Source organism: Primulina tabacum, chromosome 9 (genome assembly GCF_025594145.1).
Source record: "Primulina tabacum isolate GXHZ01 chromosome 9, ASM2559414v2, whole genome shotgun sequence".
Lineage (NCBI taxonomy): Eukaryota > Viridiplantae > Streptophyta > Magnoliopsida > Lamiales > Gesneriaceae > Primulina > Primulina tabacum.
Genome location: NC_134558.1, coordinates 931,192 through 1,003,280, shown reverse-complemented (window position 1 = coordinate 1,003,280; position 72,089 = coordinate 931,192). Strand labels below are relative to the sequence as shown.

General features: G+C 36.7%; 3 protein-coding genes and 1 non-coding gene across 4 annotated transcripts in view; 3 read left to right on the top strand and 1 right to left on the bottom strand.

The window, feature by feature from the left end:
* Positions 1-2,379, top strand: part of LOC142504573 (uncharacterized) — a 2,572-nt gene extending 193 nt beyond the window's left edge. Inside the window, exons 1-3 of the mRNA XM_075617436.1 lie at positions 1-211; positions 278-681; positions 768-2,379. The exon at positions 1-211 is cut by the window's left edge and continues 193 nt beyond it. Coding sequence (XP_075473551.1) covers positions 170-211; positions 278-681; positions 768-2,010 — 1,689 coding nt within the window. The 5' untranslated portion in view covers positions 1-169 and the 3' untranslated portion in view covers positions 2,011-2,379. The remainder of the gene's footprint in view (positions 212-277; positions 682-767) is intronic.
* A 27,904-nt stretch (positions 2,380-30,283) lies between these two features.
* Positions 30,284-30,390, top strand: LOC142504651 (small nucleolar RNA R71). The gene has a single exon (XR_012804277.1). It is a non-coding gene; the product is annotated as a small nucleolar RNA R71 (small nucleolar RNA).
* A 6,068-nt stretch (positions 30,391-36,458) lies between these two features.
* LOC142556450 (uncharacterized) lies at positions 36,459-37,126 on the bottom strand. The gene has a single exon (XM_075667915.1). The coding sequence runs from the start codon at positions 37,090-37,092 to the stop codon at positions 36,649-36,651; it is 444 nt and encodes a 147-aa protein (XP_075524030.1). The 5' UTR covers positions 37,093-37,126; the 3' UTR covers positions 36,459-36,648.
* A 1,815-nt stretch (positions 37,127-38,941) lies between these two features.
* On the top strand, positions 38,942-39,842 carry LOC142556661 (uncharacterized). The gene has a single exon (XM_075668140.1). It carries the CDS (start codon positions 39,031-39,033, stop codon positions 39,571-39,573), a length of 543 nt encoding a protein of 180 aa, XP_075524255.1. The 5' UTR covers positions 38,942-39,030; the 3' UTR covers positions 39,574-39,842.
* The last annotated feature ends 32,247 nt before the right edge of the window (positions 39,843-72,089 follow it).

Genomic DNA, 72,089 nt, shown 5'->3' with positions numbered 1-72,089 from the left:
AAAGAAGCGTTCCAGATTGGTTTTCTGACTTGTCGAAATGAATCTGATGCCAGCGTATCAAAGCTGGCATCCTTTTTTGTTTAAAGCTGGTTTCTTGAATTATACAATTTTTACATGATACCCTCTCTGTCTCGCTTCTCTCCTATGTTAGAATCCGACACAGTTAGCAATGGCTGCATCTAAACAGCACTGGTGGCTGACTAGTAAAAGGGTACTTCTCCTTTTGTTTCACTTCTTCTTTATATCGGGTCATCCATCATATTTATGTATAATGCAGGTCGTCGATACATATGTGAAGGAGGCGAAAATGTTGATCGCCACTCAAGACCATCGAGAGATTGTATCAGCATTGGGTCTTCTGGATGCCGCGCTTGCCGTCTCACCGCGGGCGGAGGCGGTGCTAGAGCTGAAGGCCCGCTGTCTGTTGCACCTCCGGAGGTTTAAGGAGGTGGGGGATATGCTTCAGGATTATATTCCGAGCTTGAAAATGCTTGTATCCGATGATGCGTCAACGTCATCTTCGTCCGATAATTCTTCCTCTCAGGCGAGGGAGCAGGTCAAGCTTCTTCCCTCCTCCGGTCGTGAAGAGGCGGCGCCTTTCAAATGCTTTTCTGTGTCGGATTTGAAAAGGAAGGTGATGGCTGGATTGTGTAAAAACGCGGAGAAAGAAGCGGAATGGAGGTAATTTTGGATCGTCGACCACTTTTTTTTCTTGTATGTTCATTGTAAGCTCAAATTGTTCAACGAACTGCCATTTCATCAAACAGGTACTCGGTTTTAGGCCAAGCATGTTGCCACTTGGGGTTGATGGAAGATGCGATAGTGCTACTCCAGTCGGGAAAGCGCATAGCTACCGCCGCTTTCCGCCGTGAAAGCATTTCTCTGTCGGAAGACAGTTTTTCTTCCTACAAATTTCCGCTCTCCAGCAACAATTTTACAGAATGCCAGCAAGAAACACCTCCAAAGACCGAGTCCGAGACAATTTCACAGCTTCTCTGCCATACCAAACTCCTCGTCCGTCGCAAAGCAGCTGCCATCGCTTCACTTAATGCTGGTCTTTACTCCGAAGCGATCCGACATTTTTCCAAAATCGTAGACGGCCGTCGCAGAGCCCCACAAGGATTTTTATCCGAGTGCTATGTGCACCGAGCCTCAGCTTATCAATCGGCTGGCCGATTAGCGGAGGCTATAGCTGATTGCAACCGGGCTATAGCGTTGGACACTTGTTGCATCGATGCTCTGACGATAAGAGCCGCCGTATACGAAACTATAACGTGTTTGCCAGATAGTCTTCACGATCTGGAGCATTTAAAACTTCTTTATAACTCAATCTTGCGGGATAGGAAACTGATGAGCCCTGTTTGGAAGCGCCAAAACGTTCAGTACAGGGAAATTCCAGGGAAACTGTGTTCATTGGCATACAAAATGCAGCAATTGAAGCAAAGGGTTGCGGATGGTGAAACTCGGAATGTAGATTACTATTCGCTCATCGGATTGAAAAGCGGATGCTCAAGATCAGAATTAGAAAGAGGACATTTGTTGTTGACCCTGAAACACAGGCCTGACAAGTCCCTGAGTTTCGTGGACAGGTGCGCCTTTGCTGATGAGAAGAACATGGATTCAGTTCGAGAGCGTGCAAAAACGTCGGCCTTAATGCTGTATAGATTGATACAAAAGGCGTACACCAGTGTGATGGCATCAATATTGGAAGAAGCTGCGGCAGAAAAACAAAGAAAGAAGGTTGTTGCTGTGTTGCAGGCCGTGGCAATTCAAGTTCAACAGGCACAAGAACAACCCTCCGCCGCCAAAATTGAGCCAATTACAGATGCTTTGTCCAATGGACACAACGGCAGCAGCATAACAATTGAGAAAAAGTCCACCAACATAACACCTCCCCAATCTGTTTTTCAAGGAGTTTTCTGCAGGGACATAGGTGTTGTTGGGAACTTGATTTCTCAGGCAGGCTTTAACCGTCCCATTTCCGTGAAATATGAAGCTTTGAGCTGCTAATTGATGGTTGTTTTGGGATGGACTCATCGAAAGTTTTGTTACAAATCTCCCCCACTTGGGGTTCATCCACGGGATAGTCACTATGGGTTTTCACGTGAAAAATTTTGTTACCACCATTAATTACTTGTGCTACTTCCTTGTTTGTTTAAGGTGTCTGTGCAGATTTGGTTTTAATTGCAGAACTCTAGTTTGCTTTGGAATTCTTCAATGAAGATGATATATAATAATAATTACAATCTCAAAATTGGTTGGTTGCCATTTTCTTGCAGTTTCTTTCGTAATAATTCATTGCAACTGGGACGGAAGTAAATGCATTCACGGACAGCATGGGGAGATGGGGTCAAGGCTCATGCCAAAATTTATCCAAACAACTAACTTTTCTCATTCAAAGAATTATATTATAAAAATTTAAAAAAAATTGATTTTTTAAAAAATATTTGAATAATTTTGTTATTTATCTGAGCTTAATTTCTTATCATATTAGACGATTTATAAGAATTTATATAACTTACTTTCAAAATTGTTTCCCAAATTAAAATTCAAGCAGTTGATTTTATGTTATATAATAAATTGTAATGAACATAATATATAGAACAAAATGAACTGAAACAAATTTTTTAAAAAAATTATATATTTAAACACTGCGTATAAAGCATAATAACCTAAAAATCAACCAAATTATGGATTTTATCAATGTATAAATCATAGTCTACAAAAACGAAGCATACACAAATAATTATAAATTTAAAATGACTGTAACTATCTCATAAAAAAATATTAAAACAAATGAAATAGTAATATTGATAGTAAAATATAACTCATAATATCTAATTTAACTTCTTAAAGAATTTTTTTACTTTTTATTTTTACAATTCTATATCATAGATAATAAATTCTATATATCAATCTTTCGTAGACTAACATTGATGATTATTAATTTCTTGTTAAATAAGTTTTAAAATAATAAATAAATCAACACATATAAAGAAATGCACATTCAAACAAGATTATATGGTAAATATCAAATAAACTCATATAATAATTATTAAATATAGATTTTAAACTATTGTTATGATTTTCAACATTAAAATTTAAAATATAACAAAAAATAAACTTTCATATATCTTTTTGTGATACTATAATTTATTACTTAATTAGAAATTGTACTAAAAATGTAATTACAAAATTACAATAAAATCATTGGAAAAAAATTAGAGAGAAAAATAAAATGATAAAACATTTAAAGGTAGTATAAAGATGAGTTATTTGATAAAATTAATATAAGAGTTACATTCTATTCTTGAAGTGTATATAGAAGGTTAATTTTGTCATTGCACAATTGGAAAACAATGCTCTTTATCCACACTTTATATAATTACAAATTACAATAAATCATTGGAAAAAAATTGTATTGAGAAAATTAAAAGGATAAAGCATATAAATGTAGTATAAAGATGAGTTATTTGATAAAATTAATATAGAAATTACATTATATTCTTGAAGTGTGTATAGAATTAAATTAATTTTGTCATTGCACAATTGAAAAACAATGTCCTTTATCCAAAATTTTATATGTATAAAATCATTGGGAAAAAATATAGAGAGAAAATTAAAAGGATAAAACATTTGAATGTAGTATAAAGATGGGTTATTTGATAAAATTAATATATGAGTTACATTCTATTCTTGAAGTGTGTATAGAAGGTTAATTTTGTCATTGCACAATTGAAAAATAATGCCCTTTATACACACTTTTATAGGTATATAGATATATAGATTCGATGCATCTCGTGGATTTGTGTGTCTTAACAAAAATACCACAGGCTACGCTTGTAATAAAAAACACTTAAGATACAGTTTCTGTTGGGAGCAATAATTGTCCCTACTTGGTAGAGCGATCGAACCGTGGTGCTTGAGCTGCTGTGCGGTTTAAAAGATTTGAGTTGCATCATTACTACTAGCTATAGCTCTTGGTAAAGCGGCAAGCGCTCGGTCCTACAATTGGTATCAGACCCAAGGTCATTGGTTCGACTCTTATTGATTACAAGGAATGCAATTATTGGGAGGTAGATTGTTGGGTGCAATAATTGTCCCTGCTTGGTAGAGCGATCGAACCGTGGTGCTTGAGCTGCTGTGCGGTTTAAAAGATTTGAGTTGCACCATTACTACTAGCTATAGCTTTTGGTAAAGCGGCAAGCGCTCGGTCCTACAATTTTTTTCTCTTTAGACTCTTAGGCTAATTAGCATAAATCCGAATAAGAATAAATATTGTTCTGAATCATATAAAATTGTAAATTCACGATTAGATGTATCATTGAGTGTCACATAAGTATTAGATTCTGTGTTCCGGTTGAGATAATCGAATTCAATGAGTTAAATTTGGCGACTGTACTTTGATGGAGCCACTGTACATCAAGAAAATCAAGTCTAGATTTTCTCTCCACTAAATAAAATCGACCACCACCTTTTTAGGAAGGTCACGGCCGAGCTCCTCCTCTCTACCATCGTGCACCGTCGCCGATCCATAGTTGCGCCACTGTCGGATTTTTTAAATTCCGGTCATCTAAATCTTGACGCAAATTTCGTGTAGATTTCTAGTGCAATATACACGATGAACAAAGTTTCTGATTATGGACCTGATTTGGACTTTGAAGAAAGTTGGAGGGGATTTACAAGAAGGACAAACTTCACTAATCTTGTACTGGTTTGGCGTCCAGCATTCTTAAATGCAAAGTAAATTAAATTAAACACCCTATGAACGATTTATTAATCATACGATGTTCAATAACGTTTTGAACGTCAAAACAAAAATATTGTTTATATTGTTTCAGAGCCAACATTTTTCATTTGTATGATTTTATATTGTTTATTGTTTGAATTATAGTGAGTAATTTATTTCTAATCGGTTAAGAAAATCTTTCAGATATTGCAGCACCTAGAAAATATTATTTTTAGAAAAAAATTTATTTTCACTGTCCTAAATAGTTCTTGGCAGTGGGTAGCGGGCAACACCGCCAAGCACATGCATCATAGTTTTTTTTAAAAAATAATTTTTTTGGGTTTTCGGCACGCAGGGCAGTGCGCTGCCCTGCCTGAACGGGCAGGTGCCTGTCGACGACTGTCCAAGTTGATCGGAAAGCTGGCGAGCACACATGTAAGGTTATCATATCGGGAATCCCAGCCTTTCTCATGGGATGTTTCTGAATTGGGCATATGGGGTGATTTTCTGAATTTTTCAAACATTTGGGCTAATAGAAATTTTATGAAAATATAGTCGAATTTACCATTGGATAAATTTTTTATAAAATTATAAATTGTTCTTATAAAATAAATAATTAAGAATCTAATTCTTAATTATTTATAAACTTGTTTTATAATAAATTTAATTATTGATAAATTAATTAGATTTATTTTAACTATGACAGTTAATGATAAATTTACAAGAAATATAATTTTATGATAATATGAGATATTATGTTTTTAGTATAATATTTGATATTATATGGTAAAAAGTTGATCCAGAAGCATGACTAATTTGCTAGGGGTATGTTATGATATTTTACATGTTGTAATTTTTAATTATTTAATAATGATTTAAAGTGAGTTTGGTTTATAGCTCGTTCTCACCCCTTAAATTTGTATTCCAATGTGCCATGAAAATTTAATGTAAATATTATATTTAGTAGGAGATTAAGATTTGAAGATAGTGAGCCCAGATCTTCAAAAATTTTGAAGATATAAGACATGTAAATATTTTAAGCTAATGTATTATTGCATGTGCATCCCTGCATTTACTTAAGTTTTGGACTTGGATCCATATTTGTCTCATATGGATCAATTAACTCTCGGTTATCGATATTTTATTATTATATTGCATGTGATATATTATAAATAATCAGCATGTGCATTATTATTAATACAATAACAAGATTTCATGAATCCGACATATATACAAACAAATATGACAGGATATTTTAAAATTAATGATGAGATACATTTTCAAAATTAAAATAACTCATTTTAGATAATATTCAAAATTTATATCAAGCTCATATAAGAAAAATTAAATAGAGCTTAAATTTTCCCTGCCTTCCATCAATGGTGGTTTAACGATGAACCCTATTTGTGTTCAGTGTCTGCATCATATTATTAGGAGGCCTGAACGTCTGAAAGTTGTGATTATACTGACATACTTGATGTGAATTACATGGAACTCTCGTGACTTCGGCTCCTATTATTGAGAGATCTAATGACGACCGTCCACTAAGGTTCAATATTGATAGGTCGAGCTCGACACATGAAGAGCGATTGTATTATATTATTGGGTTTTCATCAAAAGTGAAGCAAAATACGTGAGGATTGCAAGAGGTTGCAATTGAGCTCTACCTTTTGTAAATTATAATTTGTTGACATTATTTAGGATCATAATTTAGCAATTGGGTCTTGGATACTCACGAAAAATTGGATTTCTTGTTTTCATCAAAGAGCGGTGAAAATATCAAAATAGTTGGAGACAATTAATAAAAAAAAGTTCATTTTTATGTCTCATAAAATATCTAAAATATTTGACAATGATTATATGTTTCATATTCAATATATTTACGATTTCGTCACGTAATCCATTTATGTTATTGTCGATCAAAACAAGCTAACAGAACTCCAATTTTCAAGATTGACTATGAAAAAAAGTTCTGAATACGGAGAAAAATGACATACACACTAATGTTAGTCTTGCTAAACTGGAGAATCATGCATGATGATGGGACCATAATATGCAAGATAAATTGTAATATGCTCGTTTCTATGTCAAATGAAATATAGAGACAATTTGAGAAAATAATGAATGCTGTAGACATTCGAATGCACACATGAGAGTTGTATGATGCTAAAACTCGTACAGTGATGGACACTATTTTCAAAGAGCTTATGACTACATGCATGCAAGATAATTGATGTGATTCATCAATCACGAAAAAACGGAGTCACGTCCTCGATTCGATGAAACAAAGAACGTTGTGTTGTCCAGATCTTTTTGAAACAAGTAATTGTTGTAATATTCACCTCTAAATTATGAAGAACTTGGCAACAAATATTAATGAAGATAACAATCGATCACAAACGAACCTTCAAATGACTCGTCTTTGACAACCTGAGTGAATAACAATCGACAAACGCCAAAAAGTGTTAAACTTTGATAAGTTTGATTTGAGATACACACAAATGTGTATACAAATCTAAGCTTTGAATTTGAGAGAAAAACTCAATCAATTGTATTAATACTGAATCTTATTTCTGAATAATGTTTTACAAGGTCTATAAATCAAAAAATTACAACCAAATCGCGATCTAGGGTTTCCATACATCCAATCTTCATTGTGGCGCTAAAGGTACGGAAGAAGTAGAGCCTCGACGCCTGTCTAGGCACTATAGGTTCAAATTATGTAGCGCCTAGGTGCGAGGCAGCTTTGCCTGGAGCTACAACGCTTGATCTTTGGCACTGTGGCGCTAATCTATCCACTTTGTTCCACACTTAATAGCATTCATTTGGCCTTCAAGCTCACTCATATGCATCACGACTCCTTCGAGACTTGGAACATTGCTTGCAATCTCTTCTCGATTGCTCATGAGTCAATGCAATGCTTCATCGAGTCTCTTCCCAACCATTTTCACGCCAGACCCGATCAAATTCATATCATTAAGACCTCGAACCACGAGCATGTTGTATATGTGATTGGGCTTATTAAAGAGATAGAGGGCTCGGAATCGATGATTCCAAATGAGTTCCATGATGACGTCTCCTTGTTATCACTATTTCCTCGTTTGACGATCTCTTCGTTTGGAACGAAAAATATGCTTCAAAATAAGGGAAAATATCATTATGCACCTTTAAAGAAAAACAAGCGCAATAAGAAGTGTGATCCGAAGAATACTTGAAAGTTCCCCAAAGCCTTTTGAAAAGTTATTTCATCACTTGCACATACCATGTCACTTTTATTACTAAAGATATATCACATTGTTATCGAATTCATTTGCATCTCTCGATGTACTAATAGTTGTCTATTCGATCATGATATATGAGTTGAGGGAGTTTATAAGTGGATTCCATTATTAAAAGTTGTGGAAGTTAGCTTAACTGTTAATTAAGTGAGTAGAGTAAAACTGTTTTTTAGTGAAAAAGTTCACAAAACTGGCATTTTTCAAAAATGGGCCAGTGGTAAATTAGAAATTTAAATTTTTCATAATGTGAACGAGATTTGTATCATCAATATATTTGCGGTGTCTTATCATCGATCGTGGTTAAAATGAGTTCACAATCATTTATTTAGTAAAATAGAATATACTAATTAAATATTAAATTAGAAATAGTGATTACTAAGTATAAGATTCTCATATAATATTCTAGAGGTGTCTAGAATTAATTAGTTAATTGACTAAGTAATTAAATAATGGTTATTTAATTATATATATAATAGATGAGTGTCACCTCATTAGTAGACACAGAGGTTGTCATGGTTGGTGGAAAACAGAGAAATTATATTTATATATGTATATTATGCATTATCAAAAGTTGATAATAATTTAATAAGTATATTATTTTTCAAAAGTGAAAAATACTATATGATAATTTTAAATAATGAAAATATAGAATTCAAGTTTAGATTTCCTTTCTCCACTAAATAAAATCGACCACCATCTTTCTAGGAAGCTCACGACTGAGCTTTTCGCCTCCATTACTGTGCGCCACCGCCACCGGATTTCTGATATTCCGACGATCTAAATCTCGAAGAAAATTTCATGTGGATTTCTAACGATGGACAAAATTTATGATAATGAAACTGATTAGGACATTGAAGAAATTTCGTAGAGAACTACAAGAAATATTAAATCTTGTTGGAATCAGAATTTCAGAGTTTGAAAAATTGAGCATTAGAAGATTACAGAACTGATCAACACAATTGAACGTAACGTAACTGAAATGACTTGAACTGAAGTCGCCCGACTGATAATTAATGCGCTAAACAATCAAAGGCAACTGAACTGATTAAAGCTAATTGAAGCTATATATCGAACTGAACTATCAGTTAAGACCGATCAATTACACAGTCACTTCATCGAATCGGCTATAGAGTCAAATGATTAATCAGCTTGACACATCAGCAATTAAAGAGCGTAGCAAACAACCGAAAATTTGTACAAGAGAAGACTGCAATTTGTAGTGGGAGCACCGCATATCAGAATGCCACAAGTGTACGATTGACAGAAGAATGATGACATGTATACTTAGGAAAAATCAACGGATATATGACATTAAAACGCATTCAATATTACCATTGAGAGCAAAACCTATAAATATCGGAGAAGATCAGTTGAGACCATAATAATAGAGCAAAAGATAAGGAAGTGAGAAACAGTTATCGAGTTAGCAGGAACAATAACAAGTAAATTATTCTGAGTTACAAAAAGCTCACGCTTTATTAGAGATACTCATAGCTTTCAGGCAATATTTTGAACACTAGCACAAGAACTTATCGTTATTATATTCAATCGTTTTAGATTAGTTGTGCTTAGAAAGATATATCGGTTGCATACTGATAAAATTGTAAAGATACTAAGAGTTTCAGTTTGACGGTGTTTAAGACCAAACTGAAGTGGGTTATTACAGATACTGTAACTAATCAAAGTATTTTAGTGAAAATCCGATCCTTGAGATAGAGGGGGCGACGTAGGAGCATTTGAAGTCTCCGAACATCCATAAATCTTTGTGTTCCTTATTTCTAAGTTTTTAATCCGTTCCTTCAGTATGTTTTCGCACTTTAAAGTTAACTGATCGACATTGAAAACAAGATTATCGAATTCAGTTTATCACTAAACTGATTCACTCTTTCGAATAGATTCAAAAGTCGTAGAGTCTTTATTCAACCCCCCTTCTAAACACTTTCACTCACCCAACCGATCCTACCAAGTGGTATGAGATCTTGAATCAATCTTGTCTCTGAATACTTTCTATCTTTACAATCTGATTACCATGTCTTCTTTCAATAAGATCCCATGTTTTAAAGGGAAGAATTTGATGATTGGAAAATCATAATGCATGCTCATCTACCTGCACATGATGATGACATGTTGTACGTCATAATTGACGAACCAATGAAAATATTGAAGGTGAATATAGCAGTTGCCATAACTCAAGGAACACCCCAACGCATTGAGAAACCACATGAATAGTGGACAACTGAAGATAAAAAGAAAGCCAACCTGGATAATGTGGCTAAAGATATTCTGTACAAAACATTGGATAAGGTTACATTCAGTAAGATCAAGATGTGCAGAACAACAAAACAAATCTGGGAGATACTGATCCAGTTATGCGAATGAAATGAGGAAACTAAAGAGAACAAACTCTCAGTCGCGGTACAGAAATTTGACAACATCAAAATGAAGACTGGAGAGTCGATGAATGAGTACAACGAACGAGTAAGCAAGCATTATCAATGAACTGAATGCTCTTGGGAAAGTGTATTCAAATATAGAAGTTGCATTGAAGGCGGTTCGAGGTCTTCCCAAAGAATGAGATGCAAAGACGATGGCTATGAGAGAATCCAAAGACCTGAATAAGGTAGAATTACATGAATTATTTGCTGATCTCAAAGCTTATGAGTTCAAACTGCAGACAAGAGAAGGAGAACCTTCAACACCAACAGTCACAACTGCTCTAAGTGTTATCAAACTGGAACCAACTGGTTCAGTTGAGAAGACTGAAGAACAGCTAAGTAATGACGCGATGTCATTATTTTTCAAAAAATTTGGAAAGTTTATGGGAAGAAATCAAAGTTCTTTCCAGCTGACAATATCAGAAGAACAATTCAAAGGAAGAATCAAATTCTTGTTACAACAGTGGCAAGACAGGACACTTCATTGTTGACTGTTGTTAGGACCAATGGAATCCGTATATCTCCACACTGGTATGATATTGTCCACTTTGGGTTTTAACCCTCATGGTTTTGGCTTTTGGAATCACCCAAAAGGCCTAATACCAATGGAGATATCATTCCATATTTATAAACCCATGATCTTTCTCTAGATCTTCCAATGTGGGACTTTGGTTGCATCCCAACAATCCTCCCCTCAAACGAAGTTCCACTATTATTCTCATAGGTCCGAGCCTCCCCTCAAGCCTTATTCGTCCTCTCCAATCAAGGTTACTCCACTTCACTGCGTTGGAGCGCACGCCTTACATGAATACTGGGAGCATAAACCACCCCGAGAGCCAGGTTCTTGGCTATTCAAGATCACCAGAATGGGTTCCAAGATTGAGGTTGATCGCTTCGATGGAACTGGCGATTTTTCTCTATGGCGTAGAAGGATGCATGCTGTTCTTGTCCAACAGAAAGTTGCTAAGACATTAGGTGGTGAAAAGTCACTACCAGAAACTCTCACCGAGGATCAAAAGATGGATATAATGGAAACAGCATTCAGCTCCCTCACACTTCACCTAAGTGACAAAGTTCTTCGGGAAGTAGCCTCAGATAAAACAGCCGCAGGGATCTGGGCAAAACTTGAATCCTTATACATGACAAAATCGCTGCAAGATAGGATCTATCTTAAAGGTAAATTTTTCGCCTTCAAGATGAATGATTCGAAATCCATCTGTGAGAATCTTGATGAATACAATAAACTCATTCTTGATTTGGAAAATATCGGAATCGAAATAAAGGAAGAGGATAAGTCTATCATTCTTCTAAATGCTCTCCCAAGTTCTATTCAGTATTAGTGGATACGATGAAATATGCAAAAGAGAACATGATATTTGACGAAATCCTGAAAGTTCTGAAGGCTAAAGAATCTCAAAAAAGAGTTGAAAAGGAATTCAAAGACATGGGAGACAGTTTGTACATTAAGGTGAAATTCAATAAAGGAATACATGTGTCCTCTGCCCCTTTGGAATATGCTCACTCTGATCTTTGGGGACCGTCAAGAGTTATATCGAAGGGAGGGGCCAGATACTCTATGTCTATTATCGATGATTATTCTCGAAGAGTATGGGTCTATATCTTGAAAAACAAGCACGAAGCACTAAATAGATTCCAGCAGTGGTTGAATCTGGTTGAAAATCAGTCTAACAAACGACTAAAGAAACTCAGAACAGAGAATGGTTTAGAGTTTTGCTCAAAAGAATTCAATGATTTTTGAAAAAGCAAAGGAATATCAAGGCATCACACTGTACCATACACTCCACAACAGAATGGGCTGGCTGAAAGGATGAATAGAACAATCCTTGATAGAGTGAGATGCATACTGGGACACTCATGAGTTCCAAAAAGCTTCTGGGCAGAAGCAGTGACTACGGTGTGTTTTTTGATCAATAAGTCACCTTCAGTTCCTCTAGGATTCTTAACTCCCATGGAAAAGTGGTCTCAAGAACCACCACTCCTAGATGATCTAAAGGTTTTTGGCTGTGCAGCATATGCACACGTAAAACAAGGAAAGCTAGAACCTAGAGCAATCAAATGTATTTTTCTGGGATACCCTGAAGGCATCAAAGACTATAAACTTTGGTGCATAGAACCTGGAAATCAAAAGACAATAATTAGCCGAGATGTCATCCTTCAAGGAAGACTACTTTCCTTATAAAACTGAAACTGAAGCTGATAAGTCCCCATCAAGACAAGATGATCCTTACAATAATACAAAGATTGAGGTGGAGCTATCAGATAAACTTCAACTGACTACTCAAAAGGACACATATGATGATACAGAATCAGAAGCGTCCTCAAATGACAGGGATAACTTGAGGCATTATCAGTTGGCAAGGGACAGAATCAGGAGGGTCATTAAACCACCAAAAAGATTAGGACATGCAGATCTTGTCTCATATGCATTCTCAGTTGCATCTCAAATCAATGATGATGATCCAGTAAGCCTTAAAGATGCCATGATTTCTGATGCTAAAGAAGATTGGTACCAAGCTATGAAAATCGAAATGAATTCCTTAAAAAAGAACAATACATGGGAATTGGTACCAAAACCAAACAATCAAAGGATAGTTGGATGTAAATGGATATTCAAGAAAAAGGAAGGCATTCCTGGAGTTGAAAAACCAAGGTACAAGGCGAGGTTGGTCGCTAAGGGCTTCTCACAAATAGAAGGGATAGATTTTCAAGAAGTATTCTCACCTGTTGTCAAACATACATCGATAAGGTCCATTTTAGATCTAGCAGCAAAGGAAGACCTGGAGCTTGAGCAATTAGATGTTACTACAGCTTTTCTTCATGGTGAACTTGAAGAAAAGATATACATGCATCAACCACATATGTTCGAAGTCAAAAGTGAGCCTCAACTGGTATGCCTACTAAAGAAATCTCTTTATGGTCTTAAGCAAGCACCGAGGCAATGGTATAAACGTTTTGATGACTTCAAGATAAGCCATGAGTTCATAAGAAACAACTATGATTGGTGTGTATATCGTAAGATGCTAAAATCTGGAAGTAACATCTACCTACTGCTCTATGTGGACGACATGTTAATTGCTTGCTCAGATACAGAGGAAATTCTTTCATTAAAAGCCGACCTAAGCACCGAATTTGAGATGAAAGACCTCGGACAAGCTAAAAGAATTCTGGGCATGGAAATCAAAAGAAATAGACAGTTGAGAGAACTGGTACTGATGCAACAAGGATATGTGTTGAAAGTGTTAAATAAATTTGAAATGCAGAATGCGAGACCAGTATCATGTCCAATGGCTCCACATTTCAAACTCTCAACAAATCAAGCACCAAACTCAGAAGAGGAAACAAAATACATGAAGAAAGTCCCATATGCCAGCGCAGTAGGAAGCCTAATGTATTTGATGGTCTGTACTAGACCAGACCTTGCCTATTCAGTAAGTTTGGTAAGTAGATTTATGGCAAATCCAGGTGAAGAACACTGGAAAGCTGTCAAATGGATTCTAAGGTATCTTAAAGGAACGACAGACACCGGATTAATCTTAAAAGATTCAAGAGAATTTGACAACTTGATAGCAGGGTATGCGGACTCAGATTATGCTGGGAGTGTTGACACTAGAAAGTCTCTAACCGGATACATCTTCACGACCAATAACACAGCAGTAAGTTGGAAGGCAAACCTACAGCCAATAGTAGCTCTCTCTACCACAGAAGCTGAATATGTAGCAGTCACTGAAGCGTTCAAAGAAGCTAAGTGGTTGAAAGGTTTTATGGAAGAATTAGGATACATGCAAAAGTCAGTGACTGTGTTTTGTGACAATCAAAGTGCCATACACCTATCGAAACATCAAGTCTTCCACGAGAGAACAAAGCACATAGATGTAAGGCTACACTTTGTTCGTGAAGTAATTGAGACTGGAGATGTTAAAGTCCTGAAGATAAGTACAAATGATAATCCTGCTGAAATGTGTAACAAAGTAATAGGGACATTCAAATTTGAGAAATGCAAGGATCTGGTTAATGTAACCAGATGCAGGCTGCCTTAAGATGAGAGGCAGAAGGAGGTGCCTTCATGGAAAGCTTGGTTGCGGATAAGGTGGAGATTTGTAATATATCAGCAACCAATTCTCTACAGCTAAGCAAAATTGGAGAATCAGTTAAAACAACTTCAATTAGTTGGATAAGGGTGAGTGGTTAGGACTTGCACTTGATTACCGAATATTGCCCTCAAGAGGATTGCCTCAGGGACATATATAAAAAGGGAGAGTCATGCAAGGAAGAACACGAAGGATCACCCTAAAAGAAGAAGGACAAGTAGAAAAAAATATCATTCACACAAGGCACGAGAGTTTTTCTCTGTAATTCATAGAAGAGAGGGACTGTGGAGTTGAGTGATTGTTATTGCAATTAAAATTGTTCTCTTGTACACTGATTCTATATAGTGGAAGCACCCCCGTGGATGTAGATCATATTCTTGATCGAACCACGTAAATCTCGCGTATTGTGTTTCGATTTCTTTATGTTTGTTCTGTGTTGATGGTATTTTCACTACCGCAAGTACACGGTGTCAAGTTTTAGTACTGGTTAGAGTACAGATATCGATCCCACGAAGAGTAAATATTTAAAACTGTATATTAATTACCACCATTGACATAGCTCAACTTTATTTAAACGAATCAAATAGTTGGTTTAAAATCAATTCAAATAAAATAACAATTCCTGTAATTCTAGCACGCAGCAGAAAATTCACTGAGTAAATAAATCTAGAGATATGATTTCGTCGAGTCTCCCCTATGCTAAATTAACATTGACTAACATTTAATTAAATTGCACCATGTTTATTAACCAAGAACTCACAATATTTTATATTCCCTCTGTCGAGTGTTAAATAGAAATGTACTACCTATTACTGATTTTAATATGTCTATTCAAAATCACGTAACACGTAATAAAAGTAAACAAGGTTCTTTTATGGATTCGTCAGAATTATACGTCTTTTGCACGTTATAAATATCTAACGGTGTGATTTCTTCTGTCCTAATTTCAATCCCCTCTGTCGAGTGTTAGATTTCAATTATGTAATCAATCGAATTATGGCCAGTAATTCAAAAGCATTAAAAACAAGAAATCACAAATAAACACGATGAAATAATTCAATGAAAATTCAAATCGTCGTTCACATAGGTTCAACCACGACTACATCAATCTCTAGAAAATAAAATTAGTTCATGCTCGAATTTAAATCACCACAAAACCTGTTTGTAATCATTAAAAACGTAAAAGTAAGAAACCGAATTAAGAACGTGTTGGCGAGAGATGAAAGTGCTTCTCCGTGTCCGGATTCACCGTCTTCTATCTCCGTTCTTCGCGTCCCGTGATCCGTGCGCTCTCACTTTCTCTCTTTTCTCTCGAGTGGTGTGACGGCTGTGCTAAAAAAATTTCGGAACCCCTAAAAAAAACACGCCGATGCCTATTTATTTCTGAACTTTGCGCCACGCGCATATGCGCGCCATGAGCGGTGCATATGCGCGCTGCTCTCGGTATTTCACTTCTTGGGGCATTGCTCGCGCATATGCGCGATCTTACTCGCGCAAATGCGCGAGTCTCAGTGTATGGGCCGCGCATGTGCGCGGCTTTGAGGGCGCATATGCGCCAATCTTTCTGTCCTAGTTGCGCATGCTTGGCTCACATCTCTTCTACTAAGCGCCATTTTGGTTCATTTTCACGCCCATGTCGTGGCCGCACCTAGCTACCTGCAAAAAACTAACAATCTATATGAAGTATAAGAATAATATAAGTGCATAAAATGCACTTATCATTCTGAGCATATGATTCTCGTTCAACAAGATATTGCATTCGATCGTAAAGTAGACTAAAGGATCTGGAATGAAGTTTTGGAAATACAACAACTGTCATAAACCAAAGAAGGACAGTCGACAGTAAACTGAGAAAGGAAAGGAGTTAGTTGAGTTCAGAAGACGAGACAATAATGATAAAAGATCATTCAAGAAGAAACATGAGGTCCTGTTAGCTTAAGAAAGCAAATCCAAATGTGCAGAGACTGAAAATGAAGAGTTAGAGTTTGAGAGCTTGAGCAGCTCCAGTTATGAAGATGAAGTAAAATATTTAATGGCCAATGATGCAGAACTGGAATCAACCAATGAACAAGTATTTGATTTCGGTTCTACAGATTTTACACGAGAAGAATTTATTTCTACACTGCATGACATGGTCAATGAGTATCACAAGCTCTCTTTTTTTTATTCGAAAAAGCCAAAGTTAAGCAAATTGATCACGAAGAAAATAAAACTGAAACTGATGAGTCAGTTGAATTTTTTAGTATAAGAAGGGAGATTACGAAGCAGAAAGCTGGAATGATTGAAAACCAATCTTTTATTCAGCAGTTGAAAAATGAAATTTCAAAACACTGGTTTAGGATTTAATAGCAATGATGAAACCTCTGCAAGTGATACAGTGTGTGGGGACCCGGACGCTAACTCATTTTCTTCAATCATCATTGAGATTAAATGGATCAATTAAATACTCTAGGTCGAAATTTTTTTTTAAAAGGGTCGAGCACCTCATACGCAAGTGTCCAAATTACTACAACAAGTTATGCTCCATCTTATTCAATTTACAAGATCAAGTTCAATATCTACAACGATCAAAGATACAAAACTTGTTCAAAATAAAGTCATAACAAACTAGTGTTTATCAACCACATTTCAAGTGTTGAACAACCAGTTTACATCTAAGCCCGGATCACCACTCTAATCTCGATCTTTCATATTCTTCTCGACCATGATCCCGTCCCACCTGTTGTCATGCACACATACAAACACAACAACAGCCGGATAACTCCGGTGAGAAACATATTTCCCAGTATAAACAACGTATACATGCATTTCATACAAGCATATACAAAAGCATAAAACATTTGTCAAACAACATGTATCATAGTCTAATAAAACATAAATCGATATAAAGCTTTAAATCAAACTCTTTAACTCTTAATATTTGACTCGACTCTTATCTAGGGATCCCGGTTTGAATAAGAACGTAACAAGTCTCCCACCTACTCTCCCATTCGAGGTGGTGATACGTCCTTATTCCTGGACTTCGATACACTATATCGAGTGTCTCCAATAGGAGTCAATCTTTCTCCTAAGCGCATCGATATAAACCAAACGTCCAGTGATTTGGCACCTCTACCAAAGACTCATCCAAGATGTATATCTCATAATACATGCTTTGCTATAACTCAATAGATTAAGCATATTAATCTCAAGAATTTCGAACACATCAAAGCAATAACAATTTAGTATGTGATTTTGGGAAATCAAGTCATATCTTATTCGAGTTATCTATCCCGGTTTAACATTGATTTATACCTTTTTTTCCTCGGTTTTTGGTTTGACGCAACCAATCTCAATCTTACTTTGTTCGTTCTTTTACCGGTTCCGAAGTTGAATTCTCGAGTTCGAAGCCTTCAATACCAAATCTGGAATGACATTTTCGAGAGGCATAATATCAACATACACCTCAAAGCAAGACATGGTATGATCAATCTCAATCTAATTACGTTTCGACGGCATCACGGTGCAATATCGAGATACCCGACAACTCAAACAATAATAGATGAATATCAACCACTCATAACCATCAACAAATACAAACTACAATTCCAAAATCTGCACAACCCCATTCAACATAGGCTGGAAAAATGATAACAATTACATAAACTGTCCGTTCTTCGATCCAGTTTCGATTATATGTTTATCTTAATCTCAAGAACATATAACATCAATCAAATTATGATTTCTCCAACACTTAAATTTCGAACCATGCAGGAAAGTAATGAAACTTACATCCATTCGAATCTTTTGACGAGAGAAGCACGGAACTATGCTCGGATCGAAAATCGGATGAACGAATCTTGCATAATCAAAATTCTAAGATATGAAGAAGCTTGATGATTTCTAAGCATGGAGGTCTCGATTCTTGCTGCTCAACTTCTGAAGTGGATGGAGGGTTGTTTACATGTTAATATGCATGGCAAGACATGTGTCACTTTTTTCATTCAGCACTTCTCGCGCATATAGGCGTCCAATGTTCGCGTATATGCGCGAGACTTCCTGTCTCGGCGCTTAGAATTACACCTGCTCGCTCATATGCGCATATGCGCCTCGTCTCCGCGCATGTGCGCGAGGTTTTTTGGCCTCCACACGTATCTCATGCTTTCCCATGTCTTCCTCGGAGTTTGTCCTTCCATGATCACATCAATTCATCAATTAAATAATCTCGGATTAAAATGACATACTCTCGGGCCTTACACAGTGCCAGAGTTGAATGAGCACAAAGGGGAGTATATTAACTTTGTGAAATCAAATGTGGTAAAAAAATTATCAGAACCAAGTAAACCTACTATCCAAACGATGGAAAACAAGAACAAGGCTAAAAAATATGGAATTGGATATATCCCCAAGAGTTCAAATGATTCACGAAGTTGATCACCTAAACGGTTCAGGTATAAAAATCAATACTCTAAGGATGACTATTACAATTTTTACAACTATAAGTCAGTTCAGAAGAGATATCGGATGAACAATCAGTTGAAAAAGGTTAAAAATCATATTGTTTCTTCTATACACAACACACCACACAAGTCAGGAAAAATCATTTGGAACACAGCAACTGGAAACTCAGTCAGACTGATCCAAGTCTGTGTTCCAAAAGGACTAATCAGTTTAGGACCCAAAAAGATGTGGGTACCAGAATTATTTATTGTGTGTGATTGCAGGTGACAGGTACATCAGCAAAAAAATCAATTGGTTACATGGACAATGGATGCTCGCGATACATGACAGGGGATGCTGAATTGCTATCCCAACTGATCAAATACATTGATCCAAATATCAATTTTGGAGACAACTCTAAAGGTGGAACTGTGGGTAAGGGTAAGCTTATCCACGGCAACATTATTATTAATAATGTCTTACTTGTTGATAATTTGATGTATAACTTGATTAGTATCATTCAGTTATGCGACAATAATTTTTCAGTACAGTTCAACAAACACACGTCCATAGTTAAGAACTCAACTGCTGACATCATTATAACTTGTAATTGTTGTGGTAACACCTACAAGATGAGTTGGACTAATCAACCTAATGCACCAGTTTGTTTTGTAGCTTCAAAATCTTCTAAAAACTGGTTGTGACATAAAAGGTTAACCACTTGAATTTCAAATCCATAGCTCATCTGAGTAATCACGATCTTATAACTGATCTGCCTAAAATTGATTTCGTAAAAGATAAAATTTGTTCAGCATGTCAGTTTGGTAAACAAGTAAGATCTTCATTCAAAAACAAGGGTAGTAAATCTTCCTCCAGATGCTTAGAACTGCTGCATATTGATCTTTTTGGTCTTATATCAGTCATGAGTTTAGGGGGAATGAAATACACCTTGGTAATCGTTAATAATTTTTCAAGATTTACTTAAGTTATTTTTCTCAAATCAAAAGACCAAAGCTGCACAACTGATTAAGCTTTTCAAAATATTATTAAATGAAAAATCAGTTGGAATTGACAAAATAAGGTATGATCGAGGGACTGAATTTGTCAATCAAAATCTTTCTCAATTTTTAGAAAATACTGGAATTAAGCATGAGTTCTCAGCAGCTAGAACACCTCAGCAAAATGGTGTAGCTGAAAGAAAAAATCGTACGCTTAAAGAAACGGCTAGAACAATGCTTTCTGATTCCGGTATATCTCAAAGATTTTGGGCAAAAGCAGTAAACACTGCATGTTATACTCAGAACATATAAATGATTAATAAAAATTAATTGAAAAAATCGTATGAGATATGACATGGAAAGAAAAGTGTGGTGTCTTACTTCAGAATATTTGGCTGCAGATGTTTTATTCATAATAATGGCAAAAATTATTTGAAAACTTTTGATGCCAAATCTGCAGAAGGAATATTTCTGGTCATTAATCAATTAGTGAAGCTTATAGAGTGTTTAATAAATGTACTTTGAATGTAGAAGAATCAATTCATGTCGTATTTGATGAATCTGCACTAACTGATAAGCCAACTGATCCAGTTGAGCTAACTGATCGCTTTACAGAAATCAGTTTGGAGGATGATAGTGAAGAAGAAGTTCATATTAATCGAAATATCCTTCAAACACCAGAACCAAAAATAATGGATCAAACGGTTGAACAAGAAATTGTTCCTAACAATCAGTTGGTGAGACAACACGATGATATCCAAATGCCAACTGAAACTGAAAGAGACATTCAATTACAAAATGAACCAATTGCTGAAATCGATCCGACTAATCCCAACTACAGATGGAACAAATCACATCCACAAGAATTGATGATAGGTAATCCATCTGATCCGGTAAGAACTAGAAAACAAATGTTTAATTTATTTGTTCACTCAACATTTGCTTCTCAAATTGAACTGAAGAAAACTGATGAAGCTCTAGCTTATCCTAACTTGATAAATGATATGTAAGAAGAGATAAATCATTTTACCCATAATAATGTATGGACTTTAGTTCCAAGACCAGTTTCTAAAATAATTATAGGTACAAAGTGGGTCTACAGAAACAAACTGAACGAATATGGTTCAGTTGTGTGTAACAAAGCGAGATTAGTAGCACAAGGATATAGGCAAGAAGAAGGAATTGATTACGGCGAGACATATGCACCAGTTGCACGACTAGAAGCAATCGGAATATTCCTCGCCTATGCCTCCTTCAAAGACCTCAAAGTATATCAGATGGATGTCAAGAGTGCATTCCTAAATGGTTTGTTACAGGAAGAACTGTACGTTTAACAACCACTAGGTTTTGTAAATTACTCTTTTCCTGATCATGTTTATCACTTGAACAAAATTTTGTATGGTCTTAAACAAGCTCCCAGAGCTTGGTGTGATACTTTATTAAAATTTTTAACTGATCATGATTTTACTATTGGAACAGTTGATAAGACTTTGTTCAAATTTTAAAGAAAAATCATATTTTACTTGTGCAAATTTATGTTTTTGATATTATTTTTGGGTCAACTAACCTCAAATTATGCGAGAAGTTTGCCAAGTTAATGCAGGATAAATTTGAGATGAGCATGATAGGTGAACTGATGTTCTTTCTTGATCTGCAAGTGAAGCAACTGGAAACTGGTACATTTATCAGTCAAACGAAATATACAAAGGAACTTCTTATGAAATTTGGCATGGAGACATATTCAGCTACAAATACTCCCATGAGTTCATCAATTAAATTAGATAAAGATAAATGGGGAATATCAGTTGAGACGACACATTAGAGAAGTTTAATATGTTCTTCACTTTACTTAACTGCTAGTCGTCCTGATATCGTGTTTGTTGTTTGTATGTGTACTAGATTTCAAACTGATCCTAAAAAATCTCATTATTCAGCTCAAACTGATCCTAAACAATCGCATATTCAGCGGCTAAATGAATATTCAAATATCTTAAAGGTACAAAAAATGTGGGCTTATGGTATGCTAAGGACTAATCTTTCAATTTAGTTGGCTATTCAGATGAAGATTATGCAGAATGTAAACTTGATAAAAAAAAGCACCAGTGGATCATGTCAGTTTCTAGGAGACAGTCTGATTTCTTTGTTCAGCAAGAAGCAAACATCCATTGTAACTTCCACAACTGAAGCGGAGTATCTAGCTGCTGGAGGCTGCTGTGTCCAACTGCTCTGGATTCAGCAACAACTGAAAGACTATGGACTCATTGCAAAAGAATCACCAATCTTCTGTGATAATATAAGTACCATTGCGATTACTTAAAATCCAGTTCTTCATTCAAGGACCAAACATATTGATGTCAGACATCACTTCATCAGAGATTATGCTCTCAAGAAGGAAATCAGACTGGAGTACATATCAATTGAACAACGAGCAGTTGACATTTTCACCAAGCCAATTCTCGAGACTAAGTTTTCTTATTTTTGCAATATTCTTGGCTTAATTGATTTGTCTTAGTATTATTCTCATTATTTTATATTCTTGTTGTTATTGAGTTATTACCAATTTGAATGCAGAATAATAAAGCAGCAAAATAATGAACAACAATGAACAAAAACATGAATTTTATTGATAATATATAGCTGCTATTACACGATTCAGTTCCCTATCTACTGCATCTTCCCAAAGAGACATCCAACTGGACATCTCCTCGGAGGAAGTTCTCCTGAAACTTTCTGAAAAGACAATTTTTTCTAGAACTATATGACCCTTAATGAGCATCAAGTAGTAGAGACCTTCATCGATGGCAAGGTCTGAAGTATGAATGACGGAGAGACGCCGCTTATATTTGATTTTAATTGCCTTTTGTTCATCTATGGCAACTATTCCATCTCTTTGGATAGATTACAGCTCTTGAATCTTCGTCCAGGTGGACATTGTTTTCGCGAAGACAAAGTCTACGATATCTTTCTTCCAAGTTGCGTCGAATGACAGCCTCTCTGCAAGATTGGGTTGATTGGAATTGCTAACTTTGTCCATCTGCTCTTTATTAATATTGTCTGCTGAATTACTTTGCATTTAATGAGTTGATCTTATTTATAGACTGATTCAAACCAACCGAAGAAACTAACATAAGAATATGAAGATACTTCAATCAACCGTCTACATTTAGATTATCGAGGATGAGATTCTCTTACTCTATTTTATTTCATGCATTTATTTAGGGGGAATGTTGATCTTTAAATCGGTTAACTAATAAGACAATTATCAGTTGGTCTTAAACTGAACTGAATCAGTTTTCAACTGATCACTCAGTTATTGACCTAGCTGATCTTAACACATAGGTTAACTGATTATCAATAAAATTCCACATTAAATGTTTTGATTGTCAAAATTACATCATTAATTATCATTCTTTGTATAGTGATTGACAACGTGGCCCCACATAGTTCAATCGATTTATTTACAGGTACACAGCACGCACGCACGTTTTTTTATTCAAATTAATCTTGGACTGACACGTGTCCAAAAATTTGAACAGTCACCAACATAAGTAATCGTACCGCCCTTATTCAGTTCTTCTTCACATCATTTCATTTTCTCGGAGCTTTCATCCACTCAGAGCATTCAAACTTTCCGAACACTTTTCTTTGCAAAAATTCAACTCGTGCAAATGGCGAGCCAAATCCCATATTTTATTCTCATTTCTATGGCTATTGACTTCTACTCGGTCCTCTCAGTCTCCTGATGAGGATGTAAGAAGCGTATTTCAAAGGTTGGATTCTGCAGAGTTGAGGAATTCTTAAGGTCCGCGGCCCAAGTAATCTATACGAAGGAAATTCAAGAAGTCTATACCTAAAGAAAATTTCTGATGATGGCAAGATTATAATGACCATCAACAATCAAATATTGACTGTGGACGAAGAATCCTTCAGCAATCTCTTCCAACTCCCAACTGAAGGTTTGTCTCATTTTTCTGAGATTAGACTAGCGGATATTGAAGAAATGCAGATTCTATTGTCTGCTGATGGAAAGAAGATTAAAGTATCAGATCCTAAGAAGAAACTGAAGCCAGAGATCCAAATGCTGGCTGATATTGTTGCTAAGGGCGTCCTCGCTAAGGCAGGTTCATTCGCTGCCCTCACTTTGGAAAAATTTCAAATAATGACTACGATCATGAAAGGCATAAGATTGATGTGGTCGACCATTATTTTCAATATCTTGAAGAACATGATTCAATCTTCGAAGTAGTCCAATGGCTTTGGTCTGCAGCTCAGCTATTTGCTGAAAAAATCAGGCCTCGTTGATGACTCAGCTGAAAAGTCATCCAAATTCAAGGTCTTCAACGACAAAATGTTCAGCCACCAAAGACTAAGCTGGACATTTCACATGATAAATTCACCAAACTCAAAGAAGAAATTGGGATATTTGCAGCTCCCAAATCGGTGAAGAAAGCCAGGACCAAGGACTTGGCCAAGAAACTGACAATCAAGAGAAAACTGATTGTCAGGAAAGCGAATTGGAGAAAACACCACGAAGATTGTGAAGAAGCCACGGTCTCAAAAGCCCAAATCAGTTGCTTTTAAAGTCATTCCAGCTGATAGACTGAAGCCTGCTGGAGCTAAGGCACCAATCACTGCAATACCTATTCAGTCAGTTCTAGTTGCAAAGTCAGCTGATGAGACTCAGATGAAGAAGGCAAATGCTCCTCCAAAGGAAGATCATCACCGAATCTGGTGAAAGATTGAAGATTGTTTGAATCCTCGCACCCAACATCGGTGGAGCAAACTCATACATCTGGAGCTCAAACAAAGTCATCCAAGGAACCAGCTGTTGAACAAACTGCTGAGCAAGTGACTGTTCCTACTTCTCAGGATTCTCAACCATCATCTTCTTCTGCTCCTCCAAAATCTCCTTCAGTTAGTCTTCAATTGTATATAGATGCTTGATCGAGCAAAACTTGCACAGTGAATAATCCCAAAATTTATTTTATAAATGAAAGCTCGATTTAAATATCGCAAGTGCACGATAGTCAAGTTATAATAAACGTAAGTGAATACGAGTATCGTTCCACAAGGACTGCGTTACACTATTTTTTATTTTCAAGTAAAATTTCTTTAGCAACGATAAATTGAGTTGATGATTAAACTAATGTAAAGTAAACAATTAAAATAATTAAATTGCAAAGAAAACGTGTTCAAGAACGCAATAATTAATTTGGATTAAATCAAATGAGAAATGAATTGGTTGGGAATTATCAGTTCACCTACCACTCGTGTTTAAATAATTACACTCGACTTTTACTCGTGCGTTCGACGGAATTTCCTAGACTAATTAATATACTCTAGTCGAGCTATATTAATACTAATCAAAAACATGCAGTACTCAAGTGTCCTCAAATATTTAACAGTTCAAGATTGCATTACATTCTATGGAATCCACTAGCTTTCATTCGGGTGAACTATCACTATCGACACGTACCCAATTCCGTATATCTACTAAAATTGTAAATCCGTGGTTTATACTATTTGATCCTATTGTTAACTATTCTATCGAACTCATCAACAACATGAAATAATCAAAGGAAGTTAGCTAGGCTTCGATTGAAACATGAAAGAACAATAGCATAAACAATTCACTAATGAAAAAGTCGAGAAATAATGTTAAACACCGAGTACGGGGTAGGATCCCCTCAAATCCCAACAAATCTAGAGTTTGGTTACTGAAATTCATGATAAAAACCAACAATCAATGTAAGAAATAAAATACTGAATAATGAAAATACTAAAGATGACGATGGATGACGGCCACGACGCGTGGAAATCTCGAGGTCTTCGAAATCTCCTTTGCTCCTAGCCTCCTCTCCAAGAAAAATGATGAAAAGTCTGATAAAAGATGAAAAACGGCTGCTGTTCTCGTGTGTTAGGTTATGGTGTAGGATAGAGTCCCTAGAAATTTGGAAACAAATCTTTCTCAATCTCGCTTCTCGCTAGGACGGTATATTTTGACCGCCCTAGCGAGAGGTCCTCGAATAAGCTTCCTCGAGCATGTCTCTGGTTTCGCTGGGGCGGTCACTTTTGACCGCCCTAGCGAGACACTTGCGCAAAATAATCCTCGGCCAGACCACAATGCTCGCTGGGGCGGTCACTTTTGACCGCCCTAGCGAATCCTCTTCGGCATTATGCCAAAGTTTCTCTCACTCTTTGGTTCAATTCCTACAAAATCACCACAAAATACACGAGGTCAGTCAAATGCTAAATAATGCTAAAAAGATGCAAAATTAAACTAAACAAACTAATATGATGCATGAATGCGACTCAAAACCAACACTAAAAGCACGTAAAAACGAGTCCTATCAACCCCCTCATACTAACCTTTTGCTCGCCCTCGAGCAAAATAGGTTAAAGCACGAGATTCTAAACAAACACAAAATACTCAAACAAGAAATAACCAACACAAGTAAATGTCAATGGTGAGTTAACACTTTTATGCTCATGCCTCAGTGAACTTTCCCACATACAAATCATAATCAAGTCAAATCACAAATGAATACTCATTCTCATCTACACATAAATCTCGACACTAATTTGAACGTGTGTGTGTGTCATGATGGGTCTAGTCATTCGTACTTCAAATAGATCAATCATCCGATCATGCGAGTCACTCAATTAGCACTTCAATACAAGTCTCACTTGCATGCACCCCCGTGTCCATTTATCACTAACCATAATTTGAACTTTATTCGATTTTTAAGTGCAGAGAAGGGTGTCGAAAAGAAGGAAAATAAGCTCAAGTGGCTAACAGTCGGGAGTACACCGATCATTTTCATTGTGCAATCGTCAAGACTTTTCGTCTGACTTTCCTCGTCTCCTTACATCTCCAACTTTTATCCCAGGAATAGAATTTCATTTTTTTTATTTCGGCTCCCCCTCACCTTACATCTCCACCAATTTTTTCTTTTTCGATATATATATATATATATTTTTTTTTAAGCACAATTTTCACACGTGTACTCCCTAGGCTAAGAATATATACTTTGGATTACAGCTGGTTAGGAGTATGATATTTTAATTCAGTGCATTGAAAAATGGGGTATATGTGAAGTTCAAGGCAAATCACATGTTCTCATTCAAGGTCCCAATTAGTGACTTATTTTCACGGGTTTACATGCTAAATCAACTCATAAATGATTCCTTTCAAGTTAACCACACAAAACCTTCAAATTTCACCATTATTCCTACAAAATTCTAGTCCCCACACATATGTGCTCAAAAAGTTCAACTTTGTGCCAAAATTCATGCTTTAACAATCAAGAGTACCATTCATGAGGTGACCCAATCAATACTTTTGTATACTATCAATTCAACATCATCATTGGCTCATACACTATGTCTTCTCACCATAAACGACACCAAATAAAAGAAATGCAACAATTTAAAACCAATTAACTAAGCAAACATAACAATCTACCCCCCTCATACTAGAGTTGTGCAATGCCCTCAGTGCACAAAACGAAACAAACACTAAAAACATAAAAAAAACTCATGAATTTAAATGCAATAGATAGAATATGCAAAATAAAAAGAAAGGGGAAACAGTAAACTCCCCTGATCAGAAATCATCCTCCTTCTCATTCTCCGATACCTTGTGTCCTAACACAATCCCCTCTTGAACCATAAAATGACACTTCTCCCAATTCAACACCAAATTGCTCTCCTCTCATCTAACTAACACCAAGTTCAAATTCTCTAAACATTCATTAAATGAGGAGCCAAAAATAGAGAAGTCATCCATAAAGATTTCAAGGAAATTTTCAGTCATGTCATGAAAGATAGCGGTCATGCATCTTTGAAATGTTGCAGGTGCATTGCATAAACCAAAGGGCATACGCCTAAACGCAAAAGTACCATAAGGGCAAGTGAAAGTAGTTTTCTCTTGGTCCTCAGGTGCAATTGTGATTTGATTGTATCCCGAATATCCATCTAAAAAAAGCAATAAAATTCATGACCTGCTAATCGTTCAATCATTTGATCGATAAATGGCAAGGGAAAGTGATCTTTACGGGTTGCATCATTCAATTTCCTATAATCTATGCATACACGCCAACCCGTAATAGTTCTAGTGGGAATCAACTCATTTTTTTCATTAGCAATAACAGTAATCCCACCCTTTTTAGGCATACATTGTACAGGACTTACCCACGCACTATCAGAGATAGGATAGATAATACCTGCATCCAGAAGTTTAATTGTTTTAGCTTTTACTACCTCTTGCATCTTTGGATTGAGTCTCCTTTGTGGTTGTGCTAGAGGTGAGTATTTATCTTCCATCAGAATTTTGTGCATGCAGATCGAAGGGCTTATCCCTTTTATGTCCGAAACCTTCCAAGCGAACGCTTCCTTTATGCTCCTTGAGGACTCCCAAGAGCTTACTCTCCATATCATCTGTCAAAGAAGAGGAAATAATAACAGGCAATTTATTATTTTCTCCTAGATATACGTACTTGAGATGTGGAGGTAATGGTTTGAGCTCCAAAGTAGGTGGCTCCTCTAGGCTTGACTTTTGAGGCATTAAATCTTTTCTGTCTCCCAATTCCTCTAGTCTAAGCCTCACTTGCTTTCTCCAAGGTGGAATGGCATTCAAATGAGCTACCATCTCCATCTTTTCCTCGTCTAGCTCGTCCTCCTTGCTTTTCAGTAGTGAGAGTGGCCTCCAATGGTTCTTTCAATCCATCCTGCACAAAATCACAAACAAGCGAATCCAAGACATCAATACGAAAGCAACTATCATTGTGCATTGTGTGCTTGAGAGTATTGAAAACATCAAAAATAATTTCTTCTTCTCCAACTCTCAGTCTCAATTTCCCCTCCTCAACATCAATCAGTGCTTTCCCTGTAGCCAGAAACGGTCTCCCTAGGATTAAAGGCATCTCTAAATCTTCCTCCATGTCAAGTACCACAAAGTCTGCAGGAAAAATAAACTTATCCACTTTCACCAGAACATCTTCGATAATCCCACGTAGATACTTGACAGATCTGTCAGCCAGCTGCAACGACATCCTAGTTGGCTTGGGTTCACCTAATCCCAGTCTCCTAAACACAGAAAAAAGGCATCAGATTAATGCTCGCACCAAGATCACATAGAGCTTTATGAAAATTAATGTCACCAATAATGCAAGGTATCGAGAAACTCCCTAGATCTTTTTGCTTCGGAGGCATCTTGTTTTGAACTAAAGCGGAGCAATTTTCGGTCAAATTCACCGTCATATGATCTTCTAGCTTCCGCTTATTTGCTAAGATATCTTTCAAGAATTTTGCATAACTTGGCATATTCAATAAAGCATCAGCAAAAAGAATGTTAATATGCAATTTTTTAAATATCTCAAGAAATTTACCAAATTGTGCATCTAATTTAGCTTTCTTCATTGCTGCAGGAAAAGGTGGAGGGATAACAATTTTATTCTGTGCAATAGGTGTAGATGTAGAGTTAGAAGACTTACCTCCTCGATTTTTCACCTCATCCTCACCGTGCTTGGTCTTTTCCTCATTAGACCCGAGTGTTTTTCCACTACGCAATTCCACCGCCTTCACATGTTCTCTTGGGTTAGTTTCCGTGTTGCTTGGTAAAGTTCCTTGCTCCCTATTAGCAATCATCTTAGCCAATTGTCCAATTTGATTCTCTAACCCCTTTATGGATGCATCTTGGTTCTGAAATCGCGTCTCTGTTGCAGAAATAAATTTAGTCATCATTTGCTCTAAATTGGACTTCTCCTCCCGAGACGGTTCTGGCTTGAATCCTTGGTGCATCACATATGGTGGACCTCTTTGTTGGCGATGTTGGTTGTTTTGACCTCCCCATGAAAAGTTTGGGTGATTCCTCCATCCCGGATTATATGTGTTCGAGTAAGGGTCATTTCTAGGACGGTTCTGGAATCCCACTTGTTTTACCGGTGCTCCCTCAGGCACATAGAATGGATTGCCATCTTGGCAATCCTGCACATCATGCTCACCCCCACACTTATCACAGAAAATTTCTTGCAGACGCATAGCCGACCCACTCATGCTCATCCCATCAATCTTTCTATTCAAAGCCTCTAACTGTGCTGAAACCGCCGACAAATCATTAACTTGATTAACTCCAGCACCTCGTCTCTGCCTATCAGACTGAGGATGATAGCTACTAGCAGCCATCTCCTCCAATAACTCATATCCTTCCTCCGCCGTCTTTCTCAGTAAGTTACCACAGGCAGCAGCATCTATCATAGTACGGTTAGGAGTAAGCAGACCGTAGTAGAAAGTTTGAACAACTAACCCAAGAGGCAGCTCATGGTGTGGACATCTCCTCAACAAGTCCTTGTAGCGCTCCCATGCCTCGTAAAGTGACTCTTGCTCATATTGAGCAAAAGTAGTAATGTCGGCTCTGAGCTTCATAGTCTTCGACGGAGGAAAGTACTTGATCAGGAACGCCTTTGCCATATCTTCCCATGTAGTAATAGACCCTACAGGCAAACAGTTTAACCACGACTTAGCTTTATCTCTCAGTGAAAATGGAAATAAACGCAAACGAACAGCGTCATCAGACACGCCATTAAACTTAAAACTATCACAAATTTCAAGAAAGTCAGCTATATGAGAATTAGGGTCGTCAAGTGCACTTTCCCCAAATTGGACAGTGTTCTGAATCATCTGAATGATAGCTGGCTTGATCTCAAACTGATTAGCTCGGATGACTGGTCTTACGATGCTTGGACGTGCTCCATCAAGAGACGGCTGTGCATAATCCAACATCGGTATATGCCTTGGCTCCTCTCTTTGTTGATCGCCTTCCATTCTTTCCTTCGCTCTTTGCTGCTGTAGTCGACGTCTAGCTGTGCGTTCGATCTCAGGGTCAAAAGGCTCAAGCTTAAACTCGAGTGATCTTCGCATGCACCACAAGAAAAATCTGCAACACAATGAGAGTATCAAATAACAATAAAATAAATAATACTAAAGAATTTAAATGAAAAATAAAAAATTGTGAATCAACAGTCCCCGGCAACGGCGCCAAAAACTTGATCGAGCAAAACTTGCACAGTGAATAATCCCAAAATTTATTTTATAAATGAAAGCTCAATTTAAATATCGCAAGTGCACGATAGTCAAGTTATAATAAACGTAAGTGAATACGAGTATCGTTCCACAAGGACTGCGTTACACTATTTTTTATTTTCAAGTAAAATTTCTTTAGCAACGATAAATTGAGTTGATGATTAAACTAATGTAAAGTAAACAATTAAAATAATTAAATTGCAAAGAAAACGTGTTCAAGAACGCAATGATTAATTTGGATTAAATCAATGAGAAATGAATTGGTTGGGAATTATCAGTTCACCTACCACTCGTGTTTAAATAATTACACTCGACTTTTACTCGTGCGTTCGACGGAATTCCCTAGACTAATTAATATACTCTGTCGAGCTATATTAATACTAATCAAAAACATGCAGTACTCAAGTGTCCTCAAATATTTAACAGTTCAAGATTGCATTACATTCTATGGAATCCACTAGCTTTCATTCGGGTGAACTATCACTATCGACACGTACCCAATTCCGTATATCTACTAAAATTGTAAATCCGTGGTTTATACTATTTGATCCTATTGTTAACTATTCTATCGAACTCATCAACAACATGAAATAATCAAAGGAAGTTAGCTAGGCTTCGATTGAAACACGAAAGAACAATAGCATAAACAATTCACTAATGAAAAAGTCGAGAAATAATGTTAAACACCGAGTACGGGGTAGGATCCCCTCAAATCCCAACAAATCTAGAGTTTGGTTACTGAAATTCATGATAAAAACCAACAATCAATGTAAGAAATAAAATACTGAATAATGAAAATACTAAAGATGACGATGGATGACGGCCACGACGCGTGGAAATCTCGAGGTCTTCGAAATCTCCTTTGCTCCTAGCCTCCTCTCCAAGAAAAATGATGAAAAGTCTGATAAAAGATGAAAAACGGCTGCTGTTCTCGTGTGTTAGGTTATGGTGTAGGATAGAGTCCCTAGAAATTTGGAAACAAATCTTTCTCAATCTCGCTTCTCGCTAGGGCGGTATATTTTGACCGCCCTAGCGAGAGGTCCTCGAATAAGCTTCCTCGAGCATGTCTCTGGTTTCGCTGGGGCGGTCACTTTTGACCGCCCTAGCGAGATACTTGCGCAAAATAATCCTCGGCCAGACCACAATGCTCGCTGGGGCGGTCACTTTTGACCGCCCTAGCGAATCCTCTTCGACATTATGCCAAAGTTTCTCCCACTCTTTGGTTCAATTCCTACAAAATCACCACAAAATACACGAGGTCAGTCAAATGCTAAATAATGCTAAAAAGATGCAAAATTAAACTAAACAAACTAATATGATGCATGAATGCGACTCAAAACCAACACTAAAAACACGTAAAAACGAGTCCTATCAATGCTGAGTTGTCACTAGCAAATGTCGATGAAGTGATACAATCAGTTGCCACTGACATCCAGCTAAATATTATAACTGATCAATCAATTGGAGACCATAGCAGAACAGAACAACCATCCTCAGAGGCTGAGGCTGTGATACAAGAATATGAAGAACCAGTTCAGTCGGCTGCCACGACTGAACAACAAAATCCAGCTGAAATGGCTCAGTTGCACTCAGACCAAACAGAAGATGTGCAAGTGCCAACTGAAGAGCCAACCAGCTCCACTGCTGATCAGCCTTCTACCTCTGCTCAAGACACTCATCAGGAAACCAGTTGAAGAAACTATTTCTGAACTAGCTCAAACTGAGACTGAAGCACAACAGATGGCCAAGGTAATTTTCAATGACGAAGACAAGGTCGAAGCTCCAGCTACATCCGAAGTCCCATCTCTTGAAATACCCATAGCTGCTAATCTTATGCTTGAAGAAATCCAGTCCAGCTTTCACAATCTAATTTCAATTGTTTTTTATATGAAGTCAACCCAACTACTGCATACATTGAAGTTTGATTCTACGAAGGAGAATAATATGAAGAGCCTACACCAGGTTACTAAATATATTACTTCCTTATTTCTCCTAGTAGATCAGTTGAAGAAGGATAGAGTGACAGTACCAGCTCTTTTCCAAACTCAAGACATGCTTATCGATCGGATTGATTTCATACAAACAAGCATGACAAAGAGAATGGATTTGATGCAGGAACAAATGTTAAATGCTATATTCCAAGTCACTTCAGAAGTCCTGTACTTTATCCAAAAAAGTTGGTTGTGTTGACAAAAAGGAGAAAGAAGAGCAGCAGCAGCAATCCAACAAGAGACCAAGTCAACCAATTGATCAACAATCGGCTGATAAAAGAGCTAAGAAATAAAGATCAGTTAGAAGACAGTCTCTATTCGTTTATTCTTTGATTTGACAGAAAATCAGTTAGACGACATTCTTTCATTCTTTGCACGAATATGTACAGTGAAATATTATTTGGTTTCTTTCATTGTTTTATTTAATTCTTTCATTCTTTGTACGAATCTGTACAGTAAAAGATTATTTGCAAATGAAAAATTATTTTATCTACAAGATTCAGTTCGTATCAGTTCTTGAATTCTAAGTTTTGTCAAACACCAAAAATGAGGAAATTGTTGGAATCAGAATTTCGGAGTTTGACAAATTGAGCGTTTGAAGATTACATAACTGATCAACGCAACGGAACGTAACGTAACTGAAATCACTTGAACTAAAGTTGCCCGACTGATAATTAATGCTCGAAGGCATCTGAACTGATTAAAGCTAACTGAAGTTGTATAGCGAACTATCAGTTAAGACTGATCAGTTACACAGTCAGTTCATCGAATCGGTAGAGTCAACTGATAAATCAACTTGACACGTCATTAGTTAAAGAGAATAGCAAACAACCGAAAATTTGTACAAGAGCAGACTGCAACTTTTAGTGGGAGCACCACATATCATAATGCCACAGTGTACGATTTTCAGAAGAATTATGACGTGTCTACTCAAGACAAATCAACGGATATATGCGTTTAAACGCATTCAGTATTACCGTTGAGAGCAAAGCATATAAATAGACGAGAAGATCAGCTGAGAACAGAATAATAGAGTAACGGATAAGCAAGTGAGAAACAGTTATCGAGTTAGAAAGAACAAGAACAAGCAAATTATTCTCAGTTACAAAAAGCTCACGCTTTATCAGAGATATTCATAGCTTTCAGACTAAATTTTGAGCATTAGCACAAGCACTTATCATTATTATATTCGATCGTTTTAGATCAGTTGTGCTTAGAAAGATATATCAGTTGCGTACTGATAAAATTTTAAAGAGACTAAGAATCTCAGTTTGACGGTGTTTAAGACCAAACTGAAGTGGGTTATTACAGATAATGTAACTAATCAAAATTTTTTAGTGAAAATCCTATTATTGAGATAGAAGGGGTGACGTATGAGCATTTGAAGTCTCCGAACATCCATAAATCTTTGTGTTCCTTATTTCTAAGTATTCAATTTATCCTTCAGTTTGTTTCCGCACTTTAAAGTTAACTGATCGACATTGACAGCGAGATTATCGAATTCAGTTTATCACTAAACTAATTCACCCCTTCGAAAAGATTCGAAAATCGTAAAATGTTTATTCAACCACTCTTCTAAACACTTTCACTCACCCAATCAATCCTTGCAACTCTGTTAATCTCGGATTGATTTGTTGTCCAACATTCTTAAATGCAAAGCTAAATTAAATTAAACATCATATGAATGATTTATTAATCATATGATGTCCAAGAATATTTGAACGTCAAAAAAAAAAAAATTTAAAATTCTCGTTGCATATATATTAATTATGAGAAATGTCCTTCCTTTAACAGCAAGAAAATAGAAGATGTTAGATACCAAAGGGTCTTCTACGATCCAAACATTACAAGTACCGTTAAATAAAGGGTCTTATTACAGAAAGCATCTTCTATTTTCTTGCTGCTAAAGAAAGGGTCTTTGTATAGGTTCTCAGGCTGGCATCACTTATTTTTTAAAATATAGAAAATGATTGATACCACATGTGTTTTCCCCTCTTTTCAAGATTATAGCATTATTGTTATGCATCTCTGATTCTTCATTTTCATGCAAGAACATAATTGACATACATTTGTCACGTCGTCTGTCTGAAAAAACTTTCATTATTATACGGCTTTATTTCCTCGGGCTGTGGAAGAGCTACTGCTTTGGGTCGGAAATCCAATTTCTTGATTATGATTGCACATAACATATCATATATAAACACAAAGCGAGGTGAGAATTCCAATAACTTTTACAGAGTACCCCCTAAAGAATCATTCACCTTGCTCCCTTTCTAATTCATGATCGTTGTACCTCAAGATACAACCATACGATTGTTTATCATCCACTATGTGATCCAGCATAATTGAGAGTGATGAACGAATTTCCTGATAAATACAGATACAACCATACGCTAGTGTGTTTGCACAAAATCTTTGGGCTTGTGTGTTAAAGATCATGGACTTGGCTTTGAAATTAAGATCACCAAGCTCAAAGAAATATGATTGTCCAAATTTATATATACAACTCTTAGTTCGATGTGGTACATCTAACACCCTATCTCAAGCACATAAACATAATTCATTGATGTGAAATATTTAACACACCATTTTCACGCCCCATTCATTTTCCGCGAGTCTTTCTTCCCCTAATTCTTCCCGTTCTACCAAAAAAATTATCTACAATAATTCGTAAATCTAGATCGGATAATTATTCTCGAAGAGCACCTGCACCATTAGGGATTTCTCGATTTTGGAATGTATTGAAGCTTTGGGTAGTGAAAAAATGGTATGCTGAGCAAAAAAAATATTGGTATATGATTCCGTCAAAATCGGATGTGAAAGTTTCTTTTCATCGGGCCCAAATAGATACACCAAATAAATAAACAAGTTCTCACTTTCAAATTCTAGAAAATCCAAAAACAAAAAGATATACTCATTACTCAAGTTCCTAGTTATACTAAAGAATATTTCATTTATTCCGGCTTCATAGTACACCACCCTTATGCCCAGGAACATCTGGATCGTGATGTCCATCTATATGTCACATCTAGGACACTCCTCTCACGTTCAGGAACATCTAAAACATGAAGTTTACAGGACAATCCAACACATAACTACTAAAATTCAGGCTCAATCCGACACAAAAGATACGTGACATCCAAAACATAACGGCTCGGTCGTTTTCAACAAATAAGATATATGATATCTAACACATAACCATTCTCATGTTCAAGAAAATCTAGAGCATGAAGTTACATGATAGTCCAACACTTGCTGGTGAAACCTGAGCCTGATATTATGTTAAGATCATGGACTTGGGCATAACTTCACTCCAAAAACTAGTTCAATGAGGAAAAAATTGTCCAAGTTCATGATACAACTGACATGCGTGTTATGTAAGTTCAATTTGAACTTGAAGCCATATTGCATCTCATCTCTTCTCCAATATTTCAAAGAGTCTCACCATTCCACTTATATCAAGTAGCTTCATTTGACAAAGACTAAAAAAAAATTGTTTACACAATAATTAATGCAACAGAAATGAACTTGTTATTCAATATCGTATAGCTGAACACAAAAAGCAGATGAGATGAATCTATATGAGCAGTATGCAGTTGCTGAACATTCACTGTAAGTAGTGCACACACGACATTTGTCTCTGCAGCCTCATTTGCTCACGAAACTTGGCTATAAACTCCTCCGCTTTCAAATCAATTCCTTCTTCATCATCATCATCAACAACATGTTCTTCCTCCGACTCGAAATCAAATCTGACACACGAGATATTGGGCAACTTGAAGCGAAAGGACGAAGCGGGGCGATGCATTTTGATGTAGATCATGGGAGATTCATCGAAGGAGAATTGACGATCACCATAAATGAGTGCTCCCCCCTGCTGCTGCTGCTCTGAATGATGGATTCTTGAGATGATTCTTTGGTAGAAGATGGTCAAACCAATAGAGAGTTTGTCCCTGAACACACCCCCTTTTCGTGCCCATAATAAAGCTAATCTGTGGACAACCAGGAAGCTCTTTTTGAGCTTTCTGGAACTGTTTCGTTGAGTGTGCATGATCTGAGAAGAAGATTGAAATTTCAAAGTAGGGAAGAAGAGAGTACTTATAGATGGATGATTCATGCGTACGCGGGGAGGGTGCGTGTTTCCGTTTACCGAACTACCCTTGCATGCCCAATTCTTTAATCAACCATGTGTACACTCTTACATCAGCAGTGCCACACACGGAAAACAGACGGGGAATTTGGCAGAAAATAAGGTAAAACTTCCAAAACATCAATAATTAAATGAATCCAACAAATTATTTCTGGAGCAAGGAACGAGCTAAGTCGTTTCTCAACTTTCACGTCTTAAAATTCAAAATTTAATATCGATGAGTTTGACATTTTGGTCATTGTTTAGCAAGCTAAGCAATCCCATTATTACTTCCATCCAATCCAATTTTTATGCACATGAAACATGATACTTATTTAAACAACTTGTAATTAAATTAATTATTAACAACTCTAAATTTGTTGATAAATTTTTTTTTTATGTAAATTTGCTCACATCTTATAAACATTAAACGAGACTTGTGAAAGACGATGCAAATTAAAGCTGGAAAGTAATTGTTATACGGACATTGACCATGTCAAAGTATTGAGTCGTTGGGCCAATTATTGTGAAGAAAAAAACTATAATAATTTGCCAGTAAAAACTCAATTTAAAGCCAATGTTAATAGTAAAAACAAGAAGTGACTGAATGGAAAAGCCTCGTTTACACCACCAGTTCATTGGCTGAACCAGCGCTCACTTTTAAAATCTATATATTATTTTATATTAATTAAATTTGATCTGGTACTGATTAATTAAGTTGACTCTCAGCTAAAACAAGAATAAAACACCCAAACCTATGTCGATCGAATAAAATAAAACAAGACAAAGTGAAAAGGGCAAGAGTTTTTTACATAAAATTTCAATCTAATATAAAAATTAACTTTTTCATTTTAAATGATTAGTGTATTATACTACAAAACTCAAATTAAAAAAAAAAAAAAAAGATAAAGACACAAAAATGAAATGAGTAGGTCTCTTGTGAGACGGTCTCACGAATCTTTATCTGTGAGCCGTGTCAATCTTACTGATATTCACAAAATAAAAAAATAATACTGTTAGCATAAAAAGTAATACTTTTTCATGGATGATCCAAATAAGAGATCTGTCTCACAAAATACGACCTGTGAGGCGATCTCACCAAAGTTTTTGCAAAATGAAATATATGTTTGTGGGCAGATGAGATGCTAACATTAAAATTGGTTTGGAGATACGAGGTGAATAAATATCTTTAGGATAGTATTAATTCTACCATGTTTGTGTAAAGATGAAATGAAAAGAGAAGATGATATTGAATTATAATTTGAAAAAAAAAAACATATAGGACATTCAATATTAGTTTCAAAACACTGTGGTGCATTGGCTTGGGGTTCAAAAAAATTGTGGTGCATTCAATATCATATTCGAGGTGAGGTGGATCCAAAGAATATTTAACCAGAGTGGGGTTAATAATGAGTCAAAATTTTCTTCATGAGACGTGTCTTGGGTTTAACCGTACCCACCTCATACCCGTCCTATTGACATCTTTAATATCAAGAAATTAACATACTAATATATATAAGTTTTATAAATATATGTGAGATTGTTTTAAAATATAAAAAATACCAATTAAATAATAAATTGAAAAAATAAAGATGGAAATACCAATATACCACTTTAAAAAAAATCATACTAATAATTTTTATTTAGTTGTCATAATATAATAAGAAATTGATGAAAATTTTGTGAAAAAATAAAAATAAAATAATGCCTGTTTTAAAGGACAGACAAATAAAATTAAGAATATTCTTTGATTGGTGTTATCTCAAATAAAATATAAATTCGTGATAATTAAAGGAGGTGACACCAACAGTTTCGCGCCACCTTTTCTTTCTCTGCATTTTGATTCTTGCGGGGAAAACTATGACGGATCGTGTACCGGAAAATGACGTCATCGTCAGCATCGCGGATGAGCCATATGCAGGAAAAGGCAACAAAAAGAGCGGCGCGTTTGGGCTCTTCAAAGCGGCCATGTTCATGATACGAAAAGGGCCGAAAGAGAAGGCGACGAAAAATTATTCCATCCCCGATCAGGACTCAAATGCCAATTGGACGAAGCTTGTGGGTTCCATGCGCCCTTTGCATATGCAGGAAAGCGTCCCTTCGCCACCATCGTCCGTCGCGTCGGATCGCACACCCACGAGGCCAGAGATGTACGAGGAAACGATTGTTCCGGCGTCTCCAGCCACGCCGTTTTCCTCAGGCAGTATGAGCCAATATGCTTCCGCCGTGAGCCTCCGGGACCTGATGGACTCTAGCGACGGTGAGGAGGAAAATGATCCCGATGAAGTGTTCGATGCCGTCTGTGGGGACGAGATGATTGATGTCAAAGCTGAGGAGTTTATTGCAAAGTTTTACGAGCAAATTCGAATTCAAAACACCACCAATCCCGCGAGAAATAATTAACATGGGAAGGTGAAATAATTGTTTTGCGAGTTTGAGGTTGCTTTCTTCATCCACAAATTCTGAGGTGGTTTTATTATCGATTGATCATAGCTGATTAAAGGTGATTCAACGATTCAAAATTTCTTTGGAGAAACATCTATCGATATTCCCAGACTTGGCTTTAGCTTTGTTCTTTCAATACATGTAATTCAATTTTCGTTTGTTGGGATTCATGTAATACTAATGACTGTTGGCATGCAATTAGTTTGGAGAGGATTCAATAAAGTCCATGTTTTCCGCAGCAAAATTAAATTTCCATTTTTCTGTCACTCTGTATGTAGGTAGGAATTGCACCAACATTTATATATCGATCAAACGAAATTTCATTGTTTAAAAAAGAAACAAGTGTACGAGTAGACTAGAATCTGATCATACAAACGATCAAATAATATATGTGAAATTAAAGAATCTCTGATGAATCCTAGTAGCCATGGATGATTAAAGAGCACTTTTTCTTCATCCAACGAATCCCATTTCCGACAGAAGCCTTAAATTTACCTTGGATACTGTACACTTTGTACGAAGCTATTCGCTTCTGGCGTTTGACATCTGGATCACTGAATCGCCATGGCTTAGATGTAGACATAGCCTCCCTCTCCCACGTGCCTCTGTTCTTCATGTTATGATCTCAGAGGATTCCTCCAAAACTTTATATATATATATATATTATATATATATATATATACAGAAACACACATAAATTTTGTATTTTAATTCTGGGGTGGCCAGGGCAAAATTATTTTTCCATGAAATCGTGCCAACCTCTATCTTGCAGTACTGTCTCGAATTGCCAATAAACAAATATCGTTTTGGGGTAATGAACATTACAAAATGGATTGCTATATATACGTGCATGGTAGGCGAATCCGAATTTAATTATAGGACAAAAACTTGTGTGAGACGGTCTCACGAATCGTATTTTGTGATACAGATATCTTCTTTGGGTCATCCATGAAAAATATTATTTTTTATGCTAAGAGTATTACTTTTTATTGTGAATATCGGTAGGGTTGACTGGTCTCACAGATAAAGATTCGTGAGACCGTCTCACAAGAGATCTACTCTTAATTATATTTTGAGATAACATACTATAGCCATGTTATAGTAGATGTCTTGTAAGTCAACTGTTGACTAAAAAATTTATTGACTTAGTTGTAATTAACAGTCTTTATTTTAATATAATTTACATTTCATGGTTTCAGTTTACTTTATCTGTATACACATGCAATCGACATAGATAAATATCTTGATTATACTTTAATGCAAATGAATCGTACTTCCATCTTGAAACGCATTTGTAAACACAATATATTCTAAATTCGTTCTTAATCGATTCAGTCGTCTGAAAATAAGGATAAAAGCCGCTTGACCTTGAGACTAACATATGTGATGTTGTGTATCGTGTTTCATGGTAAGGGTATAGAGATATCCAATCATGCAGATGTGTAATCATATATTGATTGTATCAAACAACAATACCTCGAACTTTTCAAGCGGTTATCATTCATTGAGAGGAAATGTAGAACCCGTAAATTGGACTGCGTATAAGCCATGCATAATTCTAGTATTTAAAATTAAAATGATTTTTATTGTATGAGTATTTAAATTCTTTTCTTTAAATTTATTTATTTCACGCATTAGTTTAATTGTTATCTTTTCAGTTAAATAAGTGAGGCCGGACTGCAGATGGAGTATTGAGATAAGTTAATAAAATAAATTCTTTTAAAGCATAAAATGCATGTTTATTTTATTAATTTGTGTTTAAGTATTTTTATGCATTTTATGCATAATTCATGCATGGTAGAATTTAATCCATACATTTTAGAAATTCATGCATTAGGGTTTTCCAAGTGCATTTTTACGCTCGAACGAGGAACGGAGACCGGAGAATTTTCAGGAAAATTATTTTTAATTACATGATTAATTTTTATAAATTAATATATGGTGTTTTAAGTGGATTTTTCAAATAATGGGATTTTTCTGGGTATTTTTACCCGCATGACTTTATTTTTAACGGTACGCAAATTTTATCAAACCGGAGGACTTTTTAAGGGTTCGGCTAATATTTTCAAAATCTTTTCAACACGAAATATTCTTCGTGAGCGTGTTTGAATTTAATGAGCCAACTTTTAAGCCTATTGGGCTTAAAACCCTTTTTAAAAACTTTTGAATTACAATTGTGGCCCATTAACTAAATTATTATCTATATAATTAAACACCTAAGTATCATTTACCCTAAACCTAACACCCTAATCAGCCGATACCCCCATTCTGAATTCAGTGCCCTCGGTTTCTCCACCCAGCAGCTGTAAGCACCGGTGGTTGGCTTGGGTTTGCAAAGAAAACTCCTTCGGGTCTCCATTTGCATCATTCTTGTCTTCAAATCATAAGGCACGCCCTTGTACTTTTCTTCATGCATCATACACGATATATATGCTGTTATATGCTTGTGTGTTATTGAAACTTTCGATCCAACCAATATCATGTGGGAGTTTCGGTTTTGTTCATGAAATGCCTTCTTGTATTACCACTCACGTTTTTTTTCTGTATAGAGGCGCGAGGGGCTGCGGCTATGGCCTGTCCAGGGTATAGTGATGGTGTCACGATGGAGATTTAGAAAGAAAACAGGTCGGGTAGGCTGTAGGGAGAAGGATCGAGAGATGTGCCTTGGTGTTAGTCATGTGGGTTGGTACACGGGCTTGGGGTGGAACAAGCGGTGTGAGGGCGGGACCAAGGCTGAGACCAGACCCTGATGGGTCTGAGTCACGGTCCTGGAATGGCCAACTGCTGCTGGAACCACCGAAGAGCCGTCGGCACGCGTAGGGAGTGCAGCTCGGGTGGGATGCGTTTGGGGCTCCTCCGCGTGATGGCTTTTGCATAGGCTGCATGGGTCGGATGGTTTGGTTCAGAGGTGTTCCTGGATGTCTGGTCTAGCTCTACAGTAGGTGGGTTCATGGATGGAACGATGGATTTGCTTGAGGTGTGAGTTTTTGGGAGAAAGGTGTGCTTGAGGTGTTGAAATATGAGAGGACCGAGAATTTTAGTAGGTTCTGGAATCTTGCCGCGGGTTTGGGATGCCTAATGACAGTGTTTTAGGGTCTATTAAGTGTTCTTATGATATGGTAAAAGTTATAGAAGATTTGGGTAAATTTCGAGATCGATTCGGATTATAATCGGAACCTCGAACCGAGTTTTAAAACGAATTAGATAAGCGGAGAATTGGGCTCGGGTTTATGTCTAGGAATGCTTTTTAATATGTTTTGGGACATTTTAAGGAGTTTGGTAAGTTTCGGGTCAATTTTAGAGGTCCAGGGTTGAAACGATAATTTTTGAGTTTCCAGGAAAAAAATGGTCATTTTGCACACGGGGTGAGATTTTGGTCCTTGGCAGCGCCCTGAGCACAAATCATGATATTTTTAAATGTTCATTCATCACGTTTAAGATTTTTACGCTATTATAATAATTATGGCGCATGCTTGGTTTAAAGGAATTAAGAGAGAAAAAGTGAGAAAGTGAAGAGCACTCCGTCTCCGCCGCGCCGCGTCGTTATTTCGTTTGTTTTTTTGTCAAAACAAACCAAGGCATGTTTATATCTTCTTTCACTCTTCAATCAAACCATATAGATATTTTTAAATATCGCACGTACATGATTTTAATGCAAGAAGATCGAAATTGTTCATATTTAATTATGTTGGTTAATTATATTACGTGCATAGAAAATATTCATTTTTGATATTTATGCGATATTGCTTGTGGCCATCTCACTATCACGGGAGCATTATTTCACCCGGTCGCCAGTTACCGGTCAGTTCAGTTATGTACCACTTAGTATACTGTGGCATTATTCTGATCAGACGTTCATTACTTCACCCGGTCGCCAGTTACCGGTCATGGGAGCATTGTATTATCCGGTCGCCAGTTACCGGTCAGTGCAGTTCAGTGCAGGTGCCACTTGCGTAGACCATAATCTCAACAGAAAATTATTACATACTATTTCAGTACAGGGCTCCAAGGAGCAAACATTTTCACTATGATTTTCAGTTCAGTTATGCACGTATTATAATTGCTCATGACAAGTTATTTTCACATTATGCCTCATGACATGATATATTTTTATCCCATGCAAATTTTACTATATTATTTACTCGTTATTTACGATATATGCATGCTGAGTCTTTAGGCTCACTAGACTTGATTGTTGTAGGTACTGATGATGTCGGGGCCGAGGGCGGGGACCAGTGAGCTAGCTTGGGTCGGCAGTAGTGGCACCCGAGGACCTCATTTACAGCACTTGTCATTTTTTTTATGCTCAAACATTTTATCAGTTGTTGGATACTTTAACTTGTTATTTTGGCGAGTAATAATTTCTTCCGCTGCTATTTTGAACATTTAAACTTGATTTATCAGTTGATTTTGTGAATGAGGCAAATTTTGATTATTTTAAAGAGAAAATTTTAATTTTTTCGCAAATTTTCAAACATGAATTTTCGGGCCATTATAGGAAAAGTATGTGATTATGATTGTACATCATTAGTCCTTACGATTCGGAACAACACCGAAGCTCTGTAGACTAGATTGTGTTTTGACTCGTTCACCGACTCCGCGAGGGTCACAAGGTGGCAATGTTGGGTGTAATTGTGACATGTGTAGGAACCAGTGAATTGTCGTAAGGAGTTCACCGCTCACCTACAGGTGTAGATATCCTATGTCTTCTAACGAAATAGTAATGAAAAATCTCTGGCCAGAGTGTAAGACGTACTTTAGGGACAAGGGTTCCCTAGTTGTGCATGTGATGACACTATGAATATTTCATGAATGTATCACATAGCTATCAAATCTAATATGCAACTCTCGATTAACCAATGATTATAAATTCGATCAGGATATATGTGAGATGAAGAGACCAGTATTGTACATTAATCATAACTGATTGATACTTGCAGACACTATCAGTGATACATAGGAATCATGTGGCGATGCTACTAGACGCTCTTTCCATGATTCGATGAATTTAATCAGAAAATTATTTATGACATTCTCATGATCAAATGTTGGTAGATAGAACAGAGCGAATAAGAGTAAGCTCAAATAAACGACAATGTCCTGAATAACAAAAAGTTGTAAACCCACGGCTAGCTGTATCTCTGAACCATTGAAAGTCACATAAGTAATGGATCATTTGTTCCGGTTGAGACAATAAATTAAAAGGATTGGATTTATATAAAATTATGATATAGTAAATACAAGGAGTTGAATTTATGATAATTACAATTTAGAGAGAATAAATTCAAAAGTTGAATTTATACAAAATTGAGAGTTTAAATTATTAATGTAGTGCCAAAAAAACTAGTACACGTAAACCTCATGCATTATTGAATTAATATATTTATTTAGTTAATAATTTAAGCAATGCATGCTCTGTGTTAAATTAATTAAAATTATATATATATATATATATATTTCATTATGCAATTTTATTATATTTAAAATATTTTCATAAGTTTTAGTTTGCATACGAATGTTCGATACCGAACCGAGAAAGCAGATCGGAGACGATTAGGATGTTAAGAAATTAAGTTATATTTTTATTTTAAGTCAAGAAAATAATATTTTAAAATATTTATAAATTTTAGCATTTTAGAGCTAACTTTTATTTATCAAGTGAAATAAAAGTATGTTAAACATTCTAATTAGCAAATTTCGAAAACAAGATATTTAAATACGTCCACTCGAAATAATTTGTAGGCTAATTAAAACACTAATTAATCTCTTACAATTTAAATTACTAATTTAGCCTTCTAATTTTTGAAATTAAGGGTCCTACAAATTTTAAATTTTACCCTTAATTAAATACTACCTAGTTTAATTAAATTAAGTCATAAAAATAATTATTAAACTAGGTAGTATTTAATTAAGGGTAAAATTTAAAATTTGTAGGATTTTTAATTTCAAAAATTAGAAGGCTAAATTAGTAATTTAGATTGTAAGGGCTTAAATAGTGTTTTAATTAGACTACAACACCTAATTAATATCCTGAGTAACCTATAAAAGAATCCTACCCTAATACACATGCTAACCCACGTAAAACATACACAACACACACTCAAACTCACAATTCGGCCGAAGGTGTCAATAGGGTAGGAGGAAAATATTTGGTCTTCTTCCATCAAAAGCTTCGGTCGATCACTCCCACCATCATCCTTCATAAATTTAGCTGCTTTTCGAGCCATAGAACGTAGCAAACCGTCTCTGTTCGGTCTCCGTCTTCCCACGCGTTCGTTTGTCGACAATTCGTGCGTTTTAACGTAAATGCATGTCTAAACCCTTCTTAATGCATTAATCATGTTATATTATGTATTTTATGAAAATCATGCATGAAAATTCGTTTGTTATATGCAATATGTTATGTAAACCGATTTGAAACCGTTTCTGAAAATTATAGTGCAAGACTCACATGTTCTTGAGAATTTTCTGTCGAAGGCTTCGGTTGGATCCCCGGGGATGCTATTGTTGTGTATGGCCATGAATTAAGGTGTGTTTAGACGCTGGTAAGTGGTCGGGTAGGGTCAGTAGCTGCTGGTTTAGTGCAAGAAGTGGTCGGCATGAATTATGGCGTGCGAGTGTCATTCTTGGGTTCGGACGCATAGATTAGTGCAGGGATTGGACCTGGGTTTGGGCCTATGGTTTATGCGGTCTCTAAGGATCCTAGGATGACCCTAGTTAAGGTGGTTCATGGTTTGGTTGGTCAGGTAGAAGGCTGGAACCAGAAACATGTAAGCTGCGTCGAAGGGGAGTCACGCATAGAGAGGCTCACGGCTTTGGATTGTTTAGGGGCTGGGCTGTGGGTCTGGGCCGGAAAGGGCTCAACCAGGGGCTTAAGTTGCGTCTAAGGTTCGAGTCTATGGCTTGGTTCGGGTCCGGTTCATGTTGGTTTAGGCGTGAAGTCATGAGAAGCATTTATGGGTCATATTGCATCTCCATGGGCCGTTTTCATGCGTAGGCTGTCGTTCATGGTTTAAGGGATTTTGTCATGGTTCGGGGATGGTCTAGAGTCTTGGACAGTAGGTTAGGATGTTGTCTAAGTATGGTTCGAGTCCCGAGTTGTTCGGTAAGTTGTAATTTATTTTATTTAATTCGGGAAGCATACGTGTCTGAGTGGATCTTCGGGACTATGTTTGATTGGTTAAATTAGGAGGTTGTGGCAGCATGTCCAAGACAATCCAACGAGGTTCAGGACGTTCTTAAGTATGTATGACGTGCAAAATAATTATTTTTGAGCTGTGCGATTTGTCTTGTAACCAAATTTTGTTACGAGTTTGGAAGTCGGAGAATATGTCTGGGGACCTCTCCAACCTCTTCAGAGGAATTATGTTATGTTAGAGAGCGGATATCCAATCCAAGTGATGTGGTGATTCTTGTCGGGCCAGTACTATGGTTTGGTTTGATCAAACAATTTATTTGTATGGGTCACTTGCATTGAGCAGAACTCTACGCAAAATTATTTACGTTTATGATTATGCATGACAAGTATGAAATATGATTTTATGATTTTTATAAAATTTTTTATGCAGGGAAAGTCGCGTTATACATATTTATGCTTATAATATTTTATATACAAGCTATGTTAAAAATTGCATTGATTTTTTATTACGTATTACTTGTTATTCACGGTTTATGCATGCTGAATCATTAGGCTCACTAGAATTGATCGATGCAGATGATGTAGTTGAGGAGATGGGAGGCGGTGACCAATGAAATTGATTCAGTTATTTCGGTCGCTTATTTTGGTTTTGATACAATTATTTAAATTAATAAAATAAATATATCGTAAAATATAATATGTTATCTTTTTACATGATTTCTTAGTAAAACATTTAAATATAAAGTCTAAATGAATTACATAAACAATAATCAACAAAATATTATTCAAAATAATTCATCATTCACTGATATCATCTCAAAGAAATATAATAAAAATAAAATTATTAATTTAATGAAATTTCAGTTTTTTCGGTTGGTTCGGTTTTGACATATATAATCCGAAACTGAACCAAATAAATTTCAGCTTTAATATTTATATCCGAATTATAAAATTTGGTTTTCGGTTCGATTCAGTGTTCGATTTTTTGGTTTTTTCGATTTTTTCCGTTTTATCCAAATTTTGAACACCCCTAGTCGTCAGTTCATCGGAAAGATACATGGATAACTCATTTGCTTGAGTATATCCTAACCACCAAGTTACCCGAGGAGTCCGGCCAGCTCGAAAGATCAAGAGACATTCCTTTCGTTTTGTGGTGTTAAATGGAGCATTGTATCAGGGATCTTATTGGGGCTTAGTACTTAAGTGTGTAACCGATGAAGAGGCCGAGTATGTACTCAGAGAAATCCATGAAAGATGCTATGGAGACCATGTCAGGGCTGTGGTGCTAAATCACAAAACATTATTATCAGGATTTTAGTGGCCTACAATGATATCAAATTCTGTCCGGGTGGTTCGATCGTGTGAAGGATTCCAGAGACATGACCATTTTCACCACCGCTCGACCTCAGCCATGAAACCTATTCGAGTATCATGTCTTTTAGATCAATGGGGCCTGTATATTGTGGGCTATCTCCCAGTATCCCAGGCACAAAATAAATTCATGTTGGTAGCAGTGAATTATTTCTGAGTGGGTGAAATCCGAGACCTTGGCTAAAATCACAAAACAAAAGGTATTGAAATTCTTGTAGATAAACAAAATCTTTCTGTTTGGGTTGCCAAGAAAGTTGGTATCTGATTATGGGCGACAGTTTCAGGGACGCACGGTGAAAACTTGATGTGAATAAATGAAGTTTGTACAGTCCTTTACCTAGGTTGCCTATCCACAAGTTAATGGGCAGATCGAGGCCACCAACCGCACCATTTTCAGGCCTGAAGAGACATCTCTGATACAAGGGGTTGTGAAAGATTAGGTCGAAGAAATACCAAGTGTTATGTGGGTCTATCTAACTACTCTACGGATTACCACTGGGGAAACACCTTTTAACTTGGTATATGTTTGTGATGTTGTGTTTCCGGTCGAGATAGGAAAATTTCAGCATGGGCAGAAACATATCTTGAAGAAAACGATGAAGCCAGGGTTCAGGAGTTAGAGCTCGTAGAAAAAGAAGAGAAAGAGCAGTCATCCGAATGGAAACCTATCGAATCCGAGTCATGCGAGCCTACAACAAGAGAGTCCATCCTTGGGATTTTCAGGTTGGTCATGTTGTCCTACAGAAAGCTAACCCACCCGGTGTGAGAAAATTAGAAGCCCCGTTGGTAGGGCCTTAAAAGTAAGCCGGAAAGTCAACTCCTTATACCTATAGTATGGCCAGGGTCGATCTCTCAAAAAACATTGGAATGTTTTCATTTAAAGAAATATTATTCATAAATTGTACTGGTCATCTAATTATCAATTAAGTTTATTTTCTTCATTTTGATATGTGTTGAATACTATTTAAGCTTGGGAGCCATGAGACCCCGACACTTTATCTTGTATAGGCCTGGGAAGCATGAGACCTCAACTTCCTATCTAAGCATATGAGTTACGAGGCCCCAACACTCTATCTTGTATAGTCCTGGAGGCATGAGGCTCGAATTCCTATTTAAGCCCGAGAAATACAAGGCCTTTTGACATTGTCCTATCTAAGTCCGAAAGATACCAGACCTCAAAATCTTATTTGGACCCAAAGGTCATCCTTATCGTGGATCTGAGTTCCTAGGATTCTACCTAGCAGTGTCAGCCACGTAAGGTTTTGTGATTAATTATTACCAAGTGTTCGGAATAAGCCAAGTCAGACTGGTCATTTTCTAACACTTCAAAATTTTTTACAAGATTTTGAAGTTTTTGATTATTCATTGATTAATCAAAGTGCCCAGTTTATAATAGACCAACCCTGTAAGCCCAGTTACTTCTCAGCATTTAGTATATTTTTCACCTATGCGGAGATTTTACAAAAGAAATGAAGTACAAAGCGAGGCCTAGAGGTCGAGAATACAAAAATATACATTAAACCTAATATATTCTGACCCCTCGGCGTTGGTATCTTCTTCCTTTACCTTCTTTTCACTTTCAGCCAGGCAAATCTAGAAAGTTCTCCCTGCGTTTTGGAAGGAGATCGGCCTCTTCAAATTGTTCATGACATTTAACGAAGTAATAATTGGTCTTTTCATCCACGGCCTGTTTTGACTCTGAAGACAGAACGAAGAAAGCTTGCCACTTCTTCTTATACTATTGTCAGGCCTCCAAGGCAGCTACAGCTTCATCTTCCCGCACCCTTGAAGTATCTTCTTCCACTTCCAATGCCCGAAATGACGCCTCTGAAGCCTCGAGCTCTGCCCTTAAGACATCTGCCCTGGCGCAGGAAGCCTCAACCTCCACCATGGATTCTTTCAAGCCAGTTTGAGCCGACTCAGCTGGTGAGAGGCTAGCTCCAAGGTCGTCGTCATGCCAATCACGGTCTCTTCATTTAATACCCAAACGTTTTCCAGCTCTCCCTTGACCTGATTATGAAGCTTGCTGGTGACTCGGTCCCGACCCGCTTCTCGTTTTGCCAAGAAAGAAACCTCCTCATAAGCAACTATTAGTATTGGAAGGCCCTGCATAAACAAAAAAGGTTAGAGAATTTTTTTTTGGAAATATGGATAAAGTGCAAGGCAAAACTGACTTACTGAGGAACCTCGGGTGGTGCCATTAAATAAACTTGTGATTAGGGCCCAGGCCCAGAAGATTGGCCTCCTCAGCGGGGGAACTCAGGCTCTTCATGAGCCAGCCCCAGCCCCAGCCCCAGCCTAGGAAACCCCATCCAGGAAAATATTACTTGTGCCCTTGGGGACTAGATTGGTACTGCTTTGTATTAGCCTGGGTGGAGGAGGCAGGGATAGGGCTAGTTGCCCGGGAGGAGTCCTGTGCCCCTTTATCAGTATCACTCAGAAGAACCGTTTCAGGGTCAGTTACGACTTTCCTCTTGCAGCAAACAAAGGTTACTTGATCTTCTGACTCCTTAAGGAAGAGTGGTTCCCAGGGTCCCGTTCATCTACTCGGGACATGGACGTCCCATCCCCTTTTATCTTTTCAGTGGTGGCCTTTTCTCGGACCTCGGAAGCCAATCTCTCTCTGGCCTCTGGGGCCTCAGCACTTGCCCTGGCTTCCTCGGCCGCCTTCTTGGCCAAGGCTTTCTTTTCCGGAACAGCCTTCCGAGCTTCTTGTTTTTTCACCACGGCTTCATTCTCAGCTACTCACCTCTTAGCAAAGGCTACCTTCATCTCGAGATTATCTGCAAAAGACACAGACAAGTGTCAAAATCAACATGTAAACAATTAAGGAAAAATAAAATAAATGAGATGTGAAAGGAAGATGTTCTCGGTTGAGCACTCGAGGCTTCGAACTCGTCAATAACCTTGCTCACGGGGTCTTCAGCTTGAGCACTCAACCCATAAGGTAACAAAATTTCCTCTGAAATCAGAAGGGAAAAAGAGAATTTTTGTCCTTCCACGAGCTCCTGGCTCCGAACATAGGGTTCTTGGGTCTTATAGTTGTCGACGAGCACGGGTTAGGAAGGCAGCTTGTATAGAAAGCCAATCAGGTAATTGGGAGAAGAGGGGAGGCTAATAAAAAAAATACCGGCCTTTCCACCCCTTCAAGGAGGAAAGGATGTCACCAATGAACTGGTTGTTAATCTGGGCAGTAAAGGAAAATAAACAATCACTAAACCGGCATACAAAATAGTAATGGAGACTGAGAGTGTTAATTAGGAGATTATGCATCTTGACAAGAACAAAGGTCGAGGCCATGATTCAGAAGGAGTTGGGGTGGAGTTAATTGAGACAGACATTTATAAGGCGGACGACCTCAAGGTACAAGGGAGGAATTGGGAATAGGATACCACAGTAAATTTGGTCCCGGATGAAATTATAGAATACCTCTGGGGACTGATCAGCTTTGTCCAAGGGATCGGGAATGATAAAGGAGTAGGAAGAAGGGATGGATTCGAGAACTCAAAGGTCCTCGTCAGCCTCATGTCGTAGGGTACTGGCCATGGTGGAAAACCATGGATACCCAATGCCTCTATCCCTAATTTGATGGGAGTTCGGACTTTGCTCTACTCTTCTCCCATGCATTGGAAGGCCCAAAAGCTTGGTGGACAGTTTTGGGTTTCTTGGATTTTTGGAGAGAATGGCAAGCACTTGTTTTTTAGAGGTGGCAGTGGAAGGATTAGTAAAAAGCGTGGAGGCGGTGGAGTTGGAGTGCAACGCGGAGGAATCTAAGTCCGATGAACCTCAAGTGTTGGCACCAGAAGCCAACCTGGGTAAAGAAAGAATACCTTGCTTAAAACATCCTCAGGAATGCGTCAACCTGAGGCGCCAATTAGATTGCTGTATATTTGGGCTCCTAGCCTAGACCGGGCAACATAAGAAGACCAATGATCAGGGACCTTGTCTACACATAGTCCAGGGCCTGGAATCCCTCTGTGTCCTCACATCATGGCAAATACCCGAACATCTTGGGACATGCACCGATTCTGGGCCCACATATATGGTTATCATGCCTCGAAATCATTAGCATATTGTGTTCTGAATTTGATATGACAAGACTAGAGACAATATGGGTTGTTATTCATCACAGTGTCAGGAGACAGGGCATGGGAAGATGCTGATCATGAGAAGTGATTGGAAACTGAAAACAATGTCATCATTACCTCTTATTCTATAAATACATGGGTTTGCTCGATCATTTTGGGGGTATTCACTGAACATTTTATACTCACCATATAACACACTCTCTTCCTTTGCGGGAATACTTGACCGACTTGAGCGTCGGAGTGATCACGTTGTGCTGGAAACTCTTCCAACGCCCTACTAACGTTCCTTGTTTTTCAGATGTGCAGAGCCCGGGCGCTAGCACTCACAGGGAAAGAACACTACTTTGCTTGGTAAATTGCTCACCCAATTCACCTGGACCACATCACACAAGAATATGGTCGATTTGTGACGTCCCGAAAATTTGAAGGTCCACATAAACCACATGCATATAAATTATTAAATTCTTTGTGTATTTCAATTACTTGTTTTAATTGCATAAATTAATTATGTTGTGCATGTTGACATGTTTAAAATATAATTTCCTACATGGTTGCATTAAAATTTATTTTTAAAGGTTATTCGAGTTGCGATCGAGGAACGGAGACCGAAGGCTGAAAAATGGAAAATAATTTTATTAAATAATTGATTTTAATTATTTAAAATATGGTCGATGCTTTTTATTATTTTTGAAAATAAGGAGTTTTGAAGTGATTTTATACGCCGGGAAGTAATTTTTATCAGTGTTGGATTTTCAACAAAAATACGAACGTTTTGACAACCCGGCTAATAATTTCACCAAATTTTTTTAAACAAAATAATTTTATTTAGCACTAATGGGCTTTTTGGGCCTAATTAACTTTGTTAAATTGTAAGTGTGTTAATTAATTATTTAAAGCATAAAACCTACCCCATAACCTCACAACTCACACGCCCCACTCCTCTAAGCTTCCCAAACTCTTTTCACTCCAATTATACACGGCACACACAAGGGTTTTGAAGAAGGAAGCATCGAAATATCTCAAGTTTTTCAAGCTATCGTCCCTTCGTCGTCGTTCTACGATTCGTCAACGATAATTCATGCGTTGAAAATGAAAAGGCACGCTATACTCTTTCCTTTACTCATCCATCACACCATAGTATTTGTATGATCATGAATTGCATGGAAAAACAAGCCACACTTCTTATATTTTCGTAGTTATGCATGAACATGTGTTAAAGTCTTGATTTTTGATCCAAAAACATGTATATTATGTTGTTAAGGGGCTGCCATGATCAAGGATGTTTTTACACAAGTTAGGGAGTCTAAGTCATCCCAAACACGCTGCACTCGAAGGAACAACACGCTGGAACCGAAAACATGTGTTTGTGTATCATGGGGCTCGGGTTCAAGGGAAATCATAGCATGGCATGGCTCGGTTCCAACCAGGGCTGGGCTAGGGCCGTGCTTGAATCAGGGAAGTGGCTTTGACTCGGGTCAAGCTGCTGGGGAGGGTCCTATCAAGCTAGGAGTCCACCCGAGAAGGCATATAGCAGTCCGCATGGGTGCGCAGCCGCGCAGGGAGTAAGGGGCTTTGCCAGGGGGCTTTGGGCTGGGCTAAGTTGAGTCACTAGGGTCCTAAGAGGGTGAACAAGGGCCTGGTTCAGGGTCTGGTCCGGTGGCTAGGTCCTAGGCGCGATTTCTAGGAGTCCTTGTCATGAAGAGAGTCTCGACCGATGCATACAGCTGGTGTTGTAGCTTTCGGTTGGGGCTAGGGTTAGGTCCTAGGGGTGCTAAGGGTTCACAAGGGTCCAGGGGAGGGATGGTTCGAAGTTGGATCAGGCCGGCTCGAGCATGGCTCGATGAAAAAGTTGAAGTGGCTCGAAGGGTAAGCATAGGTTCGAACTAGGGTTTTCTTCTTTGAGTTTAAATCGAAACATGGCTCACGGGGGTCGAGTCATGGTTCACGAGAGCTAAAATAATATAAAATTCTAAGTTTTTATGTGGGAATTTTATATTAAAGATGGAACTTATTCGAGATTAAAACGCATTAAAAATGAATAATTAAGGAATAATTTAAAAATCTATAATTTAAGCTAAATAAAATTATGGTAAATTTAATTTAAGCTTAAATAATTATTTATAATATGATTATTTTAAATGTTTATGAATTTTTATGATTTAATACATTAAAAAGTTTATTTTAAATGTTTATGGATTTTTATTATTTAATATGTTAAAATATTTATTTTAAATGTTTATGGATTTTTATGATGAAACGATAAAATTAAAAGATATGTTGCATGCTTGGTTTAAAAGAAAAATGTTTTATATGTTTAATTTTTATAAAGTGATGAAAATACGAAACATCGAAGGAAGTGAAATAATTGTGACTAATACGATGATATGATTGGAGATGTCATGAGGGAAAAGACCCCAGAAAGAGCCCATTTACAGGATAAGGTCCTAGAGGGATCCCGACGATCGTATTTCCAATGACATGATATGTTAATACGTAGGCCAATGCTCAGTTGACGGGTGAGAGTGTCGCTGATGTCCCTGCCGCCCAGTACTGTGGTTACATGTAGATGGATCCATCACCCAATACGAATACGAATACGAAAGTCACAATTAACGATCTGAATTCAACGAAAAGGAATATGATACGAATATGAATATGGATATGATGAATATGAATATGAATATGAATATAAATATCGATACAAATATGAATATGATGAATATGAATAGGTTTACGATGATATGAAAATGTTTATGTTTAAAGTTTATGCATGATCATGAAAATGTTATTTTACGTAAAAGTATTTTCACTGTTGCATGTGATCTGTATACGTATTATTTGTTATCAAGAATATGGTGTATTGAGTTTTAGACTCACTAGGTGTGATCAATGCAAGTGAATATGATAATAATGATAATGGAGGTCTTAATGGTTGACTTGGCTGGACTGAAGGTGGACATAACCCGAGGACCAGCGTTAGTTTTCCGCACTAGTTTATGATTTATGGAAAGTTTAAAAAAAAATTCTAGTACTTTTTAATAAAACGAGTAGTGGACGTTTCAGTTGGTATCAGAGCAATGTTCCTGTAAAAGATTTTGCCACCGTCAGTTCCGGGAAGCTCAGCCGTCAAGCCTCAACCTGTAAGTTTAATTGCTTTACATGATTTTGTGATGTTACCTACATGATTACATGAATTATATGTTTACGTCACACGTTTAACATCATTATGAGGATGCATGTTTTATATGCTCTAGAATTTTTATACGCGTTACGATATGAAATAAGAAATTACATGATTTCCATGCATACTGGCTTTGTGGTAGAATTGGACATGTTTAAGACGTGAAATTTTACGTCTAGGGGTAACACATTAATTTTACACCCGAAAATTAGTAAACGTCATGGCAGTGTCCTGAATGTTATTTTATATGCTAATATGATTATTTTAAAATGTTTATGAAATTTTATGATTTAATATGTTAAAATTTTTATGGATTTTTATGATTTAATATTTTAAAATGTTTATGGACTTTTATGATGAAACAATAACGTTAAAAGATATGTTGCATGCTTGGTTTAAAAGAAAAACGTTATATTCATGTTTAATTTTTATAAAATGATGAAAATACGAAACATTGAGGGAAGTAAAGTAATTGTGACTATTACGATGATACGATGATATGTTAGGAGATATCGTGATGGAGAAGGCCCAGAGGGAGCACGACGATCGTATTTTCATTGACACGATATGATATGTTAATACGTAGGTCAATGCTCAGTTGACGGGTGAGAGTGTCGCTGATGTCTCCGTCGCCCAGTACTGTGGTTACATGTAGATGGATGCATCGCCCAATACAAATATGAATACGAATACGAAGTCACAATTAACGATCTGAATTCAACGAAAGGAAAATGGAATATGAATATGGATATGAATATAAATTTTTATGATGATATGAAAATGTTTATGTCTAAAGTTTATGCATCTTCGTGAAAATGGTATTTTACGTAAAAGCATTTTCACTGTTGCGTGTGATTTGTATACGTATTACTCGTTATCAAGATTATGGTGTGTTGAGTCTTTAGACTCACTAGATGTGATCGATGTAGGTGATTATAATAATAATGATAATAGAGGTCTTGATGGTTGACTTTGCTGGACTGAAGGTGCATATAACCCGAGAACCAGCGCTAGTTTTCCGCACTAGTTTATGATTTATGCTTTTTAAGACTATGTTAAAGATATTTTTACGACTTTGATCATGATTTTGAGAGGTTGTTAGTTTTAGCAATTTTGCTAAGTTAGGAGTTGAAAACGGTTGACAATTTTATGATTCAAACTATGTCCTTTGGATTTTTAAATGTGAGTTGGTGGTTTTATTTTAAAAAATGATGCAAAATATTTTATAAATATTTATATGTAATTCGGCCGAAATTGTGAGAAGTTAAAAAAAATTCTTATATTTTTTAAGAAAACGAGTAGTAGATGTTTCACGACTAATTTGATGCATATTATTGGAAACATACTGAAACGAAATCCAACATGTATCCTTTGTTCATTTCAAGTATTGCACAAATCTACCAACCCATAGGCCCGGTCAAATTCATTGTTTTGCTTACACTAGATATTCCTATATATTCTCACTTGGTATAATTTCCATCATTAACACTATACTATCACATATTTCCTACTTTACAGAGAGAAGGATATAGCGATGGAGTTGAGGAAAGAATGGAAGAGGAGTTCAGCTTGCAGAAGAAACCTGCATTTAGAAGACATAGGGAGATTCATTACTTTTTATGATAAGAGTATTATTTTTTATTGCGAATGTCGGTAGGGTTGACACGTCTCACAGATAAAGATTTGTGATTACTTTTTATTGCTAAGAGTATTATTTTTTATTGTGAATGTCGGTAGGGTTGACACGTCTCACAGATAAAGATTCGTGAGACCATCTCACAAGAGACCTACTCAAATTTAAGTAAATGAAAATGGAAATTAAAGATAATTGAATAGTAAACCGAGAGTGGATGAATGGGTGCATTTAGGGATGTAAATGAACCAAATGATTTGCGAGCTATTCGAAGCTCGGCTCGATAAAAAGCTCGTTTGAGTTTGTTTGTTAATCATATCAAACCAAGCCCAAGCTCGATTTTGAGCTCTAAAATTTAATCAAACCAAGCTCAAGCCTAAGGATATTCGGCTCGTGAGCTCGCAAACATGTTTGATAATAGGCTCGCGAGCTCGAGCTCGGCTCGTTTAGGTGGTTCGTACTCGAGCTCGGCTTGTTTGGGTGGCTCGCAAACATGATTTTGGAATATTCAATAATATACTTATTTATGTTTTTTTTTTTTGCTCTTATTTATGTCGTTTTGGTTATTTATGAATGAATTTACATTTTTATGTCTGATTTAAAATTAGTTTATAGATATATTTAATTTTTAACAATCTCGATTCAAATTCAAACTCGAGCTCAATTTTATGCTTATCGAGCTCGAAAACGAGACGAGCTCAAGCTAGGCTTGTTAAACATGTTAAACGAGCTATTAATGAATCAAGCTCGAGCCTGGCTTGATTAACATGCTAAACGAGCTTTCAACGAGCCGAGCTCGAGCCTGACTTGATTAACATGCTAAACGAGCTTTTAACGAGCCGAGCTCGAGCTTTTAACGAGCTCAGTAATTTCAATACAAACCAAGCTCGAGCCTGATAATAGAAGCTCGAATCTAGCTCGAGCCTCAAACAGTTTTAAACAAACCAAGCTCAAGCCTGATACTGTTTGGTTTGGTTTGGATCGTTTACATCCTAGCTGCATTCAAAACCCATAAATCCATCTGAAAGGAAAACATTTATATATGTTTTCATCGAAAACATGAATTCGGATCCTGACCCCATTGCAATTCTTTTAATTAATATTAATTTCTGTTTCCAGTATTTGATATCTGCTGTCACATGCAATTGTTTCAAATAAAGGCCAACACAGTGGCTTGCTGTAATTACTTATATATTAATTATTATGATATAATAATCTTCACTGCATATTTTTCAAAATAAATAGCATTAAATTAGTATATTATCAACCTGAGGAGGAAAGACTACGAACGGCTAAACGGCGGCCGGAAAAGGAAGGATGGGCGGCGGCTGAAGGTGAAGTGGAAGCTTCTGCTGGGGTTGTGTAGGATGACGAGGGTGGCAAACAGCTGGGGAAACGGGTTCGGAATGGGACCTATGAGATCTACAGAGCGGTGGTACTGAAGGCGCAGGGTCAGCAAATTACTTGCGGCCATTAATCACTAGCTACTATATATCATGTCTGAATTTGATCGTTGTCTTCAAAAGTATCCACACTTGTCTCGTGAAAAGTCTAATTTTGGTTTTCTTTGGATAATTACATGATTATTTCTTGAGATCCGACCAATCTCGATCAAAGTTCCCGACTATATATTTTAGCGCAATTGGGCTTGTGTGTGACGTTGCTGATCATAATATTGTTCCTGTTATCAATTCTCTAACTTGGTTAATATTAGCAAATCGTGAACGTGTGTTTGTGAAGTTAGCAGTTTGGGTCATCATGGAAAGATGATCCCATTTACTGAAGTTGATATAAATTTTCCCACGATATTCATCATGATCCACCAAAACTAGCTTTTTTTTATTGACCAAGTCCGCGTATTATTATTTAATCATTTGCAATAAAATAAAGATATTAATACCGTGAACAGATATTATTCTAGAAATAAGCAAAAGGATTTCGCAAAAACTTGTATGAGACAGTTTCACGGCTTGTATTTGTGTAGGAATTTATATAAGGAATAAACTATAGGGCAAAGTAAGTTTATAAATAAGAGATCATTGATGCGGCTCGTGTGTGGCTTTTGAAGTTGAACGAGAGCAGTGAAACGCTACAGGAGAAGCAAATAATTACGTTTTTGAATTAATAAACCGTTCAAGTCAAGGCATATTGAAGTGTTGAGAACATTCAACCACAACACCAAATCACTGTTTTGATTAGTGTGTCGTTTATTCGAGAACTTCATCTTCACGTTTGTTACATCCGTAGTTTTGATTATATGTTTTGAAATATATGTTTGGATGCACTTTGTTCCCTCACTTGTTAAGAGAGTTAGCTTTTATTTGTTTACTAGTATTGATTTTTGTAAACTGTTAAGTTTTCTAGTGAATCGTTTTGCCCTAAGGAATCACACAAGTATTTATACTTGTACACGGTTTATTATGTCTTATTTTATTCATTAAAGTTTTTTTGTGTGTTAATTATTATATTTCGCTGCATGTTGTGAATAGGTGTTACGACACAGGCACACCACACCTAAATCTGAGACACATAATCGTAGTATTTTTGACTTTTATGTTAAACAATTCTTTCAATTGGAATCAAGAGCGACACTTGACATTTACTAAGTGAGATTATGGGTATTTTTGTTTAAACAGGTAAAAGTAAAATCGACGTGTTATATATCAACACTGTTTTTCGCCAACCGATTTTTGATGGATCCAAATATGCTCTTTGGAAAGTCAAGATGAGAGTTTACATCAAATACATCAAAGAAAGAGCATGTCAACGTGTTTTAGATAGTTGGTCTCCACCAAAAACTGTGGATGTGTATGTGTTGGAAACTTAATTTCGGTCATTTGACAAACTAAGTGATTAATAAATTGGACTAACTGATCAAGTTAATTGTAGTAACTGAACTATACAAATCAACTGACAGTTGCCTAACTGAAGATTAATGCGCAGTTTATCGAAGGCAACTGAAACCAGCTGAACTGAACTATCGAAGACAGCTGACTGATCAGTTGACATATTCAGTTGTGAGCTTATTAGCTGATCATTCAGCTGAACATGTCATCAGTTGAAAAGGACATTCAACCGACAACAGTACAAAGCAGACTGCAACTCGTAGTGGAACGCCGCATTTCAGAGCTTACAGTGTACGAATGTCATAAGAATATCGACGTGACAATCAACGAATATATTGTTTCAAATTACATTTAAAGTTACCGTTGAAGAGAAGACTATAAATATGTGAGAAGAGCAGTTGAGCAAGTAACCAATTGATCTATCTATTCTCAAGCTTGTTGTTACCCTGCTGAATTCATAGCTCTCACTCAAAGATCAAAAGCTCACACTTTTTTGATTTATTTGTAGCATTTGAGGCTACCTTTCGAGCTTACAAGCACAAATCGTTGTATTGTTTATTTGATCTTAACTAGATCAGTTGTGCTAAGTTCAGTCGAAGAACTGAGTTATTCAGTAAACTAAGAGTTTCAGTTTTGGCAGTGTTAAGTCCAAACTGAAGTGGGTCTGTACAATCTTTGTATTGATCAAAGTCTTTTAGTGCATATCTTATCCTTGTGATAGAAGGGGTGATGTAGGAGTTATTTCATTCTCCGAACATCCATTAATCTTCGTGTTATTACTTCAGTTATTTATTCTATCTTTCAGTCTGTTTATTTCCGCAACTGTTATCAGTTAAATTGATTTTCATTGACTGACAAGATTCCTAGTTTCAGTTTGTCACAAAACTGACACTTCAACCGAAAAGATTCAAAAATCGTGAGTGTTTATTCAACCCCCCTTCTAAACACATTTCAACCTATCAACCGATCCTAACAAGTGGTATCAGAGCAGTTGAATCTTGTCTCAGAATACTCTTATTCACAAAACTGATCAACATGTCTTCATTCAATAAAATAATGATGTTTTCCAGAGAAGATTTTGACGACTTGAAAATCAGAATGCATGCTCATTTAGCTGCACAAGATGGCGACATGTGGAATGTCATTACTGATGGTCCCATGAAGATTCTAAAAGCAAATACAGCAGTTGCCATTACTGGTGGGGCACCTCATCGCATAGAAAAGCCCAGAGATGCATGGACAACTGAGGATAAAAGGAAAGCCAACCTAGACAATGTGGCTAAGGATATCTTATATAAAACGCTGGATAAAGTCACTTTCAACAAAATCAAGATGTGCAGGCAAAGAAATATGGAAAAACTGATCCAGCTGTGTGAAGGGAACGAGCAAACAAAAGAGAACAAGTTATCAGTTGCTGTTCAGAAGTTTGATAACATCAAGATGAAAGCTGGAGAATCCTTGCACGAATATGATGAGAGGATCAGTGGTATTATCAATGAGCTGAATGCAATTGGAAAAGTGTATTCGAACAAAGAAGTGGCACTGAAGGTGGTCAGAGGTCTTCCCAAAGAATGGGATGTCAAGACCATGGCAATGAGAGAATCTAAGGACCTGAACAAGGTCGAACTTCATGACTTGTTTGCTAATCTAAAGGCTTACGAGTTTGAACTACAAACCAGAGAAGGAGAACCTTCTACACCTACTGCCACAACTGCTTTAACTGCTGTCAGACTGGAACCAACTGGTTCAGTTGACAAATCTGCTGATCAACTGAACAATGATGCTATGTCATTATTTGTGAAGAAATTTGGACGGTTTATGAGAAGGAATCAAGAAAACTTCCAGAAGCAGTATTAGAAAAATCAGTCTGAAGAAGAATCCTATGCTTGCTACAACTGTGGCAAATCTGGTCCTTTCATAGCAGACTGTCCTAAACCAAAGAAGGACAGTCGAGTATCAACTGAAAAGGGAAAGAAACCCTATGAGCATAGGAGAAGGACCAAGGATGACAAGAAATCTTTCAAAAAGAAACATGAAGTGCTTTTTGCTGAAGAGAGCAAATCTAAGTGGGCTGAAACTGACAGTGATGAGTCAGAACCAGAAATCCCAATCAGTTCAAGTGAAGATGAAGAGGAAGTCAAGTGCTTAATGGCAGATGATGCTGAACTGGAGTCAGCAAGTGAACAGGTATTTGACTTCAGCTCTCCTGATTTCACTCGTGAGGAACACATTACCACATTGCATGAAATGGTAGATGAGTATCACAAACTTGCTCAATCACTTCAGAAGGTTAGAACTGAGCAAACTGATCCCAATGACAACAAAACAGAAACTCATAAGTCAGTTGAACTGTTGAGTCTAAAAAGGGAGATTGCTCAACAAAAAGCTGAAATGATTGAAAATCAAGCTTTGATATGTCAGTTAAAAACAGAAATTTCAAAACATACTGAACTGATTCAAGCTTGGAACAAGTCTTCAGTTGCACTGACTGAAATGCAGAATTCACAAAAATTAGTTGATGATAAAACTGGTTTAGACTTTAACAATCATGTTGAAAAATCTGCAAGTGATACACAACCAAGGTTGAATGAAAACAAAGGAAAGTACATTACCTTTGTAAAATCAATCATGGTAAATGAATTCTCAGAACCTAGTAAACCAACTGTTCAATTGACTGAAAGTAAGAACAAAGGCAAACGGTATGGAATTGGATATAGCTCTGAGAGTTCAACTGATACAACAAACTGGTCACCTAAATGATTCAGTCACAAAAATCAGTACTCAAGGAATGGCTATTACAATTACTACAACTACAAGCCAGTTCAGAAACGATATCAAAATAATAGTCAGTTGAAAAGGATACAAATCATACTGTTTCATCCTCACATCACACACATATTGCCAAGAATTCGAGAAAAACCATTTGGAATACAGTGACTGGGAAGTCAGTTAGACTGATTCAAGTCTGGGTTCCTAAAGGACTAATCAGTTTAGGACCCAAATGAATATGGGTACCAAAATTATATATATTGTGTGATTGCAGTTAACAGGTACAATCAAATAAACAACTTGGTATTTAGACAGTGGCTGTTCGCGACATATGACAGGAGATGCAAATTTGCTATCTCAACTGATCAAATATACTGGACCAAACATCAGCTTTGGAGACAACTCCAAAGGTAAAACTGTGGGTAAGGATAAGCTTATCCATGTTAACTTTACAATTAAAGATGTTTTGCTAGTTGAGAATTTGAAGTATAACTTGATAAGAATCAGTCAGTTATGCGATAATAATTTCTCAGTTCAGTTTGACAGACACACTTGTTCAGTTAGAGACTCAACTGACGAGGTCATTCTAACTGGAAATCGTTGTGAAAATACTTACAAAGTCAGTTGGACTGAACAACCTTATGCACCAGTTTGTTTTATTGCTTCCAATTCTTCTAAAAACTGGTTGTGGCATAAGAGGTTGAACCACTTAAACTTTAAATCTATTGCATATCTGAGTAACCATGATCTTGTAACTGGTTTGCTCAAAATAGATTTTTCAAAAGATAAAGTTTGTTCAGCATGTCAGTTTGGTAAACAAGTAAGATCTTCATTAAAAAACAGAGGTTGTAAATCATCTTCCCGATGCTTAGAACTGTTACATATGGAACTTTTTGGTCCAATACCAGTCATGAGTTTAGGGGGAATGAAATACACCCTAGTAGTTGTGTATGACTTTTCAAGATTTACTTGGGTTATTTTTCTCAAATCAAAAGACCAAACTGCTGCACAACTGATTAAGCTCTTCAAAAGACTTTTAAGTGAAAAATCAGTTGCGATTGATCGAATAAGGTCTGACAGAGGGACTGAATTCATCAATCAAAATCTTTCAACTTTTTTAGAAAACACTGGAATCAAGCATGAGCTCTCAGCAGCTAGAACACCTCAGCAAAATGGTGTAGCTGAGAGAAGAAATCGGACCCTTAAAGAAGCTGCTAGAACAATGCTTGCTGATTCTGGTCTTTCTCAAAGGTTTTGGGCTGAAGCAGTAAATACTGCATGTTATACTCAGAACAGATCAATGATTAGTAAGAATCATGTGAAAACACCATATGAGATCTGGCATGGAAGAAAAAGTGTGGTTTCTTATTTCAAGATATTTGGCTACAGATGTTTTATTCTTGATAATTGTAAAAATCATTTAAAAGCCTTTGATGCTAAATCTGCAGAGGGAATATTTCTTAGATATTCTTCAATTAGCAAAGCATATAGAGCTTTTAATAAAATTTCTTTAAATGTTGAAGAATCCATTCATGATGTTTTTGATGAAACTGTACTAACTGATAAGCCAACTGATCCAGTTGATCGATTTACAGAGATCAGTTTGGAGGATGAAAGTGAAGAAGAAAATCATATCAATAGAAATATCCTTCAAACACCTGAACCAGAAATACTAGATCAATCAGATGAACAGAAACCTGCTCCTGATAATCAGTTGGTGGAGCAAACAGATGATATTCAGTTACCAACTGATACAGCTCCTACTGAAACTGAAAACATTCAGTTGCCAACAGAAGCAGTTGCTGATATGGAAACAACAAATGATGAACTCAGATGGAAGAAATCTTATCCACCAGAATTGGTGATAGGTAATCCGTCTGACCCGGTAAGAACAAAAGATCAAATGCTTAATTTGTTCATTCATTCTGCTTTTGTCTCACAAAATGAACCAAAGAAAACTGATGAAGCTCTTGCTGATCCTAACTGGATAAATGAAATGCAAGAGGAGCTAAATCAGTTTACCCATAACAATGTCTGGAACTAAGTTCCAAGACCAATTTGCAAAACTATTATAGGTACAAAATGGGTATTTAGAAATAAGCTGAACGAAGATGGCTCAGTTGCACGCAATAAAGCAAGACTTGTTGCACAAAGATATAGGCAAGAAGAAGGAATTGACTATGATGAAACGTATGTACCAGTTGCAAGACTGGAAGCAATCAGAATGCTCCTTGCCTATACATCATTCAAGAACTTCAAAGTCTATCAAATGGATGTAAAAAGTGCAGTTTCTGAATGGTCAGTTGCAAGAAGAAGTTTATGTTAAACAACCTCCATGTTTTATCAATCACTCTTTTCCTGATCATGTCTATCATTTAAACAAAGCTTTATATGGTCTTAAACAAGCTCCAAGAGCTTGGTATGAGACACTTTCAAAATTCTTAACTGATCATGATTTTACTAGTTGGATCAGTTGACAAGACTTTGTTCAAATTTTCTAAGAATGATCACAGTTTACTTGTACAAATATATGTTGATGATATTATATTTGGGTCAACTAACCCCAAATTATGTGAGAAATTTGCCAAGTTAATTCAGGACAAATTTGAGATGAGTATGATGGGTGAACTGACATTCTTTCTCGGACTACAAGTGAAGCAACTGGAAACTGGTATCTTTATCAGTCAGACCAAATACACGAAGGAATTGCTCAAGAAATTTGGCATGGAAACATGTTCAGCTGCAAGCACTCCCTTGAGTTCATCAGTCAAACTGGACAATGATCAAGGGGGAATATCAGTTGAGACGACACTCTACAGATGTTTAATAGGTTAATTATTTTACTTAACTGCTAGTCGTCCTGATATTGTATTTTTTGTTTGCATGTGTGCTAGATTTCAAGCAAATCCTAAGCAATCGCATTTTATAGTTGCCAAAAGAATTTTAAAATATTTAAAAGACACTCAAAATGTGGGATTATATTACGCTAAAGACTCTTCTTTCAATTTAGTTGGATATTCAGATGCAGATTATGCAGGATCTAAGCTAGATCGTAAAAGCACCAGTGGATCTTGTCAGTTTCTAGAAGACAGACTGATCTCATGGTTCAGTAAGAAGTAAACATCCATAGCTACTTCCACAACTGAAGCAGAATACCTTGCTGCTGGAAGCTGCTGTGCCCAACTGCTCTGGATTCAGCAACAACTGAAAGATTATGGAGTTGATGCTAAAGAATCTCCCATATTTTGTGATAATACAAGCACAATTGCAATAACTTACAATCCAGTTCTTCACTCAAGGACCAAGCACATTGATGTCAGGCATCAATTCATCAGAGATCATGGTCTGAAGAAAGCTATCAGACTGGAATATGTGTCAACTGAACAACAAGCTGCTGATATCTTCACCAAACCATTGCCAGAGATTAAGTTTTCTCACTTTCGCAATATACTTGGTTTAAATGATTTATCTTAATTATATCAGTTTTATTGCTGCTTTGTCAATAACTGTTCATTCAGTTTTTCATTGTAATGCTTGTCAACTGATGTCAGTTAGTCATTTATCAGTTATTATATTCAGTTCGTTAACTGTTTGTCAACTGATGTCAGTTAGTCATTTATCAGTTATTGTATTCAGTTTGTTAACTATTTGTCAACTGATGAAAGTTAAGTTTTGCAGAAAGGCAAAGAGACAACAGAAATGGTACAAGTCAAGATTTTATTGCGAATAAAATCGATACCATACAACATCACTTAGTCCACTACCTACGGCATCTTGCCATAACATCAACTAGTTATGCAAGTCATGACTCCTAATATTCTTGAAGACTTCGGCATTTTCAATTCTTTGAAGCAAGTGCCATTCCTTCAACTGCATCATGTGGATCACCACATCATCCTTGACTAGATCAGATGTATGATCCACTTGAGCACGCCTTTTAAGCTTCCTTGCTAGTGATCTCTGCTGACCAGAAGCAGGAAACTCTCCATCATTGATTGATTGGATGTAGTGAGCAGTAGTCCAAATGGACATAACCTTTATAGAGACGTACTCCTCAGCATCTCTTTTAAACTTCTGAATACGTTCAGTCGTCCATGAAGGAGGAGGGAGATGAGTGCTGCTTTTACAATCCATTGCAGTTCAAATGTCATTACCTAATTACAATTATCTTAATTTATAAACAAGAGACAGAAGGAAGACAAAGAGTCATCAGGCCTTAACTGATTCAGACTAAGTTTCTCTTATCCTTATTTATTTGCATTTATTAAGGTGGAATATCGAGCAAAAAGTTAACTGAAAAGACAATAGTCAGTTGGTCTTCAACTGAACTGATTAAGTTTTCAACTGGCCACTCAGTTGCTGACCCAACTGATCTTCTCAAATATTTTAAATGATAGATCGAATAATATTCTATATTAAATGATGTGACTGTTTGGCGAAGCATTAAATGTTGTCTTTCATTGAATAGTATTTTGAAACGTGGACCCACATAATCCATTCATATTCTACACACGTTGTTATCACACGTACACATGTTTTAAATTCAAATTTTCCTGGACTGACACGTGTCCAAAAATTTGAACAGTCACTTACATCAGTACTATACCCGCTCCATTTCAGTTTTTCTTCTTACGCGCACATTCAAGCATTCAGAGAAAAATTCTACTCAAAGCATACTCTTTTTCGCAGATTTCACTCAAATGGCAAACCAAATCCTAGCTCATGTTATGAACGCTATGGCGATCGATTTTGACTCAGTCTTGACTGTAAACGAAGAAGAAGTCAAGAACGTATTTCTGAAACTGCAAGCAGCTAGACTGAAACAATTTCTGGGATTATCTTCTCAAGAAATTTATCCTAAGGAGATCCGGGATCTCTATGCTACCGGCTATGTCACTAAAGAAGGCAGTATCACAACTACTGTAAATGGTCAGTTGCTGATTATTGAAGAGGACTTCTTCTACAACCTTTTTCAACTGCCTACTGATGGGCTAGTTAAATTTTTTGAAGTCAAAGCATCTGATGTTGAAGAGATGCAAACCCTACTCTCTTCTGATGGTCGGAAAATCAAAGCTTCCGATTCCAAGAAGGAACTGAAGCCCGAAGTACAACTAGTGGCAGATATTGTAGCAAAGGGGCTCTTAGTGAAGGCAGGATCTTTTATTACACTCACTCTGGAGAAGTTTCAAGCTATGACTGCAATCATGGCTGAAAGAAAGATGAACTGGAAGAATATTATTTTCAATATCTTGAGGAACATGTTTCAGTCTTCCAAGCAATCCAAGGGCTTTGCAGTGCAGCTCAGCTATTTGCTGAAGGTCAAAGGAATGTTGACTGATGATTCTGAGAAATCATCAAAACTGAAAATCTTCAATGCAAAAAATGTCCAGCCACCCAAGCAGAAACTGGACATGACTCCTGAGAAATTTATTCAAGTGAAGAATGAGATTGGGATGGAAGGAGCTCCTAAATCAGTTAAGAAAGCACGGAAGGAGACTCAGAAAAAGGTGCTTAAGCGTAAGCTGATTGTCAGTGAAACTGACTCAGAAAAGACTCCATTGCCCAAGGTCATCAAGAAGCCATGAACCTTGAAGACAAAGTCTACTGTTTCAGTTGGGACCATTCCAACTGAAAGATTGATGCAGTCCGGGGTCTCAACAACCTATCAAGGCTATCCCACTGAAAGTTGTTCCAACTGAACCCTCAACTGAGGATCAGTTGCCTCTATCTACCATTCTACCGGAGAAGAAAGTCACTGAATCTGGTGACAAGAAGAAGCTTGCTAAAGTTAAGGCTCCATTGATCATTATTACTGGCTACACTTCCCTACCTACTGCCAGACCTAAGGGAATAGTGATCAGAGAAAAGATTGATGCAGCTACATCAGGGTTGAGCATTCCTCATGTCCTGACTGATTCTAAAGGCAAAGGCAAATTGCAAGAAGAACCCAGGCAACCCAATGCCATCCAAACTCACATTGATCTTATTTTTCAAGAGATCAATGAATTTGCAGAGAACAAGTTCAAAGCGTACAATGAATGGGTGAAGTTCAGGACTGAAGTCTTTGCCAAATATCTTCAGAAGAAGTCTAAAATGAAGAAATTTATTGATCTGGAGACTGTTGTTCTGAGGTAGTCAAGGCTTCTACAATTGTTCAGGCTCTGGAGAGAAAGCATTATTTTTTCAATCAACTGAGAGCTAAGAAGCTACAAAAGATAGTTGCTGAACTGCGACTGAATTTTGATCCTACCAGTCCAACTGCATTCAATGATACAGCTGTGCATAATCAACTGGACTCGGATCTTCTTACTTTACAAATGGAAATCAAAAACTGGGAAATGGGTCAAGAACTGATCATTCAAGCGACCTCCCAAGATTTATCATCAGACGAGTCAGATCAACGCAATTCTTGCACACAATGAGGATTGATTCTATTAAGGATAATACCATGGGTAGACTGCAGCAAATCCAGAAGGATGTTTCTTCCTTATTCTTTCAGATGGAAGAGCTCCGCAAAGACAGAGTTTCAACTTAAGCACACTTCCAGATGCAAGCTTTAGTGACATGACGTCTAGACTATATGGAAAGTGCTGTATCAAAATGAATGGATCTACTGCAAGATATCCTAATGAATGTAGTCTCTAATCTCTCTTAGATGTGCGGAATTTATCAAAGAAAGTTGATGAGTTTGACAAAAAGGGGGAAACAGGAGAAATAAAAGATCAGAAAGGAGAAGACAAAGGAAAGAAGAAGAAATAAAGATCAGTTGAAGACCTTAGCAAGAATTCTTTATTCTTTTATTCTTTGTACGAATCTGTACATAAGAAAAATTATTTTATCTACAATCAGTTCGAAGAATATTTTTTGAGTTCAGTTGATCAGTTCATACTTTACAAGTTTTGTCAAACACCAATAAGGGAGAAATTGTTGGAAACTTAATTTCAGTTGTTTGACAAACTAAGTGATTAATAAATTGGACTAACTGATCAAGTTAATTGTAGTAACTGAACTATACAAATCAACTGACAGTTGCTTAACTGAAGATTAATGCGTAGTTTATCGAAGGCAATTGAAACCATCTGAACTAAACTATCGAAGACAGCTGACTGATCAGTTGACATATTCAGTTGTGAGCTTATCAGCTGATCATTCAGCTGAACACGTCATCAGTTGAAAATGACATTCAACCGACAATAGTACAAAGCAGATTGCAACTCGTAGTGGAACGCCGCATTTCAGAGCTTCCAGTGTACGAATGTCATAAGAATATCGACGTGACAATCAACGGATATATTGTTTCAAATTACATTTAAAGTTACCGTTGAAGAGAAGACTATAAATAGGTGAGAAGAGCAGTTGAGCAAGTAACCAATTGATCTATCTATTCTCAAGCTTGCTGTTACTCTGTTGAATTCATAGCTCTCACTCAAAGATCAGAAGCTCAAACTTATCTGATTTATTTGTAGCATTTGAGGCTATCTTTCGAGCTTACAAGCACAAATCATTGTATTGTTTATTTGATCTTAACAAGATCAGTTGTGCTAAGTTCAGTCGAAGAACTGTGAGTTATTCAGTAAACTAAGAGTTTCAGTTTTGGCAGTGTTAAGTCCAAACTGAAGTGAGTCTGTACAATCTTTGTATCGATCAAAGTCTTTTAGTGCATATCATATCCTTGTGATAGAAGGGGTGACGTAGGAGTTATTTCATTCTCCGAACATCCATAAATATTCGTGTTACTACTTCAGTTATTTATTCTATCTTTCAGTCAGTATTTCCGCAACTGTTATCAGTTAAACTGGTTGTCATTGACTGATAAGATTCCTAGTTTCAGTTTGTCACATAACTGACACTTCAACCAAAAAGATTCAAAAATCGTGAGTGTTTATTCAACCCCCCTTTCTAAACACATTTCAACCTATCAACCGATCCTAAGAGTATGGTTACAGTTGCATCAAACCAAAGAGTGCATGGATAACTGATGAAGTTCAAACTTTGAATTTCAAGTCAAAAAGCACTCAATATAATTTTTATTTCGGCCTATATCAATATGTTTAGTTTGATCACTATTTGTCATATCTACTAATGATGTATGGAAAATTCTTCAAAAGCACTGTGAAAGATCTGAGAGTGTGCACAGAGCCAATCTAAGGATACTGACCTCTAAATTTGAAATCTTGAAAATGGAAGAAAACAAGATAATCGTTGAATATGATCGTAGGCTGCGTGATATTTCAAATAAAGGCTTCAGTCTCAGCGATCCAATGTCAAATGAAAGACTGGTCAGCAAGGTCTTAAGATCTCTTCTAGAACGGTTTAGCATCCAGATCTGTGCTATTGATGAAGCTAAAGAAACTTCCATGCTTAGTTTAGAGGATTTGACAAGCTCTCTCAAAAATTTTGAGATGAGTATGGGTTACAGAAAAAGTACAAAGGGAAGAATGTTGCACTGCAAGTTTCTGATGAGTCATTCAATGACTTAATTCAAATGTCTCAGGAATTCAACGAATCTGATTTATGTGAACATTACATTTAGTTTATTACAAAAAAAATTGGTGATTATCTAAAAAGTATGAGAGACGAGAAGAAATCAATTCAACCACCTAAACTTCCAACTTTGGTTGCTCATGAGAAAAATAAAAGACTTTCACTTACTTAAGGGCAATTTAGACCAAGGAATGAATTGATGATTCAACAAGATTTCAAAATATTAGAATCGGTTCAGTGTAGAGAATGTTCTGAATTTAGTCACTACATAGATGAATGTTCCAACAGACTTCGAAGGAACAAAGGTATGACAGTCTCCTTAAGTGATGAGGAATCTGAAGAAGAGTAGGAATCCAATAAAGGAGAAAATCACGCCACTTTGTCTATTGTTTTGAAAAAAATCGCTGATGACAAGTCATTCCTGTAGGTGTTACCTCTGGTGTTGCAATATATCTTCAAAAGCAGTGCACCTCAACGCAAAAACTCTATGTGATTCAAGTAATCTAGAAACTTAGGAAGTTGATGAAGATGAATACAGAACTAAAAGAGTGTGTGACAAGACTTGAAGTACTTTTGAGAAAGAAGGACCTTTAATTGTACAAAGCAAAGGATGATCTCGGAAAAGCCCCAAAGATTTTGACAAAGAGTAACTCGAGCTCAAAAATACTTGTCTCAATTTTAATGATGAGAAAAGACAGTAAGCATGGTCTAGATTTAAAAAATAATGTGTTTGAGTGTTAAGAATCTTCCAACTATGGGTCACAACATACTATTTTTGTGAAGGAAAGCAAAGATACTTCAAACTCTCCAAGAAACACTTCTTATGTCAAAGCTTCACCAACCAAGAAGCAAGATTCTGCTCAAAGGCCAAAGCAAAGAAAACAACATTTCATTTGCCACTACTACTGTAAGTCAAGCACATCAAACCCTTTGGCTTCAAGCTGAGAGATGATTATATGGGCTG

Coding starts and splice junctions, on each gene's coding strand:
- LOC142556450 (XM_075667915.1), bottom strand. CDS start 37,092: ATGCACACTCAACGAAACAGTTCCAGAAAGCTCAAAAAGAGCTTCCTG.
- LOC142556661 (XM_075668140.1), top strand. CDS start 39,031: ATGACGGATCGTGTACCGGAAAATGACGTCATCGTCAGCATCGCGGAT.